The following is a 66,246-nucleotide window of genomic DNA, read 5'->3' as shown; positions in this document are numbered from 1 at the left end:
AAGGACAGTAAAATCTATACCCTTTCGATTTTTCTGGATAACCAATGAAATAACCACTGATTGTCCTTGCATCCAGTTTCTTTTCTTGCGGATTGTAGTATCTAATCTCTGCCTGACAACCCCAAACATGCAGGTGTCTTATTCTAGGTTTCCTTCCAGTCCAAAGTTCAAAAGGAGTCTTTGGAACTGACTTACTAGGAACCCTATTCAATACGTACATGGCAGTTTTTAGAGCATAAGTCCACAATGAAACAGGTAAAGAAGAATTACTTAACATACTCCTAACCATATCCAGTAAGGTCCTATTACGCCTTTCTGATACACCATTCTGTTGCGGTGTACCGGGCATTGTGTATTGAGCATAAATACCACGCTTTTCCAGAAATTTAGCAAATAGGCCCGGATGTTGTCCACTTTCATCATACCTTCCATAATATTCACCACCCCTATCAGACCTGACAATCTTCACCTTTCTGTCTAATTGCCTTTCAACTTCATTAATATAAATCTCCAAAGCATTTGCAGCTTGAGACTTATCATGCAGCAAATAGACATAACCATAACGTGAATAATCATCATTGAAAGTGATAAAATATTTTTCTTTATTGAAGGCATTAACATCAAACGGACCACATACATCAGTGTGTATAATTTCAAGAAGTTGAGTGCTCCTTGTGGCTCCTTTCTTTGTGTGTTTTGTTTGTTTTCCTTTAATACAATCCACACAAACATTTAAATCAGTAAAGTCTAAATCCGGAAGGATTTCATTATTTACCAATCTTTTCATCCTTTCTTTGGAAATATGTCCCAAACGTTTGTGCCACAAGTAAGCGGAACACTCATTAATTAAGGTACGTTTAGTACCAACATTATGATGCATAGTCATAAGTGTTTCAGCATAAAGATTATCAAGACATAATTTATATAATCCATCACATAAAGTACCATTACCAATCAAATGATTGTGCTTGTACAAACTGAAACTACCACTATCAAATTTAAAAGAGTATCCAGCAACATCAAGTTTGGAAATTGAAACTAAATTCCTAGATATACTAGGGACATACAAAGTTTCACATAAGTCCAAATGATATCCACTGTCGAGAATTAAACGATACGTCCCAACAGCTTCCACCGGAACTTTCACTCTATTGCCCATAAAGACAAACTTTTCATTTGGCCTTGTGGATTTTAGAAGAAGAGGTCTCATTCACTTTAAGGGGTCCTCCTCCTCCTCCTTTCTTCTCATGCTTCTTACCTTTATACTTTTCAGCTTCTTGATGCTTTACATAATTGATAGAATGAGCTCCCTGATTCTTAAGTCTGGTTTCCTCCTGAACTAACATACTGTGCAATTCATACACATTCCATTTATCTTTCATGGTGTTATAGTTCATTTGGAAAGGACCATACTCAGACGGTAATGAGTTCAATACGAACTGCACCAGGAAGTTCTCATCCACAGCCATTCCCAATGCTTTTAATTTTGCCGCAATGCTTGTCATTTCAATAACATGCTCATGCATAGTACGCGAACCATCAAACTTCATGGTGGTCAGTGTACTCATAAGTGTCCCAGCAAGAGACTTATCAGCGGTTTGGGAGCGCTCTTCCACAAGTTTCATCATTTCGATAGCACTTTCGGTTTGTGGAAGAGCTGACTTAATGTTGCTTGCTATGCTCATTTTCATGTACATCAAACTTAATTTGTTGGATCTTTCTCAGTTCTTAAAATGGTTCCTTTCATCCTCAGTGCTTTCAGGAGTAATAGCACCAGGTATCTCTTCTCTAAGAGCCATATCCATATCCATTACCCCAAGGTAAAATTGGATTTGCTCTTTCCATTCAGAGAAGTTCAGCCCATTAAAAACTGTAACAGTTGAGAACATGGAATGTGTAGCAACCGGTACTGCGAGGAATGATATTTAAACATTAATGCTTTGAGTCATACATGTCACACACTAACATAATTCACAGATTCAAATATTCTAACTTCAATGCATATCAATGTTCACCTTTGGGGATCCATTAACATACAACATTAACTATAATGATGCTATATAAATTTCACATAATTTGACAATGATGCATACCCCTATCATAATTATTTGTCATCTTTGGATGTCCAAATGTGAGGAAATATGCCAACAATACCAACATCCATGTTCATTTTATAAAACAAATAATCAACATTTGGGTTGATCCCTAACTGTTCTATAATAATGAACTTCAATATACCACAACATGAATAATTATATCATACTATTCACAGCATCACAGTCATGGTAATTGAAATAAAATTCATAATATTTGGAATTAAAATAACTCTTCAAGATTTGACCACTTTGGTGACTAACAAATCTACCATAATTAATTCCAAAATTTTAATATTTCATAAACAATAATAGGATTAAATTTTCACATTCAATTTTAATCTAACCACATCACATAAGCATTTACAGTTTAGAAAAATAAAAAATAAAAAAACAAGTTTCCAAACCGTGAAGGTTGCAGTATTCCAAAACACGAAAACTTGGAATACGAAAACCGAATGACAATATTATCCATTAAACGTGATGCACAGTTAATTGATTTCAAGAATAATATGAAATCCAATATCATTCACTTTTTCCATAATACCAACAGTGGTTCACGATTTCATTCAAATCAATTGAGGCTTTGTCCATAATTATGAAAACCGAGAAGCAAATTTACGTTTAAAATTTACACAGTACCTTGCTTCGGTGGTTTTCATTTGATGGGAATTCTCATATATGTTTTCAACTTTCTCCATTAAGCACAAAAAACGAGAAGAGCAAATTGACCTTATAATTCACAATTCTCTAAAGGACAAAACAAATTGTGAAACCGTAATATGCAATTCGAAATTGCGAAACCGTAATTGAAAACCGAATGGCTATCGAGAAGTACCTTTTAGCGTGACGATCGAGAATTTTATTTCCAAAAACTCTAATTTTTCGGCAACCAGAAATCCATTCATAATTATTTATGGAAAAACACAAATTCTTAAACACTAGCTCTAATACCACATGTTAGCAATTTAATCAGTAAATCAGTAATTCATGATTCATGTTCAACAGTAATCAATCAAGAACATGACATAGGATCTTTAGAATTTATGAGTTTCACATAAACATACATTTGTCCATAATCGCGGAAGATCTTTAACAGTAGAATGCTTTTTTTTTTTTTGATAACAACAGTAGAATGCTTTCTCTAAGCCTTGACCCTTTCACCGTTCTTGTATCTTCTTTGATAGGGATAGGATACAACTTTTCTAGGTAGACTCAGAAGGACGTTTGTTTTCGATCAGATACTCTTATATGAAAACTGACCATATAAACTATTATATAACTGGCCTATCACAGTTATTTCTAATTAACTTCCCTTTATGCGAAACGTTAAAACGTCAATTACCATTAATGCGAAATGTTACCATAATGCAAAACGTTAAAACGCCAATTATCATTAATGCGAAACGTCAATTACCATAAAGCCTCTTTTATTATTAATTAAACCAATTGACACACATGAGACACAAATAGTTTTACAAGATCAGCTCCATTATCCCTACAAGAGCCATCGACATTCACTTTTATCCAGCCATGGGGAGGAGCCCTCCAGTTAATCCAAATTTCCTTCAAGGGTTCAAGGTCTAAACCTGCGTCCCTAAGCATCTCATTAGCCTCAACAACATTTAGGATATTCAAAGATACCTGTTTGAAGAATTCATGAGGAGACAAACTACTTCCTTGGAAAATAAGTTTATTCCTTTCTTTCCACATATACCAACAGATCATACCAAAACTCAACTGCCAATTCGAGTTCCTGGCCTGAGCCTTGAGATTAAATTCCAACCAGTTATCAAAGGTCATTGTTTGAAACTGGCTAGTACCTGTAACATCCACCCAATGATTCCAGACTTCCTTAGCCCAGTTGCAGCTCCTAAATATATGCTCTCTGTCTTCCGGATCCTAAATTTTTTAAAATAGATGAAACCAGGGCATACTCACATATCCTTCGAAAGAAGCAAAATTTAAAAGTCTACAAGTCAGTACACCTTAATTAAAGTGACATTCACAATTAAAAGGTACAGACAAACATTCGAAAAGGAACAACACTCTTCATTATACTTAAAATTTTAAATGTGAACAGTGAAAAATTAAGTCCCATGTTTAGATTTTATATTTTGAAACCGTTGAAGATAAGATTATTATTCATACCATTGAAATATTGAATACATTATTCTCAATTTAATTGTTCATATAATTATCCTTTCCAATAATTCCTCTTTTTCATAAAAATCAAAGGTTTTCCTTTTCCCCTTTCAATTTTTGTAATTCAACATTCCATGAAAAGTCCAAGGACATTGAGTTAGATTGCCATGTTAACAGTTAACGTGAAAAAATTGTCTCTGGCCTCCTTCGTTTATTACCAGTTGTTTCCTCTACACAGCTCGCAAATGTTTTCTCTAAACCATTATCTGCTCCACTTTTTCAGTCTTTCATTGTCAAGCAGGGCCTTATTACTCTTTTAAGTCCAGCTTGTTAGGGGGGAGGGGGTTAACACACGAGACTTAAGCCCAACAAACTCAAGCCCACATTCACGAGACTGAAGCCCAACATAATCAAGCCCAGATTCAATCTCCTCAGAATAACGTTCATGCAGTATCACTGATATACGCTTACCAAAAAGTATCACTGATATACGCACGTGGAACTAACCATGATAGATGGAAAGTTGAAACTAACTTTTGCACTTAACTTAGTGCTTGTTTAGATCCTCTCTTTTTTAAGTTATAAGCTACTTATAAGCATAAGCTAGGTCAAACAGGTTTTGGGAAAAGCTCTTATAACGAAAAGCTCTCTTTTTTATAATGAAGAAAAAAGCTGAAAACTAAAAGCTCCTAGGAGCAGCTTTTTTTTAAGCTTTTATCTGTTTTTCTTGAATTGTGTGTTTTTTTTTTAAAATGAACAGTGATAAAGATAGAGAGAGAGATAATTTTCTTAAAATATATGCTTTTAAGTAATTTTTAAGCTAAAATTTTTATGTAATTTCCAAACAGCTTTTAACTTCTTTATTAGCTTTAGGTTATGAGTAGCTTCTAACTTAAAAATAAGAGGATTCAAACAGACTTTTTTATTAGTCTGTTAGAAAGTTTTGTAACAACTTTTCTGTTGTACTTTTTATTAGCTTCTTCTTTGTCATTGAGCGAGCTTATGAGTTAGCTTAGCTATGTATTCAGTTTTTTATAGGGAGACTCCATGTAAAAAGTATTCAGTTTTCTCATAATCAAGAAAATGTTATTCAAAATTTTCTCTCAAATTTTCATTTCTGTTAACTGTAAGAAATTTCATAATATATGATTATATGATTTTAGAACACCAAATGAATTTAGGCTTACTTGTTGACGACATGATTCTTATTGACATCTCAATTGCAGTGCTTGCTCCGGTATTCCTGCAAAGGTTGGAGGACCAGGATCTTCCTATGCAATTCACATCACTCCCTGTTTACAACTGTTGATGGGGCAAGTTGTGGAGTGACAGTTTTTTAACACGTTGTAAATGCAGAGAGGACCTAGCCAAACTTATTAACCCTAGTCCCCTTTCCATCATGGACCTATGAGTTAGGCCTACACTGTTACCCACACTAATAAGTTTACAGATATCCAAGCCCAAATCAAAAGGATCATTAATTAACTGGGCTTTATATTGCACCCCTATATGGATCATGACTTAGCCCGTTTTTATTAAAACAAGAAAAACTACAATTGATTGAAGCCCACAATTATTATAAAAATTTCTAACATTCTCCCACTTGGGCAAAAACAATTGTAAAATTTTAATTTAAAAGAAAAAAGGAAAACAAGTTATTTGAAAACGACTCTCGGGTTAAGGACTGATTCTTATAATGTGGCCACATTTTAAGAAAACACATGATCGAAGGTGCCATATCTGAATATGACTCCATCCAACTAAAATCAAATAACATTGAATCAGGCGGTGATTATACCCTTACCAATATAAGACCTTCCATGGTCACAAATGTTACTTGACTACATCGACTAGTCATTAGTGTGGAGTGTAGCAAGAAAATAGCATGCCAATGTGATCCAACAACAGCCAAACTGCTATTTTCTCTGTTAGTCCTCAAATGCCTTAAAGCCAGAGAAATCTCATGGTTTATCAAAAAACCATCATATAATCAAATATGGTGTCGACTACGAGCCCTATAGTCCTAACAACACCATTATGTCTCAAACTCCCATATAGTGTCAACCACAGACATGATGGTTCCAACGACTCTGAGTTCCAAAATCATGCCTCAAACTCCAATATGGTGTCAACCACAGGCATGGTGGTCCCAACGACACTGAGTTCCAAAATCATGTTATCATGCCTCAAACTTCAATATAGTGTCAACCACAGGCATAGTGGTTCCAATGACACTGAGTTCCAAAATTTTATTATCATGCCTCAAACTCTAATATAGTGTCAACCACAGGCATGGTGGTCCCAACGACACTGAGTTTCAAAATATCTCACAATTGACAAACATAAATACATATGTTCAAATAATAATAAATCTCAAATCTTTTTCAATTATTCAAAATAAAATTTATCTGTTAAATAAACATCATTTATATCTAAAATAAATTGTTCAACATGACAAGAAAATAATAAATGATTTAAACTCCCACTAATCAACTAAATCAAAGAAATTCACAATGTCCATATTCTTCACATGTATTTATCATGGGCCTAAATCATTTGGTTAGAGAGTTAGTCAATATTCTCAACAACTAAGTCATTCACATACAATACAAGAAAAGGAATTTTTCTCCCGCCAACCTTAAGATAAATATAATAACAGAAATTATTTTCATCATAGCTTAAGAAAGTCACTATCTCATCAGATCACCATTAATGTAAAATAAAATCCATGTTGATTTTAAAAGGACAAAATCCTTCTTAAAGAGGCCTTATAGAAAATTCATTTCAAAATAATCCATATCCTTATATTAAAAACTAAGCAATTATCTCTCACTGACTTGACAATAACTTCAAGATCACACAAAATTAATCATATCTCTCCCACTAAAAAAAACGTCAACTATGTTCTCTACATTTATTATAGGCTAACACACAATACCATATCAAGATCAAAATTCATAAAAAATAAAATAAAAATCTAGATCTCATCTCCATTATTCATAATTCAATCCAATCAATAATTCTAATATGGCATTGTTATCGTTCATATCAAAATATATGTATTACATAAATGCAATTATATTAACTATGGGCAGTGAAATAATTTTAACGAAATAATTAGCTTATTATAAACTCTCCTTTGGGCAGATAATTGCAAACAATGATTTTTATTAACAAGAAATCCTGACGATTTACAAATAACATTCTGAATAATCATACTTAAATAATATGAAAAATCTTATAGTATATGTTTCTCAAATTCATATTGCTTTTACTAAATTATAATTTGTATCATAAATTTTAATCCCCAATATCAGCAATTATATATCTTAACTCAGTAATCAAACTTAATTGCCAAAGCACATAAAATCTACGCTAAAGTTGGGAGAGTAAATACTAACATTATAATCACGATAATATGTAACAATTTTTCATTAATTAAGATTTTGAAAAAAGAACATAAATATTTATTACAAAATTAAACATGAACAAGAGATCACAAAATTAATTATGAATGAGAGCAAAACTTCCAAATAAATATTTATGTATATAAAAAATTAAAATAAATATTTTAAAATATTAATTTCAAAATAAATCAAACATGTTTTCAAATCTATTTAAAGAAACTATCATAGAAATTCATTATTAAGGCAAAACAGGTATGCATCAGAATAAACTAAAGGACAATATACACATTCAATTTAATCAAGATATTATAATGAGACCAACATAATAGTACATTCTCCTTTGAGCAGAATGCACTAACCAAGGTTGAACCAAGGCCAGAACCTCAGATGAGTTAATCAATGAGACAACACTGGGTTTGAAAATCTATCCCCTTTGGGCAGATAGATTCCTAGACCAATGAGCCTACAATAACTTCAACTACAATATCAAGAATAAGTTGCTAGGATGAGTTAATCATTTAGCACAACAGGTTGTCATAACAAGACCAACATAATAGTACATTATCCTTTGGGCAGAATGCACAAACCAAGGTCTAAACCAAGGTCAGAACCTCAGATGAGTTAATCAATGAGCACAACACTGGGTTTGAAAATCTATCCCCTTTGGGCAAATAGACCTCTAGCCCAATGAGCCTCCAATAAGTTCATCTACAACCTAAAAAAAAAAAATTGCTCAGTGAGCTTACACTAGCTTCAGAGATTTGTCCCCTTTGGGCAGACAGATCACTTAGACCAATGTACCTCCATTAACTCCATCCCAAACAAATTTACAGTTATAACCCACAATTACTCTCTTTGGGCAGGAAATTGCTTGAAATAACCAAGATCACTACTCAAATTATACAAAAAAAATTCATAAACCAACCCATTTTGGTGGTAATCACCTACAGTAATTCATAAAAATTATTGTATGTGAATATGTTTAAACATAATAACATTCACATACCCAAAACATGATCCAATCCACAAAAAGTTGTAACATTTTTAGTGATCATGAATTTAAAATAATATTATTCCCAAACAAATTTTCCATTTATGCAATTCAAGCGAAAGCATATAAATTTCAAACAAAATATTATAGCATGCAATACAGGCTCAAATACAACATTTTACAATAATTTAAATAAGACTGAATATCACTATTTGATGCAAAATATGATAAATGATATATCAAGCAAGCCAATTCCTCTAACACAACACTCTACCTTTCGCTTGATATCACAGAATCAAAGTTTCAAATCACTATTGCTAGCTTTTTACCTTTTCAATTTAGCGTAGCTTGTGCCCAAGAATCCAATTCAACTTTTAATAACAACTTTCACAAATCAACTGTGCCATAACAAAATTTGTTTGGAACACATGCATGTGGCAATGAAAACACTGCTTTCAATTATGAAATAAAGCACCAAACCATTGTTATTTTTCATAATTTAAATCATGAAAATATTGAACAACTCTGAATGTCAAATTGGATTTAAAAATCATTATTATGGCGCCCTGAAAACAAATTTTCTTCCTATATATTATATAATGGAACATAAATAGATTTTTCTTCAAAACAAGCATGAGACAATAAATACATTTATTGTGTAAACACAATTAAGGGCACCAATAATGGGAAGATTTTGCAAAATCATAGCGAATCAATTTAGCGCCATCAATAGGAAATACAATATTTTTCACAAAATATGTACCAGAAAATATTTTATATAATTTAATGTTTTTTTTTAATAAAATAAAACAAAATAAAAAATCTATCAATCCCATCCTGTAGACCTCTTTCGAAACATACCACCTGCGTTTGGTTCAGATGTCCCTCAATCACATTCAACCGTGCTGTTGTCGATTACCCCATTAATTACTTTAATTTCAACGAGGAACGATTTAAACCAAAACACCACAACCCAACGAACTCATCCTTCCAATTGAAAGACAATAGAAAAGAAAAAGAATTTATCGGCAACCAATCATCCATAATAAGAACATATGAAAAGACTAGTTTGAAATTTGGGATTTTGCATAAAAGTTTAACACGACAATAATTTTGAAAACCCTCTTTGCTTATTATTATGGGTCAAATTAGAGACTTATACATTAATTATTCAAATGTTATTATTTGTTCGGCAGAAGTCCGTAGGAGATTGGATTTAATTCCTTAAAAAAAAATATTATTGTAAATTTCACACATTCAAAAACAGAGGAGCGCAAACCCAAAAAAAATGTGATTGTGTACAATAATAAATAATTGAGTCCTAAATCATATAATCTAGGCTCTGATACCAAATGTAAGAAATTTCATAATATATGATTATATGATTTTAGAACACCAAATGAATTTAGGCTTACTTGTTGACGACATGATTCTTCTTGACATCTCAATTGCAATGCTTGCTCCGGTATTCCTGCAAAGATTGAAGGACCAGGATCTTCCTCTGCAATTCACACCACTCCCTGTTTATAACTGTCGATGGAGCAAGTTGTGGAGTGACGGTTTTTCAACACGCTGTGAATGCAGAGGGGACATAGCCAAACTTATTAACCCTAGTCCCCTTCCCATAATGGGCCTATGGGTTAGGCCTACACTGTTACCACACTAATCAGTTTATAGATATCCAAGCCCAAATCAAAAGGATCACTAATTAACTGGGTTTTATACTGCACCCCTATATGGATCATGACTTAGCCCGTTTTTATTAAAACAAGAAAAACTACAATTGATTGAAGCCCACAATTATTATAAAAATTTCTAAAATTAACTTCTCGTGTTGTAGGAGAAGTTGGGTGATTTCTTGATGAGTGAGAAAAGAGGTATGCTTACGGTTGTGCAAAATAATAACTGAACCGAACCATTAACCGAACCGAACCCCCCTTAAAATAATTGATTTTTAAAAATCAGTTCATGAACTGAACCAGTTTTTAGAACCAGATTAAGAATCGAACCATTTTGAACCGAACCGAACCATTTTCAAACCGAACCAAATTGATTTTTATAATTTTATTTTTTAAATTTTTATTTTTTTTCTTTTCAAAAGAGGGTCGACCCGAACCAGTTCCGAACCGAACCGTTTCCAACTGAACCGAATCATTTAAACCAATTCGATTCGATTTTTCAAAAATTCTAGTTCGGTTCAACCCATGCACATCTCTAGATATGCTCACCTCTTTTTTTAAAAAAAAGAGTTAGCACAAAAATCAAATTGAGAGTAACATGAAAAATACTTCTTCGATAAAAGGAGAAGTATTTTTTCCTAATACATTTTAATTATTTCCAATCTTTGTTGTTAGTAGTTGGGCAGTTGAGATATTTCCCTATCTTTTTTCTTAATTGCAATATAGTTTTCTTAATTTAATATTTTCGAAAACAAATAATATAGAATCTAATTTTACCGATTATAGAATCCAAGTTTTAATTTTTCAATGCTAGGCTCAAGCTTTTATTTTTATGGTTAGAGATTGACTGACTTAACCAGAAGTTGTGTTAATTTGTTGGACTTTTCTAAAAAAGTAATATAATTTAATTTAAAACATTCTAACACGGTATCCTTCTCGTGGAGAGGGTGTTTTATTAATTTTATTGTGAAACTAATACTTGTTTGAATTATTAAAAATATTTTTCTTACTAACATTTTTTTATGAGTTTAAATTTCTAATATTGTAAAGTCATTTCAATTTTCAACCACTGCATTCAAACTTTCTTATTATTGAAGTCAGTTATCATGCACAAATGCGTTATAAAACTAATAATTAGCGTTACAATTGTTTTAGGAACATTCATTTGCTGACTATGCTCAACAAATAAATAATTTTGAATTTTTTAAAAAAATTGTCTCTGATTATTTTTCATGGACTTGATGAGGATATAAGAATCTATGATGTTCACATGTTTTTATGCAAACAATTGAACAACATTATGATCTCACGAGTTGTAACATGTTTTCTTTTAAAAAAAAAAATTATTTGTAAACATGTTTTACATGATATGGACACATAACTTATTTATTTATTAGACGCTGAAATAGGTGGACAACGACTGTACCCAAAAAAATAAAATAGGTAGACAACGACACATCTGAACCGTTTATATATAAAAAGGAAAGATTAAATTAACAGTGTAAGGCCAATAAATTCTACGTTTATTAATTATTATTAAATGTTGATTTTATTTTCATGATGTAAGTATCTTTCTATGCAAATAAATTTAATAATTAATAATAAGTGTAAAACTTACATTAGGATAAATTTATAATTCCTAAGTATATATTTAAGTGTTTACAACCCCATTTATGTTTTTAAGAAAAAAATATTGAATAATTTTATATATTAAATAATTAAAATTATTTAGTAATTTTAAAATAAATACATCATTATTTATTTAATTTAAAGATAAATTTATTTAAAACAATATTGCCATCTGTCGCAAAATCTAAGTTATTAGGTGAAAATATATAAATAATTATCTAATATAAATAATTATCTAACACCTCCCTTATTATATAACAACTTTTGAGTTTAAAAAATGAATAATATGCAGATCTATCATAACTTATATTAAGATTTAAATTTTATTTAAAAATAATAATAATAAGAATTATAGTCTATATCACATGATTATTTATAGAAACTATAGTTTCATGTGATAAATTAATTATTTTGAAATTTTAAGTTGTTACGTGAAATTACATAAATAATTTTAAATTTAATACTTTGCTCACTTTTTGTTTAACTGTAAAAATTACATATCTCAAAGAGGTTAAATGCATTTAGGGGGCGTTCAGTACAGGAGAATTTTTTTTTATCTGGGAAATAATTATTATTGGAATGTAGTTGGAAATATATTTTACTGAAATGTTACTAAAAAACTATTTGGTAGACCCATATTTTCTCGAAAAAATTAAGTTAATTTTATTGAATTTGTGTTTGGTTGGTTATGAAATATTAGTGGAAATGTGAGGTTATTTTATCAAAATAATCCCACCTTTATCTACAAATTGTACAAATTGAAGGTCAATTTAGTCCATATTTTCGTGCTTTAATTTTGACTTTTTAGAACAGTCAACAATTCCATCTATTTTATGAATCTATCGTACCGTAGAAATTTATCACATAGAAACATTTTCCTGAAAACATATTTGGCCTAGAAAGTTTTGAGAATTGAGCTACCAAACGTTGAATACTTTATTCTCCTATCATGCTTTCCCGTGATTTTATAAAAAAAGTCGCGTACAAAGAAACCGCTAATGGTTAAAGAAAACCAAGTACAGGAGGCTGTTGATCTCCAAAAAATTTGTATGCCTTCCATGTTTTTTTCTTTTTAATTGAGTACTGTTCCTTTTGTCGTTTTCTGTAATTTTTCTTACTCGGGAAAGGTTGTCCGACCAACGAATTAAATATCTAATCCAACAAGTGTTGGTTGGCAATTGAACTTCTAAGAATTTGTTTGAATCACAAAAGTTTAAATTTTGCTTCAAGTAAATTCTTAGACAAATTTTGAAAGATAGAGAAACTGTCTTTCTTCTCGAATAAGAAATTAGTCTCATCCTTTTATTAGTAGAGAAACTCAATGTACCTGCTGTTTAAATAAGAGGGTAACCTTGATGACACTACTTGGAGGACAAGATGATCTCACGACCGAACAAGTTGTGAAAGGAATTGACGAGGGCTGGTTCGTAATGTTGTCCATCATGCCTAGCAAGGTGGACATGGTGCTACCTGACGCTTCCATCGTGTGCATGCCGTAGGCAATGCGGGTTGTGGTTCGTTTGTGGACAAAGGTTGAATGTGATACCTTCAAATTATATCAATAAAAAAAAAAACTAATCAAATATATATCAATAATTAGGTAGGTCAGTTGGCACATGAGGATTAAGCAGATGAGGTAAGGACATGTGCTTGATCTTCTTCGGTGTCACTTTTGAAAGAAATTTAAAGTTTTAATCTTAAATCCGTCGCAAATCGAATTAATCACAAAATAATGAATTGATTGAATATTTAAAAAAAATAAAATAATAATTAGAAATCAAATCAAAAACATAATTGAACACACAACTGGCACGTTGTATTCTGTCAACACTCGTCGGATTTGGTAACGGACATCAAATAAAATAACACATTATTGTCTTATAATTATTAAAAAACGCCAAATGATGGTATATACTGTACGATTATCCTGCTCCTGGTGAGCTGTTAAAACATTAATCATGCGGAAAAAGGACTAAAGATAATGGCTCTGACAAAATAATGTTCCGATTCCAGTCCAACTTTGGTGTCACACCTCCTCCTTTGGGATCCCGTACAGATATTTAATCATGAGTGACTCGTTGGTGTTTGATTGTCAAATTTGATCAAAAAATAAATATATCTTCGCTATAATTATATTTATAAACATATGTTCAGGAGTGTTTGAGAATATTTAAAAAATAATATTTAACTATTTAAATTTTCAAAAGTTACTTATTAAGAAAACTAATTTTAAGATAAGATTGTCTCTTAAAAAAATCATTTGATATAAATTTTTCTAATATCTTCCTTCCTTTTTATTATTTATATCTAATGGTAGTTATTTAATAAGATATAGTCGTAAATATTATTCATTTATCTAATAATTAATAAGCATGCAAAGCTTTTTATATTTAAATAAATAAAAAGTTATTCAAGAACTGGTTTAAAATAATTTTTAAGTGAAATATGTTTTAAGTTAAAATTAATTAAAAAAATTAAATTTATATAACTAATTTATTTTAAATAGTTCTAAATCAAATTTTTAGAGTTGACGAATTTTAAGTAACTGTTTAGTAGGGATATAAATAGGCTAGATTAGGCTAGATTTTGGTTTAAATAAATCAGGTCAATTCAAAAAATTTCAAACTCGACCTGGCCTGTTAGTCTCTGTAAGACCAAATTACAAATCTGGTCTGTCTTATATTTAAAAAATAAAAATTTTGCCCTAGACCTGTTTGTCTATTTAAGCTTATTAAATATTTAATAAGTAAAAAAATAACTAAAATAATCTTACTTTATTATTCAAAATTATTAAAATAATAATCTTATTTATTTTATTTAAAATAAATAATTTTATGCGAAAAATATTTCTACAGTTACTGTAGATAATTATCTGCATTTATTCTCAAAACAACGTCGTTTTGGTATTGAAATATTAAATAATTGTAAATATAAATATTACTATAACCCTGAAATAAATTAGAATTTTAAAAATACCATGATTTTCGTCCTAAAACGACGTCGTATTGGGGCGCAGATAACTTATATGCCGTAACTGTAGAAAAATTGAACCCTAATTTCATATAAGCCTGCCTGTTAGTTTATAGGCCCAACATGTATAAAAAATCTTTTAGCCTGTTTTTTAAATAGATTTTTTTTAAAAGCCCAGGCCTGTTCTGTTTGATTATTCGTAATAGGTCAAGCCTGACCTAATATATGCTAGATCGTAGGCCCCTGTAAATCGGATTAGCTCATTTACACCCTACTGTTCGAAAGATTTTTTTTTTTTTTTTGCTTCTCTTCTCTTTATAAATAGAAATTAGGTCAAACCATTTTTTATAATAAATTTTTTTATATAATGAAGAAAAAAATTAAAAGCCAAAAACTCTTTCTAAGATTTTTTTAAAGCTGTATCAGTCTTTTCTTTCGAATTAAATAATTTTTAATCTGAAAATTTAATATAATTATCAAATAACTTGTAATTTCAGTTTCAATTTTTTCTAAGCTTTCGTTAAAAGTAAATTTTAGCTATAAAAAACAAAGATGTGTCAAACAGCTAAGTGTGCCCCCCTTTTTTGGATCAATAGTAATAATTAGAATTATATTTTCTTATGCAACAGGAGATACTCACAATTTACCTGTGGGTCCTATTGCAAGGGAAAAGATGAGGAAAATTTAAAGTGGAACTCATATATTTTTGAGTGTATAAGAGAGAGTTATTATTTCATGTGACATGAGATTAATATTTTCATATAACTTAAATATAAATTATTCAAATCTCTTGCTATTAAACCAATTCTAACGGCTTGTAAGTGTGCCCTTTGGATCCATTATTCTTTTCCATTCTCTTTAATATCGATTTTCTTTTCTTAGAATTATCACGATACGAGATCTTACCGAGGGAAATAATAAATAGATATTACTCTGACATGTTAAAATCAACACGAGATCTTTCCTCTTCTTTTAAGTAGGGGGAATATAGAGTTGGTGACTTGGTGGAAGATTCCAGCATTATGCTCTTCTCGTATCCCAATGGCAAGGTTAACTAATTTAAAGTCGATCATGAAAGATCTTTAGAATTACAAACTTAATATCTTCAAAAAAAAAAATTACAAACATAAAAGTAGTTGTTTTGAATTTGTCATCTAGTTATATTTATTGTTATTTAATGAGTTTAGTTATATGGATTTAGTCTTTATTATTTTAAATAATATAAAGTTATGTTATTTGTTAATAAAATTACATCATTTTAATGTGTTTTATTATTTTTTTAATTTATAAATTTAAAAAAAAAAGGAGAGAGAATATAAAACTGTACGAAAATAATAAAATTTCATTAAAAATAATATAATTTTGTGTCATTTAAAAAATAAATAATTTTTTCTAATTATATTAATACTAAATTTAGATCAAATTAATAGAAGACCCCACACGCTCCCGTACGAAGAGAAATAAATAATAATTGACAACTACAGTATATGAGGAGGAAATATTTTTCTTTCCAACGCCCTCGGTTCGCCACCTAATTATCACGGGCCATAGCTCTATTATCTGCGACAATTAACAAGCTCTGTTCGCCGCCTAATTAAAACGGAATTTGCGGCCGAACATGAACGATGCAATTTTAAACTTTTAATTTAATATTTTAAATTTTTTTTCTGTAAAGTAAATTTCTCCTACCCTGGTACTTGGCCGGTAAGATCGGATGAAATTATTAACGCTTTCAATTTTATTTTTATACTCCTTAATAGTATTTGTATGATATATATATATATATATATATATATATATATGGGATCACATAAAGTTCAATTAATATATTATGAATAATAAAAAATTAATATTTTTATTTTTATTACAATTAATATGATTTATTTATTATTAAAGTTTTTTTATAAAAGAAAAATTTATTAGCCTCCACGTAATGCAAAATGTATAATGCAATTCGATATTGAAGTTTTTTATTAACCTTCAAATGATGAGCTTTTTATTTTTCAAAAAATATCCATGAGAGACATATATGTTCATTGCAATTCGCTATTGAAGCTAGATTCACACATCTCAATTTAAGAATGACCTTCATATTATTTATACGATGCAAAAATTTTAGTTGTAATAATAGTAAAGCATTCTTGATTGTTTGTATCACAGCATGCCCAACAGATAAAGAGAATCTATATATAAGGATGTGTATCACAACCTTCCTAAAATCAATTTTTTTTTTAATTTATGTTCTCGGGAACTGAAATGGATAGAAAACTCGTTTGGTAAAACCGATTTATTTTGTGTTCCAGAGATGAACCAGTTTAATTTTTGTGTTGGAGACAAAAAAAGAATAAAAAAATTTCTGCTTTTTTTTGTTCCCGGGCACAAAATGAGAAACAATTATTTCTCTCCATCACTCTCCACCTCTACCATCATCATCACCACCACCACCATATCATCCCGACACGACCACCGCCACCATAGTCGCTGTCGCCGTCGTACCGCTAGTGTCGTCGTCACCACCCCTCACCACCCCTCACCACCACAATGCCACCGTCGCCACCATCACCACCACCTCCACCCATCACTACCACCATGCCACTGTCGTCGTTGCTGCCGCCACCACTGTCACCGTCACCACCACTGCCATCAACCACCACCACCACCACTATCACCGTCACCACTACTGCCATCAACCACCACCACCACCATCGCCTACACTACCATTTTCGCAGCCACAATTGTCACCACCGCCGCCATTAACCACCACCACCATCGTCACAACCACTACAGTCACCACCACCGTCGTCTCTGCCACCAACCACCACCACCACTCCGTCACTACCATCACCACGCCATTGCCACTACCACCACCATTGTCACCAGTGGCGGAGCCGGGCTCTAATTTGAGCCCGGGCCAAAAAATTATATGTGTATTTATTTTTCTTAATTATAGTTGGTTCATATCATAATATATTTAAATTACAATTAAATACAGAACACCTGGGCAAAGCAGCACTAAGAAGAGTTATAGTTTTATTAAATATTTTTTATTTTTACTAAAAATAATTTATTTATTTTATACAAGTGAAAATTAGATACATAACCTAATACAACTTACCCAAATCTTTCACCAAAAACATTTTAAGTTTTACACAGGGCCAAATTATAAATTGTAGCCCGGGCCAAATTACAATTTTAATATAGGCCAAATTATAATTAATTATATAGTTATATATAATAAGTACAATTTGTTAAAATTAGCCCGGGCCGAGGCCACACCCACGTCATACATGGCTCCGCCACTGACTGCCACCATCAGCACCACCACCGCCACCATCACCGCCACTATGATGGCATCACAACCACCATCACCATGCCACCGCTACCATTGTCGCCACCACCATTATCGCAGCCACTGCCGTCACCTCCACCACCACCACCACCACCATCCCTATCACTACCGCCACTGCCGCCACTGCCGCCACCATTACCACCGCTATCGTCGCAGCCACTGCCGTCACAACCACCACCACATATTTATAAAAACTAAAAGAATATTGTAATATTTGAAAAAACTATAGATTTAAAAAAGAAAATTAGTGTTAAAGAATAATAAAATAATGAATCTTTTAATCATTTTAATTTGCAAAGTTATAAGAAAGAGAGAGAGAGAGAAATTTTAAAAAATAGACACGAATAATTTCACAAGATTTCCAAAAACGTGTTCGGTGCATTTGAATTAATTGTTTCTTTAATCTCAATGATTTCTTTTGAGAGGCCCAAAAGACTTTTTGTTATTAAAATTGAATTTAAAATAAAGTTCACTAAGTGAAATTATCATTACATTAATTAATATATGATTGAGATTTGAGATGTCTTGTTAGAGTAAAATAGTCAGACAAACTGTTTATCAAAAAAAAAAAAAATAGTCAGACAAACATGTGACATGTATCGTTATAATATTCACCACGTGCTTTACAATTTGCTAATTTAATTTGCTTTTCCACTACCGCTGACTCATTCAATTTTTTTTATAAGATTATTGTATAAAAAACAATAAAGTTATTAAATAACATTGATTATAAATAAAAATATGCAACTGAATAATTATATTTAATTGAAAAATTCAAAACATCATTATCTTATTTATTTTTTTCATTAATTTTCAAAAGCGATAAATAAAAACCAACTAATTAGGTACTGTTTATGAAAAGAATGATCAATTACGAAACATATAGATAAACTATTAATGAATTATTTCAGCTTAAATAGTAATAAATTTGGTAAGGCTAATTTTGGTACCCACGTGATTTTATTATACTCAAGTAAAATTAGTCAAGTAATTGATCAATCGCAATGAAGGAGAGAACACATAAAATATGCATGGCGTGCTTCTTCGATCAGCCGCGCTGCAAGGCCACGAGGGTTATATTTAATTCTTGTTCTCTTCCCCAATAGGATTTAGGCCATGATTCACGACCACATGGCTGTTAATTATTATTGGTTTCACTGCTTGTGTCCTAGGCCTAGCTCTTACCCTCTCTATATATATGGTCATCATTTATGTTCTCCAACATCCCAACTACACTAATCTCAGAGTCTTTCTTTCCTTACACCTATATATAGCCAGTAAGGTGGTACTAAGTTAGAGAGGCCAAATCAAAATGCCTACACTAGTTGCTGAGGTTGAACCTTTGAGCCTGAAGCCCATTGTCTGTGCTTCAGGTGTCAAGGGGAAACGAGTGACTGCATTACCTGCAGAAGCTGATGGTCTTTCTGATTTCATTCATTCAGTCATTATGGACAAACCAGACATGGAATCACCCTTTAGCGTCCTTGATTTAGGGGTCGTAATGGACCTCATGAAAAACTGGACCACCAAACTTCCCACGGTTCAGCCTTTCTACGCCGTCAAATGCAACCCTAACCTTTCCTTGATTGGAACACTGGCAGCTCTCGGTTCCAGTTTTGACTGTGCCAGCAAAGCAGAGATCGAATCCGTTTTGTCACTCGGAGTCTCACCGGATCGAATCATCTACGCCAACCCATGCAAATCGGAGTCCCACATCAGATACGCTGCAAGTGTCGGTGTCAACGTGACAACGTTTGACTCCGTTGACGAGGTCGAAAAGATCCGAAAATGGCACCCGAAATGTGAGTTGCTACTCCGAATCAAACCTCCACAAGACAGTGGAGCACGAACTTGCTTGGGTCTTAAATACGGTGCGCTTCCCGAAGAATTTCAAGAGCTGCTCCAAGTGGCTAATGCTGCTGGGCTCAAAGTTACTGGCGTGTCTTTTCACATTGGAAGTGGAGGAGCTGACACGCGAGCTTATCATGGAGCCATTGAAGCCGCTAAGAGTGTCTTCGAAACGGCTTCTCGGCTTGGCATGCCTACAATGCGTGTCCTTGATATTGGTGGCGGCTTCACATCTGGCTCGCAGTTTGACGCTGCGGCTTTGAAAATAAACGCAGCCATTCAAGCCAACTTCGCCAATGAAGTTGAAGAGGGACTCGTGGTTATTGGCGAGCCGGGTCGTTACTTTGCGGAAACGGCTTTTACCTTAGCCACTAGAGTTATTGGTAAGCGTGTAAGAGGTGAGGTGAGGGAGTATTGGATCGACGATGGGATATACGGTACGCTCAATTGCATAATGTTTGACTTTGCTACTGTCACGTGCACACCACTCGCGTGCACCTCAAAACCTGAGAACCCCACGTGCATAGACTCCAAAACCTATACTTGTACTGTTTTTGGACCCACTTGCGATTCCATTGACACGGTTCTCAGAGATTACCAGCTACCGGAGCTGCAAGTGAACGATTGGCTTGTGTTCCCCAAGATGGGTGCTTACACAACGTCTTCGGGCACCAACTTCAATGGGTTTAGCTCATCGGCATCGTCCACTTACCTTGCATATTCGAGTCCTGCCGTGAGGGAACAATTGTTCTGATCGATACTGAACCGATCGTGTGGTGTTTGATAAATGGATTTTAGGTCATAACTTTCTTTCTTTTTGGTTTGGGAAACTCAATAATAGCGGCATGGGTGGTCGTGGACTCGTGGTTTCTCTTTTGTTTGTCCCTTTCCATTTTATAATTTGGGAACAACTATGTTTCGAATTTCGGAATAATATTTTGTTTATTTCCTGTACTTTTTCGATTCTTTTGTTTGCTTTTTCATCAACATTGTTCCTCTGTGCATTATTTTCTGAGCATGTGAAACACGTCGCGGCAAACAACATCATCAGAGTATGGGATAAAATGTTATCCAAAAAAGAAAAGAAAAAGAATATGGGATAAAATAAATGTTAGTGATATTGTCATCGGCTCTATACAAGAGACTCATATTTTAGAAACTCTAATAAAAAGTAATTAAAAAAAACTAAGATAAATAAAGGAAAGCGTCAATAAAGGATATTAATATTAATGTCACAGTTATGAACTTGGATATGAGTCTCCAAAGATTCAAAATTTTATTATGCCCGATAAATTCTATAAATAAAAGGTACAGTTCACTACTATAGATATTTATATCTTTCTTACTGTTATGCTATTATTGTATATACATATCACCCTTTTGATAAAGTGGTTATTCCTACATGTACAATAATATGCTAACTTCTAAGGTATTTTTTTACTTCAGAAAGCCTCTTGATTCAATATCAATATACTAGTCTGCACTAGATATTTATATTTCTAGGACATAACAAATATAATATTATAAAATTTATGACCGTGATATTCATTTAATAATTAAATTTTGTAAGTTAAATTAATATTTTATATAAGATTAAAATTTAGTCACAAATTCAATTCTTATTAATTTTTCTAAAAAACAAATTAAATCTGTAGAAAAAAAATTTAAAATTAAAATCCGTATAAGAAAAAAAAATGAGTCTATATGTTATTCATCTTCAAGTTATGAGATAATATGATAAAAATAAAATATTTAACAATTATTAAATTTAAATTTTAGGATTAAAATAATTTTTTATGATTAAAGTATAAAAGTAATTATAAATATTTAGCAACGTGTGTGTAGGGATAAAAGCATATTCTTTTTACCCCACAAAGAAAAAACATATTATTTTTTACTAAGTACTTGAGCACCCGCGTGGTGGAGGTGACATCTACAACTGTTTGGCAAGGGAAATTTTTTAAGATTTCTTCGTAATTTTATTTATTCATGTTTAATATAAGATTTTTGAATTTTTTTTTAAGAATCTGATTTTTCTGAAATTATATATATATATATATATATATATATATATATATATATATATATATATACACACGTCATCCAAGAATATTACCAAAGTGGTGATAGCTTTAGAATCTCAAGTGTTGAAAAAAATTTATATTTTTTTAGGACAAGATTTCAGTAATATTTTAATTTACCAAATGACTTTTTGATAATATTTTTGAGAAAGTGACTTTCTCACCATATTCTAATAAATTATAATTTTTGGACAAATATTTTTTTATCATTTACCAAACATCTCTTCATCTGTGCATTATTTTCAGAGCATGAAAAACATGTCACGCCAAAAAACATTATTAGAGTATGGAATAAAATTAATGTTAGTGATATTGTTATGGACTTATAGAAAACCCATATTTTAAAAGGCCCAATAAAAATCAATGGAAAGAGAAAACTAACGCAAATAAAGTAAAGTATTAATCAAAAATCCTAACTTTAATGTGATAGCTATAAACCTGGACATGGCCCCTAAAAGAGCATCTACAGATCTAAAATTTCACTACTCAAATAAACTTTATAAATAAAAAGTAAAGCATACAAATATAGACACTTATTTCTCTCTTACTATTATGCTATTATTGTGCATACACACAACTTTGACAAAACCGTTATTCCTAATGCATAATGATCTACTAATCTCTAAGGTATCTCCTTCATAGATACAAAGTATCTTTATCCAACATTAATATACTAAACTGTGACTAGACATTTCTTTTCTTAAGACAGAATAAATATAATATTATAAAATTTATAATCATGATATTTATTTAATAATTTAAAGTTTAAGTTAAATTAATATTTTATATAAGGTTAAAATTTAGTCAAAAATTCAATTCTTATTAATTTTTCTAAAGTACAAATTAAACCTGTAGCAAAAAAATAAAAATAAATTAAAATCCGTATAAGAAAAAAGAATAGGTCTGTATATTATTCACCTTCAAGTTATGAGATAATATGTTAGAAATAATATTTTTTTTTTGGTAAACAAAAGGCTACAGCCCAAAAAGAAAAAAAGAAAAACTAAACAACAACTAAAACACGATCTCTCTCCACAGAAGAAATAAGATATTTAACAATTATTAAACTTATTTTTTTGGATTAAAATAATTTTTATTATTAAAGTATAAAACTATAAATATAAATATAATAAAATGAATTATAAATATTTGGCAACGTGTGTGTAGGGATAAAAGCATATTCATTGTTTATAAAAAAAAATAAAAAAAAATCTTTTTGACTAAATACTTCAGCACCCACATGGTGGAGGTGACATCTAGTGCTGCATTTACCCTTTAATGTGAAGCCTACGCTGTGTGGTACATCTAGAGGCCGTTTGGTACACAATTTTTTTTCGGATTTTCGGAAAACTGAAATTTTTAAAATTTTAAATTTTCAGATATTATCATAAACTGGATGTAAAAATCATATTTTTAAAAATCAAGATTTCCAGACAAATAAAAATTCATCCTGTACCAAACACCCCCTGGCATCTGTGTCTGGGTTTGCGCCCAGAGAGCTACTCGTAGAATCGATTCCCATGCTTATGCCGATGTAGCTGTTTTGGTGCAAGCATAAGTTTTTTGGTGTACGTTTTGTTGGTAGAAATATTTTTTCTTCTTCTAATAATTATTATAAAAATATTATTTTATTAAATTTTGATTTTAATTTAAAAATGTAAATATCTTTTAAAAAAACTTAATAATGAAGTGATATTTTATATTTCATATAAATATAAAAAAAAAGAGTAAATACATTTTTTAGTCTCTCGCAATATTTACGAAGCCTTTTTCAGTCCCTAACAATAAAAAAGAGACAAATTGGTCCCTGAGATAACAAAAAAGAGGCACGTTCATCCTTCCGTTAACTCCCACCTAATGGCCCAACTAACGGTGCACTCCTGTTTCTGATGTAATGCACTTCTGTTTTGCAAAATTGGACTGCATAGAAAAGCAATGAAGTCATGTGCCTATTTTTCTCTAGTTAGGGACCAATAAGGGCCCCACACTTTTTGTTAGGGACTAAAAACGTCCTCGTGCATTTTGACAGGGACCAAAATGCACGAGGACGTTTTTAGTCCCTAACAAAAAGCGCGGGGCCCTTATTGGTCCCTAAGCAGAGAAAAATAGGCACATGACTTCATTGCTTTTCTATGCAGTCCAATTTTGCAAAACAGAAGTGCATTACATCAGAAACAGGAGTGCACTGTTAGTTGGGCCGTTAGGTGGGAGTTAACGGAAGAATGAACATGGTCTCTTTTTTGTTATTTCAGGGACTAATTTGTCCATTTTTATTGCTAGGGACTGAAAAGGGCTTACTTGGATATTGCCAAAGATTAAAAAGAGTATTTACTCTTAAAAAATAAATAAATTATTTTGTATAAAATTTTACGAAAATACGTGTGGGGTGCGTAATGTACCTTCCCTCGATCAATTTGGCACGTGATTAATTTAAGATGCGGAGGACCGAAGAATTGGTCAATTTCCTATGCTCCCAACTGGAGGCAACGAAGCATGCACACACGAAATAAAAAAAAATACTTATCCGACATATGTCGGACATCGACACGTTTCGATACATGGTCAACAGTTTAGAATATGCAGTTAATGTTCTGACACACTTTTTCGATACGCAACTTTTTTTGACATGCAGTCAACGCTTTGACACGCATTCGACATGTTTTTTTCATTCTAAATGTTATTTTATTAACTAAACATAAAAAAATAATTTATAAATCAATTTTTTTCTATTAAGAAATTTGACATGAAAAAGTAACAAGGTACAAAAAATTATTTTTATTTATATTTATATTATGAAATTTGAATATTTAATTTGTTATATGATTTAGTATGAGTTGTTATATGTATTAAATATAAATTATATTATATATATTAAAAATATTATTTAATATCAAAATATGTTCTAATGTGTAAAATTGACATTTTTTAGTATTAATGTGTCGGCATGTCATATTGTGTCGTGTCCCGTGTCAGTATCCATGCAATATAAATTGGGGAGAGTAAATAAGATGAATGAGATTATAATAAATAAATAAAAAATAAGCTATTGGCCGGTTAATAGTACGTTTTTGAAATTCCTAAACTGCAATTTTACACATATTATATTGGGTTTTATATTATTTTACATAACATAACTCCACTTTCCTACACACACATTAAAAAGGTGGAGTTCACATATTTTTTTTTTCTCTTTCATCATTCCACTTTCTCTCTCCCCATTATTGTGTGTATTGGAAACTAATGTTATGTTATGTAACATAACATTAATAAAACCCGGGATAGGATATTGTGACACCCAAGTTATGTTACACCCATGTGACACCCAGTCAATCTCACCGTTAGATTGCTTATCAATCAAAAATGTCATGCGAATCCTACGATGGTAGGACAATTAACTAGGCTGAGTTGATGGCTAAAGTACGTGGACCGTAATTTCAGAAAAATAAAAAGTTACTACTAAATCCTAATTCATGCGCCTATGAATGGTCTATATAAAGCTGCTTCTCTATGCACGGGATTATTTGTATGTATAAAGTATATGTGCTTCATTGCCCATATAACCGTAGTTAGAAAATTAATTGGGAGATGCGCAGGTCTACCGATGAACCCAAAACTCCAACCCAAATTAATAAGTTAGTTGAGTTCGGATCAATAGTTAGATTGAGTCTATTTCCAAAAAAAAATAGTTAGATTGAGTCAAACTCACTTCTATTAGAAATCCCTATTTACTTCTTATTTTTAAAATTTTATAAAGCATTATGCTTATGTCCGCGTACTCAATTCCTATTTACTTCTTATTTTTAAAATTTTATAAAGCATTACTAGCCTAAACGGATGAGCCACTCTGTAATACCGAATTGGGCCCTATTCGGATCCAGATGTAGCGGGGGGAGGTATGCTTGAAGGTTTCATTCGGGCTCTATCTCTGCTTAGGCCTCTTTGATCACTGGGTTGTTTATGGGCCAGTCTCGGACGGGTCTACACAGTATACAGTACCCCAGATGGGCCATATTGGGCTTATCATCGGTAAGCCCCACACGTTACATAATCCCACACTCAAAATAGAAGTAAACCCAGACACCGAGTGTTCAAGCAGTATTTAGTTATGCTTCTAATTCTTAATGATGTCCCTGATTTATTCTAATGTGTTGCTACCCAGTGCTAGTGATTCCGTGGAAGTTTCAGTTTATTGTACGTTGGCTTTTGGGGCTGTTTTATTAATAAATACCAACCCCCACATCTGTTATTGTTTCATGCATCAAAACAACGATGGCCTTGCCGCTGGGTTTGCTATTCTCAATTGAAATGTTTAGAAATGAACAAAATAGACTGCTATGTAATATTTCTCCTAGTTGCTCCTCCACAAATATATTGTGTAGGATATTTTTCTGCCATCATGTTGTCTTATCTTGCTTCAATTTTTTTTCCTATATAACAATGGAGTGGTTAAGTTTTATTTAATTTTTTTTTTTTTTAATTTCTTCTAATCTTGGAACCTCATCAATCTATTGTTTGCTTGAGTGAGACATGGTAATAAATTTGGAAGACCGGCAAAGGTTAAGAAGTGCTTCTTCGGCCACAATTTTGGCATACTCTGAGCTATCATATCTAGTTATCTACACTTCATCTGCCTCACACTAAAAAGAAAATCTAAGCCACGTCATAGGATAACATCCAATCCAACCAATTACAGCAATCCTCATCAGATAACCCACTTCCAGCCCATCCTATTATCTAAATCACTCATTCCTCCACACATCTGAACCACACAAAAACCAATCCACAGCACGATCCATTCATTCGTGCTATAAAAAATCACCCCTTGCATGTCTACCATTTGATTCCCTTCCAACACATAAACACATACAAGTTTAGAAGATCAGACTAAAGCTTCAGACATGGCCACCGTCACTTCTACTGCTGTTTCTATTCCATCATTCACTGGCCTTAAGGCAGCTGGAACAAACGCAGGCAAAGTTAGTGCCAAAGCTAAGGTGTCAAGTTCCCAATTGCCAAGGCTCAGCGTCAAAGCTTCACTTAAAGACGTTGGAGTTGCTGTGGTTGCCACTGCTGCCAGCGCAGTGCTAGCTAGCAATGCCATGGCCATTGAAGTCTTGCTTGGTGGTGATGACGGGTCTCTGGCTTTTATTCCCAATAGTTTCTCAGTGAGCGCTGGAGAAAAGATCACATTCAAGAACAATGCTGGTTTCCCGCACAATGTTGTCTTCGACGAGGATGAAATTCCTAGCGGCGTTGATGTAGCGAAAATCTCCATGTCTGACGAAGACCTTCTCAATGCGCCTGGTGAGACTTTCAGCGTTACCTTGGATGCGAAGGGAACCTACAGTTTCTACTGTTCCCCTCACCAAGGAGCTGGTATGGTGGGAAAAGTCACTGTTAATTAAATGTCTGAAGTAAGGCAATCTTGTCTTTCTCGTATGGTTTAAGTTAATTTTGTTTTTGTAGTAGAGCTTAATTAAATGTTGTTTGTTATGGGATTGTATGATATGAACCGATATAATGCTCTTATGTAACTCATTTACTTCGTTTGGGTTCAGACTGTTCCCTCTCATCGCGGAGAAATACTTCCCTAAACGAATATTACGTCGATAAATTATTAATATGTTTTTAGTTAATGATGAATTATTAAGATTTATCCTTCTATAATAAAATTGAGTTATCGTGAAATAATTTTTCAAAGTGCTCCTTTTTTTATATACGAAATTTTAAGAAATAATGTTTTATTACGCATCCGTATGCAGAAAAGAATCAATATTAATATACAATGTGGCTGTGACATGCAATCCATTAATTAGTAATTACCATACGCAGCCTGTTGGTGGTTGAAAAATCAGGGGTAAGGCCCCTTCAACTTTTTGCCAAGCACGTCCTGCGATCCAATTCCCTTCCTTCTTTGAGATTAAGAGGCTATGCCTATGTAGTTAGAGCATCAGGAAGGGTAGACCGGGAGCCAAGCACCTTACCACCGACATCTGGGAAAGACTCAAATCCAGGTAAGGAGCGTACCTTTCCATTTTCATCAACATGGACAGGATATTTCATAAGGTGCCCTTGCAATGGGGCAAAATCATCTGCTGTAAACTTCTTCCAGTTGTCTTCAGCAATCTTGGTCACTTTCTTCACGCAATCCAAACTTTCAGGCTCCTTGAAGCAAGCATCTGTGAACCCTAAGTGTTCTGCCCACAGAGACATTCTATACCCATATACCTGCAAATACCTCAATTAATAAGTCCTCAGGGAAGTGAACTGGGGAATTGCCTCAGGCCTCTAAAAAGCATAGAAAGATTAAACAAAAATATTCGGGAGTTGATCCTCTCATGTGAAAAAGTGGTCATGTTATTTGATCACAACCACTTAATTAAAAATTATACACTTTTCTCTCTCTTATCTCATCATCAATGAGTAGTTATGATCAAATAACATGACCACATAACCACTTTTCCACGTGAGAGGATTCACTCCCAAAATATTTAGTTAGATTTACAGTATATACTTAACGAATTATACAAACCTGACCATGTGGATGTTCCCTTTTCTTACTCCATGTATGATGGGGTTGATATGCACCCATTGCGATCTCAGTATCTCTTGATCCAGCCATAGATCGTTGATTGATGTTGGCAGACCCAATTATCACATATTCATCGTCCACAACCATTCCCTTGGCATGTACATAAACCATAAACCGTCCGAACTTTTGTGATGCTGAAACCTGCTGATCATTACAGAAAGATATTAACCTAATGCTATCAACACAAAATAATAATATTATCCCTGAATTGCATATCTACCAACAAGTAGATTGGTCACTACTTCACATTCACACTCCAGTAGTCTAGAGGAATGTAGCAAGCAAAATCTATGATAATTACATCCTTCAATCTTTCTCCTTGCTCTCTTTTCTTCTTTCCAATTCCTTTCTCCCTTTCACGTGGATCTTTAACTTTTTTTGCTAAATTCAGAACCTAATATCTATTCAATTCAACCCATTTTAATAATGCATCAGAAGTCAGAAAAATATTTTCAAAGATTACCGTCTCGCCATTATCTGAAGTTGAATTACTTGAACGTAAACCGGAAGTTGTCAACTTCTCTCGGTTTCCAAGACAGTAAAAATTGAGGTAATCTTGTGGATGGCAATCGTCAAGGTGCATAGATTTTAACTCCCGAGCTATGATTTCATACATCATTTGCATAGTTTGTCCCTAAAAATGTGAATTCTGCTTTAATAAATATAAAAATTACTATTAATTGACGAACAAATTATCTACTATTTTAAAATTTTATATGCTATGCTAGCTAGCATTTTACACTATGCTACCTGCCAAAAGAGAATCTCTTGCACTGCGGCAGAAGAAGGGACCCCTTCAGGCCACATTGGGATGACAATATAAACTGCAAATCTCTCCTTGGATCTTATCTTACTGACTATCTTCAGTGCCAACTCCATAGGAATTAAGTTATCAGCACCTGAGCATAGAATGGAATATTAGATAATTGGGAAATCCCATTATTATAAAAAAATTAATGAAAAAGATCAACAGCAATAACCAAGGCTTATCCCACTTGGCGGGCTTTCTGGAAAAATAATGATAAAAAACGGATATTTTAAGTGATGTAGATATTAAGGCTATACAATCATAGTACATAGCTTATAATTACTTTGAGCCAGTTTGTCATCAATCCTCTGTTTTAAGCAGTTGTTCGAATTATACTACGTGAGCAAAAAAGCAAGGTATTGCAAGCACTGCATAAAAGCTAAAAGTAGCAAAAGTTATGTAACATGCTAAATACTAGTCATAGGTGCTTGCTTATACAGAAATTATGAGCAATCAATTGCAAGCAGATGCAACAAGTTACATGAGTAAACACCAATATTCTGCCAAAACCTGCTTCTTTGTAAGATGGCCAAGCAAAGGATGATCCAAGGAAATATTGATTCTCAATATATATAAAATGTTGAGCAGATCTGATCGCATGTATGTATGCTGTTTGAATACTCTTGTCTATGACCAAATTTTTTGCACAAACAAGGTTCTGCAATGAATGGCAATAAAATAGAAATTAGCGAGACAGGGAAATCCAAAGGTTCTATTTTATTTATCTATAGATCAGCTTGATGTTGGATAAGTTCATCTTATTAAAGTTACCAGAGCCTCAGCTTCAAATAAATCCTTGGGAAAGCCTTTCAAAGAGCCAGAATCTATGGATCGAAAAACCTGTGAAAAACAAATAAAATATAAGTAAACAAATTCTCTGTTGAGAGATAAAGAAGCAAACAGAAGCTATACTTCAAAGTCAGTGAACTAGTAACCTGAACATGCCAATTTTCAGGATCATCTTCCTTTGAAACCCATAATTCAGGATCATCATTAGAAGTTGATTCAGAAGGACTAAGAATCCAAGAGATGCGATCTAACTTAATCAAAGAATCCTCATGCCAATGAGATACTCTCTTGAATTTTTGACCCAACTCAGACCATTTGGTGGCTTTTCTCCAGCGCTGCTCAAAATTAGTGAGTATATCATATGCAGCAGGGCCCTCAATTTTGCAATGTAAATCATGCCATGGTTGCCTTGGACCCTTGCTTCCTGCCTATTATTAAAATGGAAGATAAAAGGAATTTCACTTGGTAAGAGTGCACTGGCCATCTCAATCTCAGTAACAAACAAAACTTCAGACAACACTTTTTAGGAAGTTACTAGATGTGAAGTGCCAAAAACACTGCTTAATTTCTATCATGCCAAACTTGTTGATTGAGTGGATGGATGGCATGACAGTTCTGTCGCTACTTCAACATGTTAAAAATTAAACATATGCTAAAACAATGCCCGCACAGACATTAAGACTTAAGACCAAGAAAACGCTATCAGCTTATAAACCAAAAGAGGAACATGTGGTTAATAGTTAACCTCATCCAACAAAACAACTCTATTTTTGTTTAATAGAGAAAGAAACAGAAACTGTACATGTCATGTTAAAAAGAAAACGTCATATCATATAGATTTTGGAATGTTAACAACTTACAAGTAATATAAAAGTATCCTCAGAGATTATGAACTTACAGAAAATGTGGGATTATGATAATCACCCTGATAAACAGTGTCAAGATCACGGAAAAGTCTATGCTCAGGTGTATCATACCGGCCATCACAAAGATCTAGACCACCTAAAAATGCAGTTATCTTCCGATTATTGCCATGTGCTTGAGTATCCACAATCACACATTTCTGATGATGCGTGAAGAGAGTTCCAACAACCTGAAGTTTGGTGCCACTTAATATAGTCAACAGGTTTTCCGATTTTTAAATAACAAAAAACACTTCTTTTTAAGAAATTCTTCCCTGTTGGGATTCAAAAAATCAATTATTGATTGTTAAAGAAACAGGTTTTTTTTGGTCAACTGTTAAAAGAAACAGTTGACATATGCCAGGTATGCAGTTTGAGCCATACAAAATGAAAGGATGCCCACTAATACAGTAACACGTCAATGTAAAGATTCAAGGAAGTTTATCCTGTGCATATATTAAAACTAGAGGGATATTATGAAAAGATGGAAAGGATGATAAAGTATAGAGAACTTTTCAACAGAAACGTGACAAAATCTAGGAAAGCTACTAAACCATAGCATAAAGCATGCCTGTTGCTTGAAAATGCTAAGCTTACTGCTGGCATAACGAGGTGACAACACACATGTAACTGAAGAATGCTTGAAAAACTTTCGAGTTTCTTCATCATGTGTTTGCATTATTCCAGCCTGCAACAAAATTACTAACTTATAAGGTTGTAGAAAACTCAACAAAACACCATATGAAAGTGAAAGTGGGCAAAATGCCAATAAAAGTAAATCTGCCCAAACCAATATCTCTCTTCAAGTAACTTGCACGTACAAAAAATCAGTAAAAGTAAAATGAAGGCAACAAAATATAGTTTTTTTAGAAGCCTATATCAGAATTAAGAACACGAAGTCATGCTCCAATAACACGTGATTTTAAAAACCAGAAAGTTAATACTATAACTTGACTTGGAATCTGTCACCAGGTACTTAGGTCTCAAGTGAAGATTTGGAACGCAGTATAATCCAATTTGAATACTGTCACTCTATTAATGAAGGAAGGGTTCAGAAGGAAGACCATCAAACCATTCCTAGAAGTTAATAGGATTTACGTAATCACACTTTTGTCTGTTACTAATCATACCATTTTTTATTATTTAATTATTTACTTTTGGGGGAGGGGGGAAGAATTTGGGACAAGGATTTTTCTTTTACGTTCTCCATCTTACATGCACGTTCCAAGGACACGCAAATCCTTATAATGCATAAATATATCATATTAACAAGTTATTTCTTAAACTTGGCAAGCTCAAACACAAGTAAAAACTGTTTTTACACCTTCACATGATTATTTAAAATACCTAGCAAGCATATACACGAGTTAAAACTTCCAAGCTAGTAGTCATCATTTTATATAACAAAATTCACCACGTAAAGAAAAAAAGAAAAAGTCATCATTGACGCTGCAGAGTTTTTAATTTTGCCATGATGACTACAATACTGAACAGAAGAGGTAGCTTTTTGGCTAAAGAGAATCCGAGTTGATTTAAAAGCGTACACACAAGAAGGATCAAACAAGAATTCTCGCAAATATAACAATGTTCAGGAGTCAGAGCATTGAAAATTTCACTTGGTATCATCCCATCTTCCCCTCAAGCCTAGGAAAATACCATAAAGTCATGAAAACCGACAAAAAAAGGTATTTCAACCTAATCTAATTTGCATCATAAAATAATTTGTTAATAAAAAGGGAAAACAAATACCGTGTTGATGAAAAATTTACTGTGCGAAGTCTTATCATCCCAAACCAACAGTAAAACTCGCAAGCCTTCTTGTGACTTGTACTTGAGCAACTCCCCCAAATTCAAATTCCCACCACTAGGTAAGGGCTTGGTTGGCTCTCTGACCAGATTCACCTTATGGTAGATGGACCAACCTACAATGTAAACCAAATGATGCGCTTCCAAAATTGCGTGACAGATATCTTCCCAGCACTTGCCTTGCTGAAACACAACCCCATCGTCCAATTCAACCTCCGGTAACATCGAATCAGGAACGTGCGCATCCTGATACAGCGTCACTGATCCTCCGCGCCGCACAGGAAAATAGGAATCCTTCACGACGAAACGATCCGGACCCGGCGCAATGCCGGAGCGGTACAGAGGACTATCCTCGCAACTCGTGAATTTCATCTCGAGGCGCACAGCGCAATCAGGTTTGGGAGGTTTCCCAAACGAACCTATTATCGGAAACCAATCACTGATAGTTTCACCGGATTTGATCCTCTCGGCGGAAACTGTGGCGATTCCGATCATGTCCGCACCGAACATGTCGTTGTCCTTGACGTAGAACTCAACCTTCGAGACCGGGTGAGCCAGAGGGATCTTGAAATGCTCGCTCCAGGTGGGATTCTGCGAGTTGGAGATGACGCGGGTGCGTGCCACCGTGGCACCGGCGAGGCAAACGGTGACGTAAGGATCGCTGGTGATAATCTTGGCGGGATGGTGACGGTGATGTTGATCCTTCTTTTTACCGGTGATGGAAGCGCTGCAGGTGTTGAGAGCGGAGAAGAATCTACGAACGCGCTCTGAAAGCATGTCCATGTTTGGTAGATATCTAGCCTCAACGATTCTCAAATCGAGGTTCCCGTGAAGGTAGACCACGGTGTCCGATTTATGAACCCCCATTGATTTGCAGAGAATGAGGGAGAGTGATAGGGAGCGTTGAATAATGCGAAACGCAAACGCTCACTATCACAGATCGGCGTTACGGACGGCTATAGCATTATTTCATTAATTACTTTCTCCCGGCGACGTAACCGTATGACACACACGAATAGAAAAGGAGCCAGCGGGAAAGACAATGAGGTAGCAGGATTGGCCACCTGTTCTATTGCCCCTTGCTTCTATTTTTGAATAATCTTGAATAAATGAACACGTGTACGTGGCAGGATTAGCAGAAGAAGCAAGCCGTTCTCTGTTTACAGCTTATACAACAACTTAGGTCAGCACACGATAAAGGTCCTTTTTTTATGGGGTCTTTTATTTAATTTGTGCTCATGACTACATTAAATGACGTCAACTTCAGAAAGGTAGATTTTCATCTTCCATCACTTTTTGCTATTGGATTACATATTGCATAATTATCTGTTGAATTTAATAGAAATTATAGACGGTACACTCGGAGGCTGTTTGGATGAATTTTTGAAAAAAGAATATTTTATGTATTTTTTTTAATTTTTTTTTAAAAAATAAAGTTATTTTATTTTTAGATGTATAATCTGAAAATTACTTTTACATAAAAAAAATCATTTGGATATTAAAATAAAAAAAAAAGAACTTTTTATATTCAAAATTATAAAAGAGGACATTAATGGGAAGAGCATTAATGTTGTATTCACTTTCTTATTTGTTGTGCGGCTTGGTTTCTGTGTTTTCTTGCTTATGTGAATGTGGCTTAAAAAAAAAAGGAAGAAGCAAAAAATCAAGGACCAAAGAAAAAAGAAGAACCAAAAATAGCAATTGTAGGATGAGGAAGACGAAAGAAAATGGTATCTTAAAGAAGAAAACGTAGGAATGAAAATAAAAGAGATATTTGATTGTAAAGTAATATGTTGTTGTAGCTAACAAAAGAAATGATAGTAGGATAGGGAGAGTGATGGAGAGATAATAGGCTGATAGGATAAGATTAAATTTGTATTTTAAAAATTTATATTATCTTTTAGATTATACTTTTTTCGAAAAGCAATCAACTATTGGCTAAAAAAAACATCATTTTAACTTTTATTTTAAATTTTGATTTTTTAAAAAATTGTTATCCAAACATCTAAAAATAATCAAAATAATTGTTTTTAAAAAAAAAGAGATTATTGTAGAAATAAAAGTCAATCCAAACAGACTCTTTTTGTTTTTTTATTTAATTGATATGTCTTCCGACTATTCTCAGGGTGAAATAACTGATATTTACTATCATTTTGTTTTTTTATTGATTGAAATAAAAACAAATAATAGTATATTAAAATATTAACGAAAGCTACTTTATAGTGACAGTTTAATTTCTTTTGTTGTGCGGCGCGGATTCAGATGAAGGTCAACGCTATGCTGGCACCTGCCAGTATTTAAAAGGAGAACTATGTTTAACAACTACATGCTAGGGTTAATTATTTGACTATCCAAAAATCATTCAGAAACATTATATTGCACTTCCACATCTTTATAACTATTTCCAAATTGCAACAGCCAACAACATAACAAAATGGCAATGCACATAAAAATCAAAATTTAGCTTTGTATATTTTGATCTAAAGCCCAGACGGACAGACAAAGAAACGGAATGCCATGTAGTATTAAAGTGTGAAAGCTTATTAAATATCTACTTCTAGGAATAGACTTCTTCAACACGTTTCCTCATCAAAAGCACTGCTGAAGGCAAAACTTGGATAGATGAGGAACGGTTCCACTTTGAGGAAATATTCAAGATCTTTAAAATTAGGGCTCCAATCAATTTATGTGCGTCTAACTCAAAATGGGAGGAACCACTCTAAGCATCATACTCTGAACAAAAGATACCATCTGCAAGACATGACAGAATCATACAGAGAACAATATAAAAATAAAAGTCAGCGAAGATATATACGGAAACACATAAAAATAAAGTAAATCTGGCCAAAGTGTGCTTCAAAAATTATAAGAATACGTAGAACAGAAGCTTTGGAGCTGAAAGGGACCAAACACAGAACTACCGTACATAACTCTGCACCTACGGGTACAGGTAAAACGGCAGTATCCCAAGGAGTCAGAAAAGAGGCTATTCCACCAAGGATGGATGCTGGTAATAGAAATGGAGAAGTACAGCAGGGGCAGAACAATACTGCAAAGTCCTTTCATAAAAAGGGTAATCTACCTTCGACCGTCAAAAAGGCTGATAACCTCGATAAGGGGGACAAGGCAGAAAAGGCAGGCTACCAAAAGAGTCAACATGCGCATAAAGGCAAGAGCATAGTAGAAGTTGACCTGGGAGAAGGTCAGTTAAGGTCTGATGCTGCGACAAGCAAGGAGATTACAGATTTTGCAGGGTCAAGAGTTAACACGATTGAGGCAAACACTCCTGTCACCAAGAAACAACCAGACGCTTTGGAGCTGATGAGAAGATATTATCAAGAAAACCCTCATCTAGCTAAAGAGATTAACGACAGCATCCTACAAGGGGCAGGTATGCCCCTTAGCCTCCAATGAAAGGACCTTGGTCCCTCTACCCCACCTTTTTGTTGTTAATGTTATTAATGAATATCTGTGCATGGAACTGTCGTGGGGCAAGCAAAAAAGGTTTTGTTTCTCTTGTCAGAGATATGTTAAAAAAATTTGATATTAAGGTGCTGGCGTTAACAGAGGTTCATATCAGTGGGCCCACTGCTGAGAGAAAAATAAAACAAATAGGGTTACAAGGTTACCACATCAATGAAGCCATAGGCTTCTCTGGGGGTATTTGGGTCCTCTGGGACCCAGGGGCAGTGGACGTTGATGTTCTGGCTTTTAACCGCCAATTCACCCACGTGACTCTTAAATGGCTTCATTCCACATTAACAGAATATGCTACCTTCGTCTATGGCTATCCTAGACGCATGGAAAGGAAAAGTCTCTGGGATGACCTTATTGCCATCAGTCACGGTGTGGAGGGAGCTTGGATCGTCCTAGGGGATTTTAATGCCATACTGACTGATAACGAGAAAGTTGGGGGGAATGTTGCCTGTCATAGCAGTATCTCAGATTTTCGTAACTGCATAAGTGAGTGTGCCCTTTCTGATCTGGGATTTAAAGGCCCCCAGTTCACCTGGAAACGTAACAACTTACGTGAAAGGTTGGATCGAGCCATCTCTAATGAAAGCTGGACGTATTCCTTTTCCAACAGACATGTCCTCCATCTTCCCCATTTTAGTTCTGACCACAGACCTATTTTAGTTTGGGAAGGAAGACAAACACTCCCTGATACCGTCCATAGACCGTTTCGGTTTTTGGTTGCCTGGTTAGCCAACGATGGTTTTGAAGATATTATTCGGGACTGTTGGTCCGATAATGCCTCGTGGGGTACAGCTCAGAATAAGTTCCATCAGCAAGCAAAATGGTGGCCCAACAATTGCTTCAAAGCCCATCTTATGAAAAAAAATCGACTCCATGCTCGTATAGCTGGTCTCGATATGGAACTGCATAATCACCCCACCAATGCCCTAGAGGTCCTACAAAGAAAACTCTGGGATGAACTGAATATAATTTATCTTCAAGAGGAAGTTACCTGGTTTCAAAAATCAAGGTCTGAATGGTTGACCAACGGTGATAGAAATACGAAATTCTACCACGCTGCTACTATGACCAGGAAGCGCAGAAACAAAATATTGACACTGAAGGACGAGGATGACAATTGGATAGGAGAACCTTAAGCCTTGAAAAATATGGTTATAGGATTCTTTGAGAAGGTGTACACCAATGAAGGAAGTAATATTACTCCCTTTCCTATTTCTGGGTGTTTTCCAAAGATCACCAGCCCCTCTTTTCATCAGTTGCACTCCATACCGTCGGATTTGGAAATCAAACATGTCTTCTCCTGCATGAACCCCTACAAAGCCCCGGGACCCGATGGTTTACATGCCATCTTCTTTCAGTCCCAGTGGAACATCATAGGCCAATCTGTTTGCAGTCTCATCAAAGATATTTTTGCTGATCCGAGTAAGCTTCGCCCTTTTAATAAGGCCTTGCTTTGCCTCATTCCAAAAGTTGAGAATCCAGATTCTGTTAAGAAACTCCGCCCCATAAGTCTATGCAATGTCATTTCAAAGGCTGTCTCCAAGATCTTGGCTAACCGACTAAGACCTCACCTCAGTTCCCTTATTCTCCCTAACCAGTGCAGCTTCATTAAAGGGAGGAACAGTACGGATAACATAATAATCGGCCAAGAGATCATTCATTCCATGAACATTAAGAAGGGCCAAAAGGGGTGGATGGCCATCAAGGTTGACCTTGAGAAAGCCTACGACAAGATCAACTGGGATTTCCTCAACCTTTCATTACTGGAAGCTGGTCTGCCCACTGATGCAGTGAAGATGATAATGGAAACGGTCTCTAATTCTTCCTTGAATGTTTTTTGGGAAGGCTCAACAACTAGGGAGTTCCATCCAACTCAGGGGATCAGACAAGGAGATCCCCTATCTCCCTATCTTTTCGTTTTGTGCATTGAGCGTCTAGCCCACCTCATCTCGCATGCGTTACAAAATAAAAGCTGGAAGCCTGTGATATTAAAAAAGGACGGTCCTCCCATCAGCCATCTTTTTTTCGCTGACGATTTGCTTCTCTTTGCAGAAGCATCTCTAGAACAAGCAACGATTATTGAGAGGATCCTGGCGTGTTTTTGTCAAGCTTCGGGGCAGAAAATAAGCACTGACAAATCCAGAGTCTTCTTCTCAAACAACGTCCATCACTCTAGAGCAACTGAGATTACCCAGAAGCTGGGATTTCCTATGACTGCCAACCTTGGTAAATACCTGGGCATACCTCTCATGCATGGTCGCTCTAGTGCAAGTCACTTTAATTACATCCTTAACAAGCTGGATGCTAAGCTGTCCAACTGGAAAAGAGGCTCACTTTCAATGGCGGGAAGGACAACATTGGTACATTCTGTGCTATCATCCATCCCAACATACACCATGCAATCTTGCCTCTTGCCTGCCAGAACCTGCGACGAAATTGAGAAGCGTTCACGGGATTTCTTGTGGGGTTCTAGCAACGACAAGAAAAAAATCCACCTCGTAGCTTGGAATCGCATCTGTCAGAACAAGAATAATGGAGGGCTAGGGATAAGAAACATGAGGAGTATGAACCAAGCTCTTCTTATGAAAGTTGGACATGGCATCTTAACTCGGAAGCACAGCCTATGGGCACAAGTCCTCAGGAGTAAGTATGGGATAAGGGAAGGACTGATTCCCGACATAAACCACAAGAGACAGGCCTCCAATCTCTGGAGAGGTATTGTGAAGGTGTGGCCCCAGGTGGTAATGGATTCTAGGATCCAACTTGGAAGTGGTTCAAACACCCTTTTCTGGAAAGACCGTTGGCTCATCAAGAGTGAAGGTGTTAACCCCAGAGATTCGATCGACATTCCACCAGAAATTCAGGATTGGACAGTAGATAAATTTGTGAACAATGATGGTGACTGGAACTGGGACCTAATCAACCAATTTGTCTCGGAACAATCCTGTAAAGCCATAGGAAACATCATGCCACCTTTGCCTCATGAGGGTCACGATTTAGTTATATGGGGGCTAACTGGTGATGGAACTTTCTCAGTCAAGTCCGCTTATGAATCCCTCCAGGGCCAAAATCTTCCGCAGGTTGGCTTCGATGTTGTCCCGTGGAGATGGCAGGGTCCCGCCCGCATACAAATGTTTCTTTGGAAAGTCTTAGGAGGCTACTTACTTACTAATATGGCTAGAGCCAAAAGAAATCTCACTACCTGTGCCCTCTGCCCCAGATGTAATCGTGAGCCTGAAGATGTGATTCATACTCTAAGGGACTGCTATTGGAGTAAAGAAGTTTGGCTCTGCCTCCTCCGAAATTTTCATATTCCCAACTTCTTTGAATCTAACACCACGGACTGGGTGCAGTCCAACCTGAAGATCAAGAAAGTTTTCGAATCTCATTGGAATTGGAGTCAGATTTTTGGAATTGCCACTTGGTCCATATGGAAAGCCAGAAATGAACTTGTATTCAACCAGAAAGACCAGAACCAATCAGCCTTGATTAGGAGTGTCAAGATCTACGCTACCAACCTAAACGAGGCGCAAACTAAGATGGGATTCTTACGGTCATGCAGACGTGAGAAAGTGGAAAAATTTATATGCTGGACCTTCCCACCCGATGGCTGGATGAAACTGAATGTTGATGGATCTAGTACGAGAGGAGGCGAACAATCCAGCTGCGGTGGAGTCATCAGAGACGATTCCGGAAAATGGATCACTGGCTTCAGCAGAAATTTGGGAAAAGGATCTCCCCTGAGAGCTGAACTTTGGGGCCTCCTATGTCGCATCCATTTAGCATGGGACATCGGTTGCAGAAGCATCTGGATCGAAGGGGACTCTTTAGTGGCCATTAACCTGATTATGGAGGGCTGTGACTCATGCCACCCATCAGCCCCCTTGGTTAGACGTATAAATTACTATTTACAGAGGAACTGGTCCACCAAGTTGAGTCATACGTTAAGAGAAGGGAACAAGGTGGCAGACTGGCTAGCCTCCCACGGCAGCAATTGGAGCGACTGGGATATGCATGTCTTACACGAACCTCCCACTGACTGCTGCATTTTCTTAAATAGGGATTGTATGGGCACCACTAGCCCAAGACTTTGTAACCGTTTTTAAGTTAATTCCGTATCTTTCAACAAAAAAAAAGATACCATCTGCAAGACATGACAGAATCATACAGAGAACAATATAAAAATAAAAGTCAGCGAAGATATATACGGAAACACATAAAAATAAAGTAAATCTGGCCAAAGTGTGCTTCAAAAATTATAAGAATACATAGAACAGAAGCTTTGGATACGGAAACAAAATAAAATAGAAGCCTCCTAGCTTGCATTAATAAATGTCAAAGTGGCAGAACCTCACTCAGATGAGTTAGATCGAGAATTGTATTGTATGTACAACCAGAAAGTACTGAGGCATATAATCTAGTTTACCTATTAGTATTGATAACTATCTATGGTCCAGTCTTGGCCTTTGTTGGAAAATTAAAAAATCCAACACCAGAAGAACATTATAAAGCTACTTTCATGAGGTGTTCCTGTATTCTGTGAATGGATCGCCACAGTTCAACTCTATACCAGACCTATAGTAATTACTATCCACATCCAGTCAAAATATCCATCACAGTTGGCATTTAATCATGGAGATTCGCCGAGACAAGGAGAACAACAGAAATCTGGACTCCAATATCACACACACACAAAAAAGAATAGAGCGCTTCAATTAAAGTTAAGTTCTTACCGAAGCAAATCCTATGCACATTATGCTGAAGCCAGGAAAATTAAAAGGGGCCCTTTCAGATAGGAAGAGAGCTGAAAAATGAGGAGTGTTTATTAATAAATTTGAGTGGTAATCTGAACCTAATACAGCAAAAGGACATTCTTCTCACCCGTTAATGGAGAGAAAGCCAATGGAGAAACAATATGTGCAACTGAACATATGCCTGAGATGCAACCTTGAGCCCTTCCCTGAAAGAAGATAAGAGAAAAAAAAATTGAACTGAACAGACTTGGACCTGTCTATCAAAAATTGGAAACTGAATAAACAAAGAGCACTCTATTATGCAAAACTAAGCTATTTTTTCCTCCATCAAAAGTTAAGTAAATTGTACTCATGTCCTATGATGCACTGACCGACACGGGACACGACACGATACGACACGCCGACACGTTAATTCTAAAAAATGTCATATTTCGACACGTTAAGACACGTTTTGATATTAAATAATATTTTTAATATATATAATATAATTTATATTTAATACATAAAACAGTCCATAATAAGTCATATAATCAATCAAATGTTCAAATTCCATAACATAAATATAAAGCAAAAGTAATTTTTCATACCTTGTTAATTTTTTATGTCAAATTCCATAACCGAAAAAAAATTGACTTATAAATTAATTTTTCATTTTTAGTTAATAAAATAAAATATAGACCTTAAAAAAACAAAAAAAAAAAACATGTTGGATGTGTGTCGGAGCGTTGACTGTGTGTCGAAAAAAGTTGACCGCGTGTCGGAAACACGTGTCAGAGCGTGTCGGAACGTTGACCGCGTGTTTGAACGTGTCGGTGTCCAACACGTAAATTTTCAAAAGAAACCCGTGTCCGTGCATTTTAGCTCATGTCTGCCTCTTAAGTGTGTTCTTGGGTACCATTTGAATTTGATTTACATGCCAACTCTAAGAACAGTAAAGAAAAAATAATTCATATGAATTGCATAACTACAGCCCTAAATTTTACTATTAACACAATACCCATAAATGAAGAGCAAAGAGCTATAAATCATACTATTAGCTACGCCCTCACATCAAACTATTAACATGATACCAGCTCATAGGGACCAACTTGTTTCGACACAATACTCTATCTGCAAATTGAAATTTGACTCTACCTCTTAAATGGAACAAAACTCAAATTATTGCAAGCCTTTCTATCATTAAGGATAAAGAAAATAAATACTAGCTAAATTGGAACCACTGCTGAAGAAAAAATTTCTTCTCAAGACCTCATTTACCAATTTAATGTTAATAAGCCAAATTCAAGCTAGCACACTTTCGAAAAGAATTGATGATGAGATGCCTCTCATTCCACTTCTACAGCCAATGTGGTATCTTTTAAGTTATAGTTTACACAATAACATCTTTTGTTTTTGTTTTTTGTTTTTTGTTAATGTTGTACGGTACTCTATAAATATTAGAGAAAAGTTCACCAATGCCCCTGTGGTTTACTTCAGAATCACCTATGCCCCTATGGTTTGATTTTTATCACATATGCCCCTGTGGTTTGCAAAAGGTAAAACTATCATATTCTTTTGCTTAAAACTGTTAAATATAACTTTACTCTTTCAATTTCACCCCTGAAAACATTATTTAATAAAATAAATCTTAGATTCATGAGAGCTTGGAAAGTACCAGAATTTCATCAGATGCATAAGAAAAGTTGTGCCAAAATAAAAAATAGGTTCACTTATGTTATTCTATCTATACTGCAGAGTTCTTACTCACTTGACTTGGGAAGATTTTGTACAGGATATGGAATTAGAGTTATCTCATACGTGGTAACTAATTGATAACCATGAAACTTTTGTTTATTTTTCATTTAGAAAGTTTAAGCGCATGCCGTTTAACTTACTTGATTATATTTACATGTGGCATCTACTATATAATATTTCTAATAAAAATCAGCAAAATGGAACAGGTTCCAGTATATATAGCAGAAAGTAGCACCCAATAATCTACGACGAGGACTTGCAACAACAAATCAGGTGAGGGAATATTAAGAATTATTGTATTTTGTTCTTATTTTTTTTGGGTATATTGTATTTTGTTCTTTGATTAAAAGTTGAGTATCATTGAGTTGAATTTGGCATTGACTCTGATTGATTTGCAGCTTATGATTGTTATTGGAGCATCAGTCTCATTCTTAATGGGAAGTGTCATAAGTTGGAGATAATTGGCACTAGCAGGTAAGTGATAACATTAATTTTGAATTGTTGCCTAGGGTGTAAAAAATTATGGAGAAAAAGGTCTAACTGTTCTTGGTTTGAACGTTGAAGGGCTAGTGCCTTGCATTTGCTTGTTGATTGGTTTGTGCTTTATCCCTGAGTCTCCAAGATGGCTGGTAAGCATTAAGCTATAGAATCTAAAGACCAATGTGCTCCTTTGTTTTCTTCTCCAAGATAAGCATAAAAAGAAGATGGCAATGCAAATTAATAAACTGGACAATTTTTTTTAGGCAAAGGTTGGCCGTGAAAAAGAATTTCAAGTAGCTTTAAGGAGACTTTTATGCATTTGATAAAATTCTGGTACTTTCCAAGCTCTCATGAATCTAAGATTTGTTTTATTAAATAATGTTTTCAGGGGCGAAATTGGAAGAGTAAAGTTATATTTAACAGTGTTAAGCAAAAGGATATGATGGTTTTACCTTTTGCAAACCACAGGGGCATATGTGATAAAAATAAAATCATAGGGACATAGGTGATTCTGAAGTAAACCATAGGGGCATTGGTGAACTTTTCCCTAAATATTATTCACCACATCACATATTCTGTTAATATTTTTAACAACTTTCCATTTATCTAAACACCTTCCACCTAGAAAAAATCAGTTAAAAAGACTTATTCTAATTCATTTAGCTGCTGCTACATGCACATTGCACGAAAGTGTCAGTGCACAAGAATGTTTGTATGCCACACTTAAAGCTACATATGTTACAAGTTACAATATCATTTACTATAGTCCCACTGACCTCATTTTCTTGCAGGAAACATTCATGTACATTGACTCCATGCAAAAGGAGTGACCCAAAAGAAGAAGACTTGGCTTAAAAGATATATTGACCCTCCAAGGCCCCAACAACCATATGGAGAAAGCCAGTCAAAACACAGAATTCTGATTGACAGCGTTAGTTATCACTTGATAATTTCTTAGCTAAAAGGAATTGCAACATCATTTGAAGTGTTACTGCTATGAATTGCCGATTACAAATGTCAAGACTTACTGTTTAGTAATTATATGCCTTTAAGTTTATTATAAGTTTTATATAATTTATAGACAACAGACAATTAGCATTTATAATTCTGCAGTCTAAGTAACTTCTCTTCCTTCATGTTTGACAACATTATCACATCTATAGAATATATTTGCACTATTTGAATTAAGAAAAGATTTCATAAAGAGAAAGCTTTTCTTAACAGCCAGAGAGAGTGGCTTTCTTTAACCTTAAAGTTTGCAACATATTTCAAATCCTATATATTTCTTCAAATGTATAAATTTTAATCACCCATTAAAAATAAATAAAATATACACAGAAACACGAAAAAGAAAAAAGAAAAAAAGAAGACATATTATGAAATATTTGTCTTCTTCAAATTAAATCAATATCACTTTTCAGTTAACATTGTTGAGTATAGTACTCCTATCTTTATCATCCTATCAACTTATTTTATGCAAAAAAATTTTGTTCCCCATTTTTCGTGCATCACACGTAAAAGTTACCAGCACTATTAACATGATACCTGCTCATGAGGACCAACTTGCTTAGACACAATACTTCGCATCTGCAAAATGCACAAATAAATTACTCAAAATAATGTTTTGAACAAATAGTTTATTGAGGGCCAGGCGAAAAATAAAATTATCCATTTAAAGGATAATATGGAAACTTAGAAAGATAAAATGAGGAAAGGAACTCACACAGGGCTGTGAGAAAACAAACAAGATTGAGAACATTGCAGCAGCATAAGGAACCTGTCAACATTTACACGTTAGCAATTATACAACGTAAAAAGAGGTGGGGGCGAAAAGGGATATTACAAGCATATACAGGCACAAATAATTAAAGAAATTACGGCAAGTTTCACTTGTAATTATACTACATACTGAAAAATAATTAACAGAAACAAACTTTTAATTAGCAATAGAGTATCAAAAGACATACCCAGGAGGACCATGCTATGCTGTAGAGGAACATCTGCATTGCAATCCATATTGCTAATTTAGAACTTCACAAATGAGTGACTTTTTTATGATATCACAAGAAGCAAAATGCTTACATGTATGCAGTTAAAGAATAGTCCAATTGAAAGCAGCCTTGCCTCACCCAGAGTAGGAGCCAAAATGGGCATAAGAAGAAGCTGTGACAACCAATGTTTAATTAGATTCACAATAATAAGAAAGAAACTGAATATTTATGTCAGGACAAAAGGCAAACCGTACAGTTTACAACTTAAATATAGCCATGCAAAATTTACCTGCGACACAGTCGCCGCAATGTTAGAAATGACCATCAAGTCAGCAAACTGATTCTTGTCAAAATGAAACCTAGCCTTTAAGTAATACTGCCCAAAACGAAAATGTGCTATCACAGACCAAACTTCAAAGTTTTAATTTATGTAAAAAAAAATCCTGTTTTATCATGAACTTGCCAAAGAAAGGATGTAATAATAAATTCCAGATGGACTCGGATACTCCTCAAAGAAAAAGTTGAAAGATGTAAGAAATTAAAGGTCAGCAAACTGCTGCTTAGAGAGATTCAGAAGCCTATAGCAATATATGGCTTGAAACAGCCAAGAGAGGTATTATGATTGAAGATATAAAAATACAATAGCACTTGGATACTGGAAAATTTGGTTTGAACATAGTGAACCAGATTCAACAACAAGGAAGCTTGTATCATCATTATCAAAACCCAAAAAATATGAATAAGCTTCAATGCATGCTTTGGCAGTGATATAAAAATGTGTAATCCTTTACAAAAATTGAACCTCAAAAACCAAAATAGATCAACGTAAAATATATGTCATATGACATCTAGACTATATGATAGAACTTGAACAGGATAAAAAATTCAAAAGAATAAATACAAGGAGGGAGAAAATCAGAAATTACCATCATTGAACCATGAAGGCCAACATCTGCAAGGTTGCTGAAGAATGCAACAATTGCTGCTTGGGTAATAGTCAAGCTGCAAATTTGAGTGTACATGTACAATTATGACAAACAAAACAAGAATACCTGTTTGTCAAGATGCAATTAATATTCTATAATCATCAAATCAGGAATACTTACTTTTTAACTTGCATTGAATAAAAGTATAGAAGTTGAAAGATATACGTACACCTGTCTTCACGATGCGAATAAATAGAAGTAGATTTATTTGATGAAAAAGAGTTCTGATGTTTTAGCATATCGTATGTAATTCGAAAAAGTAATTACTAATTACACGAATTTTAATACATAGTAACGATGTAGTTAAAATGAAAGTTTAAGATATCAAGATAGATTAATTATTTGTAGGTAATTTTATTATCCCCTGAATCCTTCCTATTTATAGTGCATTAGTGCGGAAAAAGCAAGGAAACTTTCCTGGATTCGGCACGAAAGGATAAATAAACAAATAAATAAAGCAGAGTAGAGGAAGGAAATTTGCCCCACCTACTGTTGAGGAAGGAGTTAAGGTCCAACAAAGAACACAGTGCTTTAAACAGCTGCAAGTTGCTTTTCGGTTTTTCATCGATTTTAGCAATTGAGGGCTTTCCTTCTGAAATGATTGGGGTATAAAGGTGGTTATCATCGACGACCGAATCCCGAAGGAAAATTCGCATGTACAACGCTCCGATCACCGCGACAAGAGTGGAAACCTTATTAAAGGAAGACACAATTGATAAGACAGATTGGGATGAAGATGCAATAATCAGAGAGAAAAAAGAGAATGAAAGATGTGTAATAAGCACCTGAAAAGTTAGGGCAGTAGATAGGAATCGAGCTGATAGTGTGCCGCAGACGAACGCGGCGGACCCTATCCCCGAAAGAATACCAAACGCAGTGCCTCGCCGAGCTTCTGTAACGTTATCTGCCTGAAAAATGGAAAACGAAAACAAAATGGAGGGAAAGTAAACATAGGGGTCACACTACCCTAGACGAGTACCCTCTAATGTTTTAATTAAAAAGTAAAAATAAAAGGAATTTAGTGACATTAATAATACAATAATAGATATAATTTATGTACACCTATATTTTGACTAGTTATCAAATTAAATTAATTACATACTAAAATCTTAAAGTTACATTACAGTCCTCTTTATATGTGGGAACTAATCGGAGTGAAAAAGAATATTGATACAAACAGTTATTGCTTTTCAAATAGGATTATAATAATATTTTTTGCACATCAAATAAATTTCATTAATTTCACACTATTTTTATTTGAGGAAAATAGTGAGAAATTTACCACGTAAGCTAAAGCCAGGCAAGGAACGCTTCCGTCGCAAACCATGGCAATGAGTATCTTAAACACGTAGTACACGTAGAAGAATTTTGTCGTCCTGCTGTAAGCTAATATGCCTGTAAAACAGCCAGCAGACACGAACATTTAACAATCATCATCAATCCTGAACTACATATAAAATATATATTATTATTTAAATTTATAATATTGAAGTATTAAGTATATTTAACTTTTATAATAATTATAAAATTTAAATTTTATAATAATATGTTAACATAAGTAATTAAATAATAATATTAAAAAGCTCTGGTCGAACAAGAGAAAAATTTATTTTATAATTACGTGTGTAAAAAATATTTTAAAATCATTCAATTTTTATTTTTAATAACTTCATCTTAAAATATTATAAGTCAATTTCATTAACTTCATCTTATACTTATCATCAGTTTAAAAGTTTTTATCATATAGATTATATTTATAAAATATTATATTAATTCATAATTTTTTAGTAATAATATATTAATTTTTGTTATATAATTTGTACTTTTATAAGAAAATATATGAAAATAAGAATTATTTGATTATATTTTTATTGTTGTTCAATTTTCATAACACAAGTAATCAAACAAATAAATAATTATAATTTAAGAGTTGGGTCAATAAAATTCATATTTTATAGAAAATCATTATATATATATATATGGGGTATATTTTTCTCATGTTACATGAGATAACATCCCCTTCTACTCATACAAGTTGTGCTAGCATTTATTTATTTACTTACTTTTTTTTAAAAGAGTGGGTCCCACATGCTTTGTGTCTATAGCATAAGATAATAAGTCTCCTACAACATGAGACTTGTATTTACCTATATATATATATATATTGAAATGAAAATTCATACCTCCTCATCTAACAATACATTAAATTAAAACTATTGCAGGCTATATTTTTTTTAAAAAAGAAATAAAGAAATATATAAATAAACTATTGTAAAACACGATCGCGACCAATTAAACAAAGGGTTATATTAGTATAATGTTATATGAAAAATAATGTTTGTTCCAACACAAACATAAAAGAAGAAAGAGAAAGTGAGTTTAGGAAAGAGAAAAGAAAAAATTGTACACCCCATAAGTTTTTGTTTGGGTAAAAAAACAACTTTAAATCATGTTACATGATACATACATTTCCCTTAAACAAAACAATGGAACTATGGAACAAATTGAACACAGAAGTACCTGTGGGGATAATTGTGAGGGCCATAGGGAATGTGAGAATGGCTTTTCTACCATACTTATCTGACAGATTCCCCAAGAGCGGCATCATCACAAGCGTTCCTAGTCCTATCATCTGCACAAATCATAGTTCGCCCCACCCCCACACGGACTAAGTTATAAAATACTCATATTGATATTATTCAATAATACAAGAATTAAAAGGGAACAAATGCAATGAAAAGAGTGATTAGCACACGAAATTTGGTTTTAAATTCTTACTCTCCATCATAGTATCATACACGCAATTTTACTGTTGAAAAGCATTCATCATTTCTGTCGTTTTTTTAATACTCTTAAATTAATTATTCATCAAACATAATTTTCAAATTACTTATTCATTATTTATTTTTTTATCAATTTTTTTCATCTTCTTTGAGATTAAATTCCTCATGTTTCTAGTATGAGCTTCTTCAAAATTTAAATGAGATTAGATATGATATCTAAATTAATTATTAAACAATTTATATTTATATATTATTATATTTGATAATAATTTTTTAAGAGTAACTTAATTTCTTAATCTATTTTTTTATAAAATAATACATATCATTCTTAACTTTTCTTTCTTAAAATTAAAATTATTTGAAATTTATTATGTATATTTTATTTATAATTTCAAATATTATTTATCTCAAATGTTTTTTAATACATGCTTTTAAAATTTTAATTAAATTTTATAAACTTTCATATAATACACAAGATAACTGCTGATTTGTAATAAAATCAAATGATCGAATAAAACGCATTAGATTTCATATAATGAGATAAAATGTGATTGTGAGCTTGTTTCCTATATTATACATCATAATTGAAAAGCTTGTCTTAGATTATTAGAGTATAAACATGAAAAAAAAGGAAAATATGATAGAATGATTTTATTTCTTGATCAACAATAGATAGGTAAATTTAATTTTTAAATGCCTATGTTCACGTGGAGCCATTGGGGTGTTGAAGTATGTCCTCTACTTAGCTGTTCACATTTGCGCTCAACAGGGCCATTTTGTTTTTTAGTTTGATCTTTCCATTGGGCCCAATCAAAAAAGTTTTGTCGATCAAAATAAAAACTCATGACTCCATATAAAACAAAGACAGTCGAAAAAGTATGAAAAACCACGAAAACTCCAGGAAAAAGCATTGCGATGCATCTCACTCAAACAGCTGAGCAGTGGGCCAACCGTGACGGTTGTAAGTTAGAGACAATGAGGGCCAACCGAAACCAGAAGGAAATTCTTTGGTTGAATGGGGACAAGTTAACTCACCAGTCTCACCTAAATAGATGCTGGGACGTTATCACGTTTAACTTATCCCAAATAATAGGATATGGCCAAGACTACGGAGCAATCATTGTTTGATCAATAAATTCAATTTGAATTTAATAAAAATATATTAAATAAAATTTATTTATCATAAAATGTTTTATGAGACACTAGAACTAGCAAGCAGTGACAGTTAAATAATATAGTATATAGTTATAAATCTTTGTTTAATTGTGATAAAAAATTTGATTTGATTAAACAATAAATATGGGTTGAATTCTTTATTATAAAATACATATGAAACATTTCATTTAATTACACTTTTTTAATCAATAATTCAATTGGAAAAATGAATTAAAAAGCTAATTCCACTAACAATATTTTAACTCACGGCTACAATGTATATTCTATCGATCACATGCAAGGAAATTACAATACAAAAATGCATCATATTGGGGGGGGGGGGGATTAAATCTCATGTTTATTAATCTAATATAAAATTAAATATATGATTTATTAAAGTGTGTGCACCGTGTGCAAATAACACTGCTAAGTCAAGAGAAAATGAGAGACTTTAGTCGATTACTAAGTTATTTTTCCAAAGAATAAAATCGATTAAAAAAAAAAAAAAAATCGATTAGCAGAAATATGCATGTTGCATTAAAACTTTTTTAAGTCGAATTATATAAATATCCACATATGGAAAAACTTAATAAAAGCATATACACTAAATTTGTTGCCAAATGTCAAGGTAAGTGGACTTTTTTGTATATCAAGATAAGTGGTTTTATTTGTTCAATAACAGTTCTTATTTGTTCCTTTGTAATTTTATTAATGCTTATTAATTAGAAGTTGTAAAACAAGCAGTTCAGATTCTCCAAGAAAAAGAAAAATAAGTTTAGATTAAAAGCTTAAAGTTTCTAACAAGTAACAACATATTCCAATCCCACTTACACTCAATATAATATATACCTAATCACTGATTAGTCGATTTCCAAAATAAGGAACAAACCCCAGATCATAGAAAGCAAAATGAGTGAAGAAGGTAGAGTTTACTTGTATACAATATTGCTGGAACTCACCGCTTGTTGAAAACCAGTGAGGTAGATGGCAAGTGAGCATTCATCTTTTCCGGGACAAAGCGCAGCCATTGTGACATCAGTGATGGCTGGTATCACCATGTGTGACGAGAAGTTATGAAGAAAGACAGTCATGAAGAGATGACTCAATCCATTCAACTTGTCCATAATTCTCCCTCTTACTTTTGCTCTCTCGGCTTCCTGATTTGGATTTTTGACAAAGAGCTATAGCTAGAATTCTCAGTAAGATACTAACTGTCTTACAAGGAAAGCCACCGTTCTCTCTACATATAAGCAATATTCACTTAGAAGCACCGTATGTATATATATATATATGAGTAGGACCTCTCAAGCTAATCATAAGAGCAAGTGTAGTGTACTCTTGCGATTGCTTTACGTAACATATCGCAATTGTGCATGTCAACAAGTAACACGGTGACAGCAAGAGGTTAATAAGTAAAAAGGACTGAAGTTATATACTGCTTTTGCTCTGAAGGCCTTTTATTTCGATACACTGATCAGTGACAGTGAGACGATTTTTAGCCGCATAGTTGAACCTCTATTTTTTATTTTTTATTCTTTGTTAAGTTTTAACTTGTGAAAACTATATATATTGACAAATATATAGGAATGCGTAGCTTCTAAGATAATACAAATAGCCAGCATTAACTTACCCCTTGAAGCGTGCAAGTTTTATGCAAACCATTTTTCAACAGGCAGACAACGTCCAAGTGGGCCAAACTCATCTCATGGCTAGTGAAACTCAGGGTTAATTTATGGATTATTAGTTATTACTGTATATAGCTTGATAATAGCTCAGCTAAATTAAGTAGTTTACTTTTAGTTAAGTTTTTGTTAAGAGTCGTTAGCCAGTTTGGTAAGTGTACACGTGGCTCATTGTACATTTTTTACACCACCAAGTCTGTATATCAGCCCACTCAGCTAAGTCAATACAGTCAAAATTACCAATTTCCCCAAATCATAGTTTTAATATGGACATTCAAGAAGGGATTGAGTTTCCTAGGCTACATTGCAGACGTTCCTTGAGCTGTTCAGATCATAGTTTTGGAAAATCTTTACGATGGCTTTGGCTCTAATTGTATTATGCATTTTTCTCGTTGTTTTCCGACACCAAGCAATACACCATGACAAAATCAAGCCACACATAAGCTGAAAACCGTACTTAGCTTTTTGTATAGGGTTTTATTACTCTTATGTAATAGGAGATATATTATCTCATGTTGTAGATACAATCATGTAGTGGGTCCCATTGTTTATTAAAAAAGAAAAAAAGAAAAAAGAGAAACACAGAAATCGATGAGTGTGTAGGAAGTTATATTATCTTATGCAACATGAGAGTAATATAACCTTTTTGTATATTAGATCGTAAAGGCCTTGATTGTAAAATTGTTGCTTCAAGATGAGCTAAGCCAAGTGTCAGCTTACTCAAGAAGAGCATGTGGCGAGGGATTAGGGGTGTGCAAAAAAACTGGTTCACTTGCCCTGCCTTTGACTCGACCTTGACCTAACCCATAAATATCTATATTTTTTGAACTGATTTAAATATTGACCCACTTTTATTTGTGTCAGTTTTAGACCTGAATTGTTTTAATATTGATCCATTGACCCAAAACTTGACCCATACCCATTATATGAAAAAAGAAAAAGAAAATCACAATAGAAAAGTTTTAACATAAAATAATTACGTCAAAATTTTTTACGAAAAAAATTTCCATAAAAAATTTTAGCAAAATTTTTTGACGAAAAATATTTTCATCAAAATTTGTGACTAAAAACATTTCTCTAAAAAATTTGACGGAACATTTTTTTGTCAAATTTTTTTACAGAATATAAATTTCGTCAAAATATTTCACAAAAAAATATATTCATCAAAAATTTCGACGAAACACATTTCCATTGAAATTTTTTGACGGAAAAAAATTTCAACAAAATTCTTTACAGATTTCGAATTTCAACGGAAACATTTCCTTAAACTTTTAGACAAAAAAAAAATTCGTCAAAATTTTTAGCGAAAAATATTTCTATCGAAAATTTTCGACTAAATATTTTGTCAAGTTTTTTGATAGAAAATATTTCTATCAAAATTTTCAACGGAACACATTTCTGTAAAATAATTTCGTAAAAATTTTTGACAGAAAATATTTCGATAAAAATTTTGACGAAAAAAATATTCTGTCAAAATTCTTTAGAGAATCTAAATTTCGTCGAAAGTTTCGAATGAAACATTTCCCTCAAAACAATTTCCATCGAAAATTTGGACGAAACACATTTCCATCGAAAAAATTTGACGGAAAAAAATTTCATCAAAATTCTTTACAGATTTTAAATTTTGGCGAAAGTTTTAGACGAAAAAATTTTCGTTAAACTTTTTGACAAAAAAAAAAATCGTCGAAATTTTTAGCGAAACACATTTCCATCGAAAATTTACAACTAAATATTTTCGTCAAGTTTTTTGATAAAAATATTTCTATCAAAAATTTCTACGGAACACATTTCTGTAAAAAAAAAATTCGATAAAAAATTTTGATGGAAAAAATATTCGGTCAAAATTCTTTAGAAAATCTAAATTTCGTCGAAAGTTTCAAATGAAATATTTTTCTCGAAAAAATTTCCGTTGAGATTTTCGTCAGAACACATTCCCATTGAAATTTTGAACGAAAAACATTCTGTCAAAATTTTTGATAGATTTTTTTTTTCGTTTAAAACATTTGATGGAAGAAAATCATTTTGGTCAAAACTTTTGACGAAAACTAAATTTCGATAGAAAATTTATTTTTGTAAAAATTTTCATTAGAAAAAAAATTTCGTTGCTTTTCGACAAAAAGTATTCTGACGAAAAAATAATTTTGTGACGAAATTCTCGTCATTTGCAATGTAGAAATTTTGTGAGGAAACCAAGTCAAAAACGGGTCAGGTCAGATTTGACCCACTTCAGAAACCAAGTTAGACCCACTTCAGAAACCAAGTCAGGTCAGATCCGATCCAGTTCTGAACTAGTTCAACAAAATCCAAACCAAGTCAGACCTGACTTGGATCAAATTAAAGCGGGTCGGGTCAAAATACCTGACGTATAAAAACCAAGTTGGGTCAAGTCGGACAAAAACCTGATCCGACCTGACCCACGCACAGCCCTACGGGGGATTCACTACCAATGGGCTAAACTAGAGGAATCAGATCAAGTGGATCCGACATCATGTCATAACCCAAAACCTTAAGGCATTGGTTTCATAAATTCATCCACTTCACTTAGCCCATTACCAACAATTGTGGGACTCATCACATTTGAATATTCCAACAATCTCCCTCTCAAGTGTGATACCTAACATTGGTATATTTCTTCTCAACCAAGTACCCCAGGGCCCAGGTACTCAACCCATTTCCTAGCCAATCACCAGGCTAGCTAGAGCTCAACCTGGCTTTTATACCATTGTCATACAGACTGTAACACCCCGTATATATCTGGTAATGTTATCATACTATCGTATTAAGCTGCGCTTAATTAAAAATGCGGAATATCTTTTTCTTTTCAATTATGAAGTCATTATCATTACCAACTTGCTTATTAATCAATTAATAAAACATCACCTTTATGCAATTGCAATAAAACAGCTAACTGAAATACCTCATTAATTAAAACAACATAATGTATGTCTCTAGTTACGGAACTACAACACGTAGACCGAACCAACTATCAGTTTATACAACTCAACTCAAAGGTACTAACAACATAGTGGCATGGACAACTCCCATGCTCACCCAAATAAGGCAACAAAGCCCAACATAAGTCTCAACATCAACAACATAATAATAATGCGGAAAACATAAACAGCATCCAGTCCAGTCATGCTAGCAATTAAGCAGTAAAATCATCAACTAAGCTCTGGCCTCCTGCCGCCAGAGGCATCAGTCACCATACTACCTGAACCTGAAATAAGCATTCCCCAAACGTGGGGTGAGATCTCTAAACAAGAAATCTCAGTAAAACAAGGGGTCCTCAAGGGTCTTCCACCCCAAGCTCACTTACATGTGCAATATAAGTTTAAAAAGCAGTTCATCAATATCATTTCTAAAACAGTGCAATGCAGCAGATAATCATGTCATGTGTGTCAAGACTATTCTACTGGCCAGAGAAATGCAGGAATAAGTATACGTCTATTACCCACAATAAGTGCAAGATGCTACTTGCATCCACCCCGGATCACCGTCTTGTATAACGCCACATACTCAGGTTACCGTCAAGTTGGAACAACACATGCATATTAAAAGCCATTAACACATAAAGCTCAACAGCATTTCATATATCAAAAGCATGTATCACAGTATGCATATAACCATACCCCCATGGGACATGGTGGAACCACAACATGGCTAAACCGAGGACACAAAAGCTTACCTTGCAAGCTAACACCCAAAGCCAAGAGTCCACAGCTCAAAGTCCAAACACAGCAGATTCACAATCTGTTATGGACCAATAATATATCAATAAACATGCACTACAAGCATAAAATATTAAGACAACGTCTTTCCATTACGTTTTACGTCTTAAGGCTTCACACAAGCCATAAACCCTTAATCATATGATTCTGACTTACATTAATTAATTACAGAAGTTCAACTTCCTCAAACTAGGGTCCACAAACCCATAGATCAGTTCTGGATGAACAATACGCTACTGCTCCTCGCAAACCCAGAATATTCGGATATTCCTCAGGGACATATCGGGATATCCAATATCTGGATATCTCACAGGCAATATCCGGATATCCAATCCGGATATCACTCTGGCAATATCCGGATATCCAGATCCCCATATCCGGATATCAATATCCGGATATTCCACGACAAATATCCGGATATTTCGCGACAGAATGCAGTTTCTGCACTTCGCGAAGATATCCTTCCAAGGTTTCATTTTTAACACTTTCAGAAGCTTAAACATGCATCTTAAGGTTCATTGAGGTTCATATGACAGTTGGTTACTTGTTTAACTCATTAAACATACCAAGACACCATCTTTAAGCAACAAACTCAAGACCAAGGTTGGTACAACTTACCAAAGCTAAAACTCAGCAAAATGGGTGCTTTTAGAGCTCACACAACAGCTCCAAGGTACTGACTTCAAGGGTGCATGAAAATGCCTTCACAGAGATTGGTTCTTTCACACCAAAGGTCACCACTTGGACCTCAAAATACCATGACCCTGGCTCAACTACAACAACTCCCAAATTCAGCACCCAAAGGCCCTCAAGACAGCCCACCAACTCAGAAATGGAGCTCACCACACGCTCACCCAAATATTTCCCACTCACCCAAGGTGTTTTGGAGAAGGAACCAAGGAGAAAGGAAGCTCCTTGTCTCACAACAATGGAGGAGAAGGTGGCAAGATGGTGGCTGACTCAAGACTCAGCAAAACTCACGTAGAAGGCAGTAATTTATGACCTAGGATCATGTGCACTAGGCTTATATAGTCACTTAACCAATTAACACACAGTATTAACTTTAATTGCTATGCTTAGTATATTAATCCCAAACTTTGGATTCTTAGCCTACTCAATTTTACAAGAATTATCATATTTTTCTTATAATTTTCGGAGCACCTTTCTGGTACGCGTTTTTCATAGCCAGTACCAGTTTCTGGCGCCAGTTCTCATTATTTTGACTTGAAACTCGTTTTACAAGTCCTACATATTATTCTAGTAATTATTATGCACTTATTATAATTTTCCAGGATACTTTTTCGGTACGCATTTATACCGACTAGCAGAACCGATATCTGTACTTTTCTTCTGAAAAACGACTTTCAGCCTTCTGAATCACTTACTATAATTTTTAGAGCTTCATAATAATTTTTAAGGTAAATTATGGAATTATTTCCTAATTTCACATAATTAACTGATTAATTTCCTTAATTAACGGTGCGGGTTCTTACATTCACCCCACCTTTTTAGGATTTTGCCCTCAAAATCAGAATATACCTGTCTCGAAAGTCGGGATACTGCCGGAGAAGCTCATCCTCTCGCTCTCAGGTACACTCCTCGGAGTCCTTCCTGACCATTGCACTTTGACCATCGGAATGATCTTGCTCCTAAGCTGCTTCTCGCCACGATCGAGGATCTTGAGTGGTCCGGCTGGAGTTTTCAAGTTCTCCCGAACCTCCACATCATCTGGTTGCACCACGTGCGAAGGATCCGCTACATACTTGCAAAGTTGAGACACGTGAAACACGTCGTGGATGTTGGCCAAGTTCGGAGGCAAGCCAAGTCGGTAGGCAACAGGTCCTACTCTACCAAGAATCCGGTATGGCCCAATAAACTGCGGGCTCAACTTCTTCACTCCGAGTGCCCGTCCAACACCGGTGACAGGTGAAAGTCTCACAAACACGTGCTCACCCTCACTGAACTCCAGTGGACGATGCTTGACATCGTAGTAACTCTTCTGGCAATTCTGCGCATGCTTCAGCTTTTCCCTGATCATCTGGATCTGCAGGGTGGTATATTGGACAAAGTCCAAGCCAAACAACTCACGATCTCTAACCTCAGACCAGCAGGTAGGTGTACAACACCTCCTATCGTAGAGCGCCTCGTAGGGTGCCATGCCCAGGCTAGCATGGAAACTGTTGTTATACGAAAACTCCACCAATGGAAGGTACCTATCCCATGCCGAGTCCTGCTCCAACGTGCAAGCCCGCAACATGTTCTCCAAGGTCTGGATAGTCCGCTCAGTCTGTCCATCAGTCTGAGGGTGATAGGCTGTACTCAATCTCAACTGAGTACCAAAAGCTCCCTGCATCGCCTCCCAGAACCGAGATGTGAACTTCAGGTCCCTATCACTGATGATACTCTCGGGCACCTCGTGAAGCCTCACGATCTCGCGAACATACAGCTTGGCCAACTGCTCTGTAGTCAAGCTCACCTTCACTGGAAGAAAATGGGCAGACTTCGTCAGTCTGTCCACAATGACCCATATCGAGTCACAGCCAACCTGAGTCTTCGGCAAACCCACAACGAAGTCCATGGAAATGCTCTCCCATTTCCATTCCGGAATCTAATGTTGAGGTTTAAGTTTACCAGACGGCTTCTGATGTTCAATCTTCACCTTCTGGCAGATCAAACACTTGGACACATACACATCTATGTTCTTCTTCATTCCTAGCCACCAGAAATTCCTTTTCAGATCTTGGTACATCTTTGTAGCACCAGGGTGAACAGTAAACTGTCCCTTATGGGCCTCCGCCATAACCTTTTTAGTCAAGGGACCTCGAGGAATCACCACACGCTTCTGAAACAACAGAAGTCCATCATCATTCCAAGACACATTGTCTTGGTTCTTCACGTAGTCGAGACACTCTCTCTGCACTTGTGCCTCTTAGATATTCTCCATAAGCTCATTCCTGACTCTCACAGTCTCCATCTCGAGAAGTGAACCCCCAAACAAGGTGGTCACCTTCAGATCTCGAAACTTCTCTATGAGGTCGAAGTCACCCATCGTCAAACTGGATAGACTCACGGATTTCCGACTCAAAGCATCAGCTACCACATTGGCCTTGCCAGGATGGTACTTCAACTCAAAGTCGTAGTCCTTCAGAAATTCTATCCATCTCTTTTGCCTCATGTTCAGCTCCTTCTGATCAAAAAGATACTTCAAGCTCTTGTGGTCACTGAACACCGCAAACTGCATACCGAACAGGTAATGCCTCCAAATCTTGAAAGCAAACACAATCGCAGCCAACTCCAAATCATGAGTCGGGTAGTTCTCCTCATGAGGCTTCAACTGCCTCGAAGCAAAAGCAACATCTCTACCAGACTGCATCAACACACAACCTAGCCCCTTTTCCAGAAGCATCACAGTAAAGCTCAAACTGCTCCTCAGGATCAGGAAGGATCAACACAGGTGAAGTAGTCAATCTCTCCTTCAACTCCAGAAAGCACGCCTCACACTCGTGAGTCCACACAAATGGAGTCTTCTTTCGGGTAAGGCGAGTCAAAGGGAGAACCATCGTGGAAAAACCCTTGATGAACCTCCGATAGTAACCTACAAAACCTAAGAAGCTCCTCACCTCCGTAACTGTCTTGGGCCTCTCCCAATCCAGCACAGCCTCAATCTTGTTGGGATCCACTGCAACTCCATCCGCTGAAATCACATGCCCAAGAAACTTGACTGATTTGAGCCAAAACTCACACATAGAAGGCTTAGCATAAAGCTTTTTCTCCTTCAGCACTTGCAGAACAATCCTCAGATGCTCTGCATGCTCCTCCTCAGTCTTGGAGTAAATCAGAATGTCATCAATAAAGACGATCACAAACTGATCCAGATACGGCTGGAAAATCCTGTTCATGTAATCCATGAACACTGCCGGCGCATTGGTGAGTCCAAACGGGATCACCAAATACTCAAAGTGACCGTATCTCGAACGAAACACGGTCTTAGGGACATCCTCCGGCTTCACCCGAATATGATGGTATCCGGACCGGAGATCAATCTTGGAATACACGCAAGCACCGCTGAGCTGATCCAACAGATCATCAATCCGAGGAAGGAGATATTTGATCTTGATCGTCACCTTGTTCAGCTGCCTGTAGTCGGTGCACAATCGCATTGTCCCGTCCTTCTTCTTCACAAAGATGACCGGTGCTCCCCAAGGAGACACATTCCGCCGGATGAAATCTTTCGCTGAAAGATCTTCAATATGCTTCTTCAACTCAGCTAACTCCGGTGGCGACATCCGATATGGAGCTAAAGAAATCGGCCCCACACCAGGCAACAAATCAATGGAGAACTCTATCTCCGGCTGCGGCGGAAACTCGGGAATCTCCTCAGGAAACACCTCGAGGAACTCCCCCACCACATGAATGCCAGTGATATCCTCATGTGTCCCACTCACCAAACCTCCCAACATGACATAACCAAATGCCCCTGCGCTCAAGGCCTTCCTAGCCTGCAACGATGAAATATATGGTGAGGAACTAGCTGTGGAATCACACGGAGACATCACCACGCGCTTTGCACAACAATCAATTAGTGCACAATTTCTAGACAACCAATCCATGCCCAGAATAATCTCCAAGTTGGCCATCGGCAATCCTATCAGATCTACCGAGAACTCACGGCCATCCCACTGAAACGCTACATCGCGATGTACAGTGGTAGAATCACATATTTCTCTGGTGGCGGTAGTCACCTGCAACGGTGGAGAAAACACAGACATGGGCAACTCAAGCCCCAAAGCAATCGGGGTAGCAACAAACGAATGCGTAGCCCCGAAATAAAATAAAGCATCAACAGCAATACCACCAACAGACACAGTACTTCTAACAAGGTTCGGAGCGCGGTCCGACTGCTGCCTATCCAAGGTGTACACATGCCCAACAGAAGGTGGCACCGTAGGTGCCGAAGTAGAAGCCATCGGAACCATCTGCAAAGGAACTGCCTGAACAGCTGCAGCTCTCGCCGTCAACGACGGACAGTCTCTGGAGAAGTGGCCCTCCTTGCCACACTGGAAACAGATCAGCTGACCTGAAGCACAACGACCAGCATGCTCTTTTCTGCACCCCGCACATCTCGGAGTGGAAGGAGGCCTAACAAAACTCCCCTGCTGTGAAGCAGTCATCTTGAACTGACCAGGCGCCTGCCTAGTCGCCAACTATTTACCCTTGCCCTTCCCGGCAAACTTCCTGTCCTTCCAGGACGTAGGAGCAGGAGTGGAACTAACAGTCCCCTTGGTTTCGTCGACCCTGGCCCTCTTGGCCTTGCTCGCTACGCAGACATCCTCAATGTCCTTACACTGCTGAACCAGTGTACCAAAATCCCTCGAAGAAGCTCCAGCAATATGCTCAGCAATCACCTCACTAAGTCCTCTATGGAACTTAGCAGCCAGAAACATCGGAGTAGGAGGAACCATCCGGAAGTGCGCAAACTTCACAAGCTCATTAAACTTGGCCAAGTACTCGTCAACAGACGTCGAGCCCTGAACCAATCTATCAAACTCCCCCTGCTTCCTCTCCTGCGCATCGTAGGGAAAGTATCTGCCCAAGAAGCATTCCTCAAAGAATGATCACGTCAAAACACGACCCTGCATCTCAAAAGCACGAGAGGTGTTCGTCCACCACTCATGGGCATCGCCCTCCAACATGTAAGTCGAGAACATCAGCTTCTGTGGGTCTGTACACTGCATGACCCGAAATATCTTGTCCAGCGACTCCAGCCATCTCGCCGCAGCAATAGGATACAAAGACCCTTCAAACACAGGTGGCTTATGCTTCCTGAAAGCATTCAGCCGGCGATCTATCACGTCACGATCCTCAGCAGGCTCTACAAGAGTCTCCCTTCAGTGACATGAGCAGCACTGTCAATGTGACTTAGGCTCTCATCCTGAACACTAGTTGGAGGCAGTGGAAACTAGCCTACAGCAGGACCAGCCCTCATCTCCTCCAACATGACTCTCATCATCGTTATGTTAGCCATCCTGTTCGCCTCGGGGACATCCTCAGTGGTCCTCCGGTTCGCTTCACAAACCTCCTCTGCGGCTATCCGATTCGCCTCGCGAACAACGTCCATCATTGCCGCGTTGGCCAATCTAGTGACCTCCTGATCGGCTAACCTAGCCGCCTGCATCTCAGCCAATGCGGTCAGGACCATATTCACAAGACTTAAGCCCAACATAATCAAGCTCAGATTCAATCTCCTCGTAATAATGTTCATGCAATGTCATTGATATACGTGCGTGGAACTAACATGACAGATGGAAAGTTAATGAAAGTTGAAACTAACTTTTGCCAGCTAACTTAGTCTTTTGCATTATTCTGTTAGAAAGTTTATGCAACAGCTTTTTCTTTTTACTTTCTATTAGTTTCTTCTTTGTCATTGAGTGAGCTTAGCTATGTATTCAGCTTTTCTATATATAGGGAGACTCCACTGGAAAGAGTATTCAGTTTTCTCATAATTAAAAAACGGTTTTATGAACTAATTTACTTTTAGATTTTGGATGATATTTGGATATCTATTTGTCATAACGGTTTGGAAATCCACTATTTCAAATCACTTTAAGATTTAACAGTAAATTATTATTTCGAAATGTGTTGATTTAGTGCTTCTCAGACATATAGATTAGTCTGGACTTTATTGCATAATAGTTAGTTTTTTTTTTTTTTTAAAGAAGAAGAAGATAATATTCCTGCATTAATTGTAGTGGGGTTGTGTGACTTTTGCACTGGCAGCACTGCCGATTAAACATTTGCATACGAGATACACATTTTTCCCCAGTTGCCTTTGTGTTTATAAAATTCTGATTGTCAATCATTGATCCTGTTTGCAAGCTGATTGCTAAGTTTCCACCGTCATCTCGTAACTTGTATTCTTGACTATTGAATTCTCATTCAACAGTGGTAAATTTGTATTCATTTTGAGAATTAATTTTATGTTGTTTGCAACCGATGATAAAATTGTTTTTGATTTAAAACAATTTGAAATCGAAATCGATTTATAATTTAGAACCGATTTCAACGGTTAAAAAGGAAAAATAGTTTAATTTAAAAATTAAACGGTTAAAACCGATTCGTGCTTTTAATAAAAATTAATCGAAACTGAACCACTCTATTCATATAACAGAAGGATCTTCATAATCCGTCCCGTATTAATACAGACAGCTCCCGAGGAAAATGGGATCAAATTTATGAGATTATAGGTTCACATAATTTTCTTTTTTCCTATGTAGTTAGGCTACGTAGTATGTACTTATCACTTAAAACAAATGGTTGGGCTCAATGGCCTCCAGCATTTACATTTGATCTGTAGCGCATTCTCGTGACTCAAAAAATCAAAAGAATTGGATAAGCCCTGGGCCTGCTCCTCAACAGACCCAAATAAACTCAAGAAAAAAAAAAATTGGAAAAAAAAAAAAAAAAACACGACGCATTTCCCCTTCCCAACGTGGAATGTGTGTAATGGGAAAAAAATTTAGATATTTAATTCTTCAGCTTTGGATCTTTTTGAGTCTTTAGGTCATTAGAGTTATTTGAGCTTGAGTTTCTTTATATCCAAGCAGTGAGCCAATTGAAAAAAAAATTGAAATAATAATGTTTAACATGTTAATGATTATTAAAAATATTAAAAATTAGTGTGTTGATTAAGGAGTCACAACCCATTTACTTCTGCTTGCAAAATGTTTAATCATTGTTATAAAAAAAAAAAAAAAAAAAAAAATGTTTAATCATAACCTACATCAGTTGCGAGCGAGTTAATCAGGCTTATTCGCAAACGGTGAACCATTTACCTGACTTTAAGACATTTTGTTTGTGGTTTTTATTAAATAAGAATTATCTATTAATAAAAAAGTTACTAAGAAATATGATGATAAAATATTTTTGTACTTTTCTTATATTTTAAAACCAAATTTTTAAAAAAAAATTATATGATTATTTTATTTTATTTTTCAAAATTTGTCCGATTCTTTATTTTCAAAGGGATAAAAGCAGGTTTCCAAAAACAAAAAAAAGGGATAAATATTTAATTAAATCACAAGAGGCGCGTGCTTTGCTTGCAGCATGAGGTGTCCAGATATTTAATTTTAAACAAACGATGCAGGATTCACGCGCAGAGCACGTGGAGCGAGAAGTGAAATTGTATGCGTTATGCAACAAAATAAAATAAACAAATAAAACAAAACAAAACAAAAGAGAGAGAGAGAGAGAGAGAAGTTTCACACTTAACTAGTAACTAGTTAACTCAGCCCCCAAAATAGGTTGAGAAGTTTCACATTTGGAATGGACTCAGTCTCTCTCTTCTGCACCGGAGCTCTCCTTGCCGGCGGCCTCTACTGGTTCGTCTGCATTCTTGGCCCAGCCGAACAAAAGGGCAAACGCGCGACCGATCTGTCCGGAGGCTCGATCTCCGCCGAAAAAGTCCAAGACAACTACAAGCAGTACTGGTCCTTCTTCCGCCGCCCCAAGGAGATCGAAACCGCCGAGAAAGTCCCCGACTTCGTCGACACTTTCTACAATTTAGTAACCGATATTTACGAGTGGGGTTGGGGCCAGTCCTTCCACTTCTCTCCCTCCATCCCCGGGAAGTCCCACCGCGATGCCACGCGCCTCCACGAAGAGATGGCCGTGGATCTCATCGAAGTCAAATCTGGCGATAGAATCCTAGACGTAGGATGCGGTGTCGGTGGTCCCATGCGTGCCATCGCCGCTCACTCGCGCGCCAACGTTGTTGGCATCACAATCAACGAGTACCAGGTGAATCGAGCCAGGTTGCACAACAAGAAGGCAGGGCTTGACTCCCTATGCGAGGTGGTTTGCGGCAATTTCCTCCAGATGCCGTTCCCCGATAACAGTTTCGACGGCGCGTACTCAATCGAGGCAACGTGTCACGCGCCGAAGCTGGAGGAAGTGTACGCGGAAATCTTTCGGGTTCTGAAGCCAGGGTCTCTGTATCTTTCATACGAGTGGGTCACAACGGACAAGTATAGAGGCGATAACCCTGAACATGTGGATATTATTCAAGGGATTGAGAGAGGCGATGCTTTGCCTGGGCTCAGGAGCTACGCTGATATAGCCGAGACGGCTCGTAAGGTGGGGTTCGAGGTGGTGAAGGAGCGGGATCTGGCGAAGCCACCGGCTGAGCCTTGGTGGAGTCGGTTGAAGATGGGTAGGATCGCCTACTGGCGGAACCACATTGTGGTCACTGTTCTGGCAACTTTGGGAATAGCACCCAAAGGTACGGTGGATGTTCATGAGATGCTATTCAAAACCGCTGACTATTTGACCAGAGGGGGTGACACTGGAATTTTCTCTCCGATGCACATGATCCTCTGCAGAAAACCCGAAGACAGACACAATTGAGGTGTAGGTGTACCCTAAAAACTCCCACCATGATTCCGGTATTTCCGCCCCAATCTCATTTTGTTTTTGTTTTTTTATTATTTATAATTTTCATTTTCATTTTGGATTTAACTTATTATTATTATTATTACTATGAACTTGATGTACTTCGATTGTCGAGATTTTTAATTCAGTTTTTATTTCAATTTTCCTCTGCTGGGCCAGTCGCCATTGATTATTCGTTGAGGATGTCTTTCTTATTATTTTTCATTTGCATTTATTTGAACGGAATTTATTTATCATACAGTGAGCTATTTATTGATTGGAACGAATTGGTTGTTATTTGTTGTCGTTACGGTGGGGAGTGAGGACTTTTGATTAAAACGGAGAAAGAAATTGTACCCTTTATGTTTGTCTCACGGATCACAGAATCTCGTGCTCCGATTTACAGTGCTGGTTGTTAAAAGATATTTTATTTGATTCGAGTAAATCTTGGCTCGTCATGGACGAAGATCCAGAGTCTATAATAAAAGTTTAAAGTTGAAAAGGAGATGTGGAAAGAGAGGTAACAGAGCACATGTTAGATGGCTACACATTAGAGAGAGAGAGAGAGAGGGGGGGGGGGGGGGGTGTGCTTAGGTGGCGACCACTAACGCTAGCTTTAGCCTGGTTGTCCTGTAACGTGGATATGCTTGAGCTTTCAGAGTCTGAATCTGGAATAAATATTTGGTACTATTGTTGTACTACAGATTCAGTGTATTTCACCAATTAAAATATTATATGTCAGTTAAAATTTATTTTTATTTTTTTGTCAATTTTTTTTCTCTCATTTGATGCGTAATCTTTTCGTTGATAAGATACACTGAATCAAGATAGTGCCTTGCCAAAGATTTATTCTGAATCTGGCCTGTGATGTATGTTTTGTTGCTTTTTCGGTTTTACTCGTCACCTTGTGCGTGGCTATTCACTTCCGAAGGTCGACGGACCACACATACCGCGACAT

At 35.2% G+C, this 66,246-nt stretch overlaps 5 protein-coding genes across 5 annotated transcripts; 3 read left to right on the top strand and 2 right to left on the bottom strand.

Moving 5' to 3' along the window:
- Positions 1-19,575: 19,575 nt before the first annotated feature.
- LOC133305191 (ornithine decarboxylase-like) lies at positions 19,576-20,865 on the top strand. Its single transcript, XM_061505328.1, has one exon. The coding sequence runs from the start codon at positions 19,576-19,578 to the stop codon at positions 20,863-20,865; it is 1,290 nt and encodes a 429-aa protein (XP_061361312.1).
- A 6,143-nt stretch (positions 20,866-27,008) lies between these two features.
- On the top strand, positions 27,009-27,749 carry LOC133305147 (plastocyanin). The gene has a single exon (XM_061505281.1). The coding sequence runs from the start codon at positions 27,091-27,093 to the stop codon at positions 27,595-27,597; it is 507 nt and encodes a 168-aa protein (XP_061361265.1). The 5' UTR covers positions 27,009-27,090; the 3' UTR covers positions 27,598-27,749.
- A 377-nt stretch (positions 27,750-28,126) lies between these two features.
- On the bottom strand, positions 28,127-33,956 carry LOC133305166 (phospholipase D delta-like). Its single transcript, XM_061505302.1, has 10 exons — positions 33,033-33,956; positions 31,855-31,971; positions 31,280-31,474; positions 30,528-30,809; positions 30,364-30,432; positions 30,103-30,250; positions 29,535-29,683; positions 29,248-29,418; positions 28,725-28,928; positions 28,127-28,420 (listed from the first exon to the last, which is right to left on the bottom strand). The coding sequence occupies exons 1-10, from the start codon at positions 33,954-33,956 to the stop codon at positions 28,127-28,129; spliced, it is 2,553 nt and encodes an 850-aa protein (XP_061361286.1).
- Positions 33,957-35,495: 1,539 nt separating this feature from the next.
- LOC133305129 (uncharacterized) lies at positions 35,496-51,573 on the bottom strand. The gene is made up of 14 exons (XM_061505266.1): positions 51,409-51,573; positions 49,032-49,143; positions 47,794-47,906; positions 47,297-47,419; positions 46,998-47,203; positions 46,452-46,527; positions 45,815-45,901; positions 45,617-45,697; positions 45,502-45,534; positions 45,258-45,311; positions 45,080-45,121; positions 41,448-41,526; positions 41,300-41,370; positions 35,496-35,840 (listed from the first exon to the last, which is right to left on the bottom strand). The coding sequence occupies exons 1-14, from the start codon at positions 51,571-51,573 to the stop codon at positions 35,784-35,786; spliced, it is 1,299 nt and encodes a 432-aa protein (XP_061361250.1). The 3' UTR covers positions 35,496-35,783.
- A 12,537-nt stretch (positions 51,574-64,110) lies between these two features.
- On the top strand, positions 64,111-65,490 carry LOC133305157 (24-methylenesterol C-methyltransferase 2). The gene has a single exon (XM_061505289.1). It carries the CDS (start codon positions 64,185-64,187, stop codon positions 65,262-65,264), a length of 1,080 nt encoding a protein of 359 aa, XP_061361273.1. The 5' UTR covers positions 64,111-64,184; the 3' UTR covers positions 65,265-65,490.
- The last annotated feature ends 756 nt before the right edge of the window (positions 65,491-66,246 follow it).

This window comes from Gastrolobium bilobum, unplaced genomic scaffold (genome assembly GCF_033153095.1).
Source record: "Gastrolobium bilobum isolate Gb01-03AN ecotype WA unplaced genomic scaffold, APGP_CSIRO_Gbil_v1 utg54600, whole genome shotgun sequence".
NCBI lineage: Eukaryota > Viridiplantae > Streptophyta > Magnoliopsida > Fabales > Fabaceae > Gastrolobium > Gastrolobium bilobum.
The sequence above is the reverse complement of the archived record's forward strand: the minus strand, read 5'-3'. Positions and strand labels throughout refer to the sequence as shown.

What these genes read in the sequence shown, in the direction of transcription:
- LOC133305129 (XM_061505266.1), bottom strand. Translation starts at nt 51,573, where the DNA reads ATGGACAAGTTGAATGGATTGAGTCATCTCTTCATGACTGTCTTTCTT. An exon ending in AAGTTGGTCCTCATGAGCAG is followed by an intron (nt 41,527 to 45,079) that starts GTATCATGTTAA and finishes ATCTTCTTTCAG; the next exon opens with GGAAGGGCTCAAGGTTGCAT. An exon ending in GGCTTTCTCTCCATTAACGG is followed by an intron (nt 41,371 to 41,447) that starts GTGAGAAGAATG and finishes CTCATTTTTCAG; the next exon opens with CTCTCTTCCTATCTGAAAGG.
- LOC133305166 (XM_061505302.1), bottom strand. Translation starts at nt 33,956, where the DNA reads ATGGGGGTTCATAAATCGGACACCGTGGTCTACCTTCACGGGAACCTC. An exon ending in CTGAAAATTGGCATGTTCAG is followed by an intron (nt 30,433 to 30,527) that starts GTTACTAGTTCA and finishes TGTTTTTCACAG; the next exon opens with GTTTTTCGATCCATAGATTC. An exon ending in CTTCAGATAATGGCGAGACG is followed by an intron (nt 28,929 to 29,247) that starts GTAATCTTTGAA and finishes TGTAATGATCAG; the next exon opens with CAGGTTTCAGCATCACAAAA.
- LOC133305191 (XM_061505328.1), top strand. Translation starts at nt 19,576, where the DNA reads ATGCCTACACTAGTTGCTGAGGTTGAACCTTTGAGCCTGAAGCCCATT.
- LOC133305157 (XM_061505289.1), top strand. Translation starts at nt 64,185, where the DNA reads ATGGACTCAGTCTCTCTCTTCTGCACCGGAGCTCTCCTTGCCGGCGGC.
- LOC133305147 (XM_061505281.1), top strand. Translation starts at nt 27,091, where the DNA reads ATGGCCACCGTCACTTCTACTGCTGTTTCTATTCCATCATTCACTGGC.